Raw genomic sequence first — 72,089 nt, 5'->3', positions numbered from 1 at the left:
ATATGCTTCAACAGAGCATTGTTTATGTTCTTGTTTCTAATATCCAAAGTGTGTTCGTATATCTGGTCCCTGAACCTCCGCTGCATTTTATCCACATAGAAGGAACAACATTCAGTGCATAAAGCAACATATATAATACCCCTTGTGTTAAAATTGCAATAATAGAAGGCCCTGAGATGATGACCATTAATAGATAGCCCATCAGTCTCATGCACAAACTTACACATAGAACAAGCACTACAACTAAAAGTCCCGTTTTTCTTATTTGTGTGGAACACAAAGAAAGTATCATCACTTTCCAAAAACTGTTTAAGGGATTTTCCCCTTCTAAATACTAACTGGGGCACATCACCAATAATGTCTGTGTAATTCTCAAAACAAGAGAAAAGTACTCAGTTTCTTTTTAGTACCTCAGAAATCTCAGTGTGGTCTACTATGTACTTCATCACAAAAGAGGTGGTGCATCTAGACGTAACCCTTCTATTGGGAGCAAACATTTCCTTGGGACCTTTTTGTCACAAAATAGGGCAAAAGATACCCTTTTCCCTTTTGGACTTGACTTCATCAAATATCTTAAGAACCAAGTCCAAGGGATATCCCCTATGGGTAAACATGCGTACAAGTTTGTCACATTCAATTGAAAAAGTGTCATCTTCAGTAACCAACCTCGTCAGTCTAACTGCCTGACCTTTAACAATCCCCCTCTTTTGAAAATCAGGATGACAACTACTATAATGTAATAAACTGTTTGAGTAATTAGGTTTTTGAAATGTATTACTAATAAATCTTCTATTAATGTCATCATTGCCAGTAGTGACATCCAGATAACTAATAACAGTATGACTATAAACGTGTAAAATGTAAAAAAGAAGTACTGTTATTTAGAAAATCAATAAATCCATTAATACCTTCCTCTGGTGATTGCCATAAAATAGAAATGTCATCCAAAAAACAGAAAAATAATTTCCATGGGTGTTCATGTCACCAAAATATGGGAATAAGATCTTCCTTTCCTATTGAAATATAACAATGTTCACAAAAGTGGGGGCATAAGTTGCATCCATGGCAACAGCCTTCTTTTGTAAAAAGTATTGTCCTATTGTCCATCCAGAAAAACAAAACTGTTTTGCAAAACCAATTTTATGTGTGTGTAAAGTACTTACCTCATCATGACAAACTTGTGCAGTCACACATGAATTTATAAAACCATTCCAATTTATCACAGTGGGATATAACATTGAATAGATTAACAAAATCCATGGTTAAAAAATAAAATCATCAGAGAACTGTACATCCTTAAACTTATTGAGAAAATCCCATGAATCTCGACATAAATATTCAAACTGCTCAACAAAAAGCTTCATTTTAATATCCACATATTTCGCTAAAGGATGCATTTTGGATTTACTGGAGTCCACTATCAGCCGCATGGGGGGGGGGGGGGGCAGTTATGTTTTAGAATTTTAGGCAGTCCAAAATTAGATGGCACCCTCAGCTGTTTTACACATAAAAAGAAATACATTTCAGAATCTATCTGCCCTAGCATAAGCAAATCATGAAGTAAAAAAAATCAATCTTTTTGTATGATAAATGTACAGCATTCAGAGAAGTCTCCTCATAAAAATGGTCATCAAAAATATGAGTGTACATACGCTGCAAATAGTCCACCTTGGTCATAATAACATTACCCCCCCCCCTTGTCGCGTTTCATCGCTCGCACCTGTTTATCCTGACATAGAGATTTCAGTGTCAGTTAAGTTCCAACAGTTTGGTCCTTGTTTTAAGCTAAAATATTACAAAACTCAAATTCACAGAGCTGGTCAAACAAAACCAAAGACAAAGTTTGGGGTGGGTTAAAAACCCTTTTTCTGATCAAAGGGTTGGGGCAAAACCCACCACTGTTATTGTTCATAAAACAACAACCTAAGATTTACTTTTCTCAAAGACAACCTCAGATCAATAACTAAATCAAGAATATTAGAACAAGTTGTAGGTACAAAATTAAGACCTTTACTGAAAAAGTAATGCATGTTCAGTTCCATAATCATTAAAAGTAAAGTTATACAAAATAAAGTCACCTGTGATGTTGTGTACCAAACTTGGGCTGTATTCTCCAAGGAATCCACAAAACTAAAAGATGCAGAAAAACAAGTTCTTTCTCTTGCTCAGACCATGTCTGGAATAATTACGATGATTCTCCCAACCGGGGTCATTCCAGTATTGTTCCTGACTCATTCCCTGGTGATTCTGCTTGTTCCTTATCCTTTTTGAATGTCTGGGAAGGACTGCACCTAAAGGGTGAAACTCTTTAATACTAACTGTTTGAGTAGAGGGAACAGAGGCACTTAAAACAGTTTTTGGATTCCCCTGGGTCTCAAAGCCATTTGACTTAGGGTATGCTGTTCCATGCAAAAAAGTCAAAACTATCTCTCAATAATTTTGTTTCTTTTTGACATCAAACCTCTTCAGTCACTTTATCCACATTTAAAAAAAATGTTCTGTTTATCCCCACGGTTACATGGAAAAGCAAGATCCTGTTTAATTACATTGTCCAAATCAGTGGCTGTGGCCATCAGCTGTTCAATAGTCCATTGATTGAGTTTAATTAAAATTTCAAGTAGGGCATAACCCTGGTGGTCAAAAGAATCAACAAGCTCAAGGTGTAAAGGAGAACCAGAGACAAGACCATTAGAGAACTAGCAACACATTAAGCCCTTTGGCACAGAATTATTTTTTGGCATTCTTTGAAATAACAGTTCTCAATCTGCAGTTTTCTGCACTTAGTGAGAGTATTCTCTAACTGTTTCAAAGACTGCTGAAGAGAGTGACCAGTGTTGGGGGTCACTCCAAAAAAAGAAATACTTTTGTTACGCCAGTCCATGACTGAAACACCAATAGCTTGTGCTGACTCACCATTAAAACACCCATTACTGTGGTTAACCTGTATTTCACTACGTTGACCGTTCGAAATGCAGGTGAACTTTGTCCTGGTGGAATATTAGTAATGATAGAACCAGGAATAGCATTGCTATCACCATTTGTAGGTAACATTTATTGAGACATTTGATGTAGTAGATGAGTAAGTAGTCCAGTACAGCATGGTAAGTCCAAAGTATCAGCTAACATAGCGTGGCCAGCAGGACGTCCCACCACAAGACACGACATAACATCAAAAAACAAGAATCAACGAACCAAATCCAAACAACATAGGTGGGAAAAACAGAAGGCACGCATTTCTTTGCTGAAAGTGTTTAATAAAACTGAACTCTTTCATCTGTATGTATGCAAGCTTTTTCTGTAGGCTTCCATTAGGAAATAAATGCATAGTTTTTCTACCTGAAATGCAGCATTAAATCACAGCAATTATGTAAGTAAGAATCACCAATACTCCAGTATCCTTTCATTATTGTTACTGTCACCCGAGATCAACTAGTCTTATGTATACATCTCATTGCTAACCAAATAATCAAAGACAAGAGTTTCCACGAGCACTACCTTCTATTATTTGCACAGGGACTGAGAAAATTCATGTTGCTATACTTCTCAAGTAGACTAAATGCCCTGTCCATAGCTGCAATGCTCTTTATTCCAAGCAAGGGCAGTAACTTTGGACACTGGACAGTATCTCAAACTGTACAATATAAATAATCAGATTCATGAAGGCAAGATCTAGCAGTGCTTACTCTTCTGTGAGTTTGAAGAATTATGCTCCTATCAAATCTTGCTGTTCATCTAGGACTTCCTTGTCAAACACACTTATCCCAGCATCTTCACTGAAAATGGGATCATAGAGCTTTGTCCACTGTTCAAATGGGCTTTGTAGATCACTATACACAGACACAGGAGTGAACTTTGTGCAGTACTTATGCATGTTGTTCCCAATTATTTTACATACTTCTTTCCTGTAACAAGGGGTCTATCTCATCCATTGGCTTTGTAGTGACCAGGCTCACCCAACAATTGCTCCTACACACGGCTATTATAAAAAAACAGAAAGCAATGGAAGCAAAGTAGCACAAACATATTGTGCAAATGAGTTACAAAAAACATGTTCAAGTAAATGAATATGAAATATGTTGGGTTTAAATAAGTCTTACCTGGCATATGGATCTGTCCTGCCTGTCCTTCCTATAAACATGGAATACTTCTCATAGCTTGCCATTCTACGCCTTTTTTTTTATCTATGAACCGGGAATGGATATGGATTCAACTAGGAGTATTTCAAATGCTAAGTAAAAACTGCAGGAGCCTTGATATGGTCCAAAATGAAAACACCATGAAGAACTATTGTGTAAAGGTATACCTGTTTTAGAGATAGTGAAAATAAACATGAAATAATATAACTTTAAGTTACAATGTGTGACTGAAGCACCTGCTTTAAAGCTGCATGTTCACAGAAAATGGTAACCACTACAACACAGAACAGGAATTTTGTTCCTGTTGGAACACAGTGCAGCAATTCATATTTTCATCTTTCTAACTGTTGCAGTAGCCTTTGGCTATTTGGGGTTACATCCTGTCCAGGATTCAGGTTACTGGCTAAGGCTCTTGCCACCCCTATAGTGCCTTTTTTAGGCAAACTTCAAAGGACAAAACCACCACCGTAACAGGTACAAGCATGCAAAATCTGAAGGTAATGCTACTCAATGCTAGAAGTCTAAACTCAAAATCTCTCTCTCTCTCCTCTCACCCTACTCTAAAATGGAGAACATTGATATCTGTGAGACCTGTCTGGTTCACTGAGGAGAGCCTCTGCAATAACAGGCTACATGCAATACCACACTTTTTACACACCACCCCACCCACAAACCAAACAAAGGTGTGGAGGAGGTCAATATATTCACCAAGGATTCACACCACACCCACTAGGGCCAACACACAATGTCTGAAATTCTCCAAGTGCAACAAACACTCAGGTAAGACTGCAATCCAAATTGTACAGATCTACAGACCACCCACCCCACCCCACTCCCTCTACTCACACTTTCATATTATAAAGGAGAAAGAAAGAGACCTAATACAACACCCTAATACTGGTGATTTTTAAAACTGCTGCCATTAACTGGGAAAACTACTCATGTCCCAACACTTTTGGAAAGAACGGTTCTTGGAATTATAAATTCCAATGATCCCATCAAGTCACCAGGCCCCCCACCAGGGCTCCAATATCCAGGACCTGGTCATTAACGCAAAATCAATCACGCTCCCCCCTCGTTAGTCCTCGTTAGTCAGATCTGAATCACCTTTAACATCACATCCCATCCCCACCACCACACCCCACCACCCAAAACCAAACATGCCAACTTCACCCAAAAAAAGCCACCTGCATCACTCACAACGAAGTGACAAACTGGAAGACACGAACTGCATGATCACCATAAGGCTGTCACTGAGTGAAACTGACTCACTCATGCATATCGAGCAAACATCCAACTCAGCATGAATCAGGCCATCCCAAAAGAACCAAAGCCAATGCAACCAAAAAAAGCTAAACAAAATGGTCCCCTGCCCAAAACAAACTTTTAAACAAAAAAAAACTAAAAAAAAAAAAAAAAGAGGAAAATGAAATCTACCAAAACTACCTTACTAGTAAAAAAATAAGAAAACTGAAGAAAAATCCATAAAAAGTTAAAAAAAATAAACAATAAAAAATAAAAGTAAAGAAGACAATAAAGACAATGGCAAAAACAGATCTGCTTAGAATCAAGACAGAATGAAGTAATGCCAGCTGATCCCCTGATATTGGACACATCCTGGCTGATATAAATATTACCAACATCACCTGGCACCCCACAAATGGCAATCTGCATCTCAATTACTTCACCCATCTTCAGTAGATACGGCCATTGCCAAAATACTGCAGATTAAAATCCAATTTTGCACCTCTGGCCACACAGGTACAATACGCAGGCTCTGCTACCAAGAATACAAAAATCTGTGGGACCAGATGACATCCCAGGCTGACCACTGCACCACACAATATGTCACAAACCTCACTCCCCCTCATGAGAGCTACGTGCCCACTGGTCAGGTTTCAAGCCTCCCACTTGGACCGGACCCAATCCACCTTGGATCCCATGAACAAGCCTTATCTGCCTTTGAAACCTTTACTTGTCATGGAAGTCTGACAATAAATTAATCTGCCTGGCCATGGAGGTATTAGATCATCTTCTCCATTGCCAAAGATATTTGCAACCTTCCCTGAACCACCCTGATAGACTTGGGTTGGGCCTTAGAGCCATGTGTCTCCTGAGGTTGGATTGGTGGTACTGAATTGGTCTCCCACCCAGGCCACACCAAACCCTTGCTCCCCACTTTGATTCTGAACCCACCTGAAGTTTAGATCCATCCCAGTCCTCACCCAAGTAGATCCATGATGGCTTAAATGCATTAATCCCTTGGCTACCATAGGGGACTCTAAAATCCAAATATAGCTAGTGACAAATCTAGTACCTCTAGGTTTCTCAAGTCCAGGGGCTCACAAGTGACAAGTGGAGTCATTGAAGTACAAGTCCTGCACTAAGGACAAGCAGCTGTTACTAAGGAACTATGGTTAACACTAAGGGTGATGGCCTGCAAAGTGGGCATATGACTGCAACAAGGGGAGCTAGAGAAAAACCCTAAGGTGATGCCAATAGAAAGTCCAAGGGCCTGCCAACAGAAACACCCAATTGGTGCCAACACCATGGGCTGGAGCTCAATGCCAAGAAATGTACAGTACCAGATTTGGGAAGATAGAGATCCTGGGGGTGGGCAGTGGACAGTGGTCTCACCTTCAAACAACCACAAAAAGGAACAGTCGTCAAATCCTTCTATGTACCTCACCACACACACCTTCAATAACCACATTTGCAGTACAGTCCACAACACCTTCTATGTGGCACACCTATTAGACCATACCGGCTTAACAATGCCCCATTTAAGGAGGTCTGCATCAGACATCACTCCCCATCCCTCATTAGAGAATCTATAGAATCCAATGCCCCAACTGGCTGACTCCTAAAACTCCACATCTGCAACAACAAAACCATCCGGTTAGAAATAATTCTCACTAAAAGACTCCAGGCCATAAAAGAGATGCCTTATGTCATAGCCATAACACAAGCCCAGCTGGGACCTGTCCCAATATCGCCTCAGGGATCTAAACCCTGCTTAACATACAAATGTCAAACAACGAGAGTGCAGGTTGCTGGGATATAAAGGAATCTTAATCACCCAGAGCTACACTACATGTGATTGGGACCTTGTCATCAGAAGACCCTAAGAGCTACCTGGATAGGGTTCCTGATGAAGGAGTGAACCAGAGAACAACAATCATCCAGTCTCAAAAAAATCTGTCTCACTCCTACACCTGCACTCTGATGGCTGATTGGCTAGCCCCTTGGAAAAACATCAATACCCAGACTGAAGACAGCTTTAAGAACTTTCTTGCTGCCTTAAGGGAAAGTAGCTCTGAGGCTTTACAGGAGCAGCAATTAGCTAGAGACTTAATTTCTATAGGGTAAGTCCCAGCCGGGTAACCCTTCCACACAGAAAATATTGCCTTTTTAAATATTTTAATGTCTTTTTTATTTTCTGAAAAATACTGGCAACTCTAGTAATAATTTTATTAATATCAGAAGTTTCTTGTCAAAAACTGCCATTTTTGAACTGGGCTTATTATTGAATATGGAGGCTGTTTTGTAAGAAAAATGTACCACTTCTAAGACATTTAAACTGAAGTGTAAGGATTGTAAGTATTTTGTGTACTTCCGATGTTTGACTGTTTTGGTGCTTGTTACACTTAGTGACAACTTACCTTAATTATTTTACTGCTAGGGACATGTTGCTTGAAAGCATTATATTTAAGCATCAACAAATGTATTTCAAGGTTAGAAATGCATTTTTTGGTTGTTGCTTGTGTGCACTTCTCAACAGTTTACCTTTATTTCTTGTTTTCTCTCAGTGCACTTTCTGTGAAACGGTGCTTAGATTTATGACAGTTTTTTGGGGGGGTACTGTGTGTGCTTTTATTTTTGAATATTGAGGGTTTTTGTGAAGTAGTGCAAGTCTGTGGTCTGCTTGCGAAAACTTGTGTAACAACTTACCTTCTGACCTCTGACCTCTTCCCAGCAGAGCTTACTGGCAATCAAGCATCTTCCTTGGCTACAGTGTGAATTCTTACACTGGTTCTGTTGTTTCTTCTCAAGCTGTACATAAAAAGAAAAAAGAACACAATAGGAACCCTTGCTTTCTCTGAATGCTTAAACAATAACTCATTCACTGGTGGAAGGCTCTGCTATGGACATTTCTTGTTCTTCAGATTACTTAATGGTTTCTCCAGGTTTCTATGATATAGTCCATTCTGCCAGCATAGACCTGGGTTTAGCCACATCCTCTGTAGCTGTTCCTGTGACCAATGCATACACAGGGGAACCAGTTATCTTCTTTGGGTCTGGAAGTTTTTCTGGGAGGTTTTTCTTGGAGGAACTGGGGGAAACAGACCACTTGACTGGGATGAAGCGCCATTTCTCAGTCAGTCTCCTTCCAGTGATGACCCTAAAAAAAGAAACAAAAGGTTAGATGTTGCTCATCTACAGACATTTTGCACGTACATAAGGTTTACTTTCTTACTTTAGCTATGGGTTTATTGCAGGCTTTCTATCCTGGAGAGAACTAAATCCCAGAAGACTAAATATGTCAATATATTCCTGAAGAAAATATGTCAGATGATTCTGACATTGACAGAGACAGGACTTTTTCTTTGTCTGAGTCTCAAGTCCATGACTCTGATTCAGAGGAAAGGTTATTCTCTCTAACTCTATTAGAGGAGATTTCCTTTTTAGACTAGTTCCAGGATTAATGATGGAATAATTTTTTGGAATGAGTGGATCTTCCCCTAAACTGCAAAGCTATTATGATATGCTGGAAGTGGATTTACCTCTTGCAACATCCATTTCTCCTATTAAGCCAGCCTTGCAGGATGTGTTAAATGCTGCCTGCAATACCCTGACCCTCAGCCTTCATTCCCCTAAAAAGGTAGATCACATATTAATACTGACCAACATATTTCATAAGAGAATTTCCTTCTTCAAGTTTATTCTGCCAGGTGTTGACAGCTTATGGGATTCTTTTCTCACTCTTCCTTCAGAAGGTAGATTGTGTCTGTATCTTATAGTTTCTAATCTGTCTCACATGTCTAAACATGCTTTGAAAAGTGCGTATGATTATGCAGATACTTTGTCTAGGGCCACTACTACTGCTAGTGCTTTGAAAAGACATTCCTGGTATGTACTCAAAGTTTTCTGCTGAATTAAAGTCTGAGATTTTAAACTCTACTTCAGACAAGGAGATTTTGTTTAGCCCTGCATCCACTCAGGTTCTTAACATTTTGATGACAAAAAGAATTTAATTGAGGGAGTTACTAAAAACTTTCAAGACCCACACTATAAATCCTACAAACCATCTGATTTTTTGTCAGACAAAGTAATGAATCTCTATCATCTTGTGGCAAACAGGGAATAAAAAAGAGATGGCATCACGGGAGCAATAAAAAACAGGGATGATTTAAAAAAAAGTTACAGACTACACCTTCAAGATAACTGTGCCAACATTCCTGGCAAAAGAAAAAAAGTGGACCTCACATTTTTACCCTCTTCCGATTCCAGTTTTTGACCTTACGAGGAATGAACTGCATTGATGCAGTCAGTAAGACATCTCTCTTTTTTTTTTTTGGGGGGGGGGGCAGTTTTTATGGTGGTTAAGGTGTAAAGCCTGTGGGACAGTTCAGACAGACCAAAGCACATGAATGTCAAAAAGATGTTAACAGTGATCCATGCTATAAAATCTCTTCATGATCTGTTGTCCCCAGGACCATTACAGCTGATCACAGACAATACCAGAGTGATGTGGTGCATTAACAAACAGGAGTTCACTAGGTCTTAACCCTTCTGTAAGCTGGCTGTTATGGCTTTGAAGTTAGTTCTACAGAACTGCATAACCCTCCAAGTCTCTTATATTTTTCCAGAGCAAAATATATGGCAGACACACTGAGCAAGACCAGGAAAGACCCTTGTGAATAGATCTAAATGAAAGGATTCAGTTATGAGGAACACCTTCTCTGCCTCATTTCAGTACAGACAACTATGTAAATTCTGGATCAGGACTCCTTGCAGGCAGGCCTGGAAAACAGATGCATTTTCATTCTTGCGGCTGGTAATGTTCCTGTATGTGTTTCCACCCTTTCCACTGATAACCAAGGTAATGTACCTGTATGTGTTTCCACCCTTTCCACTGATAACCAAGGTCATTCTGAAGATTCAGAAGGACTCTCCAAAAAATTATTGTGGTAATTCCCTTCTGGACCAGGCAAATTTGTTTCTTCTCACTTATAGAATTGCCCTAGTCCAATTACCACAACCTTCCTCACAGATTGGATCTACTCACACAAGACGGGGAGACTTTGATGCAACCCAGTCTCAGACAACTTTAATTGACTGCCAGAATGACGCAGTTCTAATACATTTTAGGAACCTTTTTCATGAGGATATGAAGCAAGTTCTAAAGGAAGCAAGAAATTCTGCTACTAGGAAATCTTAGGTTAACCAGGGGAGAAGATTTTCTAGTTGGTTCCTTACCTATATCCAGGGCCCTATCTGGGATTATTGCCTCTGGTTCTCAAACATTTTTGTGAATTATTATCCTATGACCTGCTCTCCACTTTGGCAAGGGGTATTTATCAGTTATTTCAGCATTTCTGCCCGTGAATCCTCCTCTTTATTTCAGACTTTGCTCAAGTAGTTCTGCAATGAAGTTTTTCTTTTGACATCTAAGGTCACCTTTTATTAGGTAACATTTAATTGGGATATTTACATTTTGATGGGAAAGTTATTTCTGTCAAGATTTAAACAAGGTATTCCAGCTATTTGTTTGTTTGTTGTTTGTTTGTTTTTGGGGGGGCTAATTGGTTTATTGCTCTGACATCTATATCAGAGTATCCAGGTTGCAACCATTTATGCTGGATTAACTCTTTTACATTTCCATGCAAATAAGGTTATCTGTAGAACAATCCCCCATATTTGTCTTTACTACTTTCAGAGTGCACCTTAAATCTAAGCATCTATCTCTCTCTCTCTCTCTCTCATTTCTTTCAGAATTTGAAAGACAGGGAGAATACATTCTTTATACTCTGGTCATACGTTTGTAACTCTGATATTATCTTCTCAGTACTAATTCCTTTAGGAAAGGTATGCAGATGTGAAATTCCTAATACGGGATTAATAAAGAACAACCTCTGTCAATTCAGATAATCCTAGTTGGCTGTTCCTTATTGTATATTTTATTATTTCCACCATGGTAAAACATTTATAGGCAAGATTAAGGCACATTCTCATAGATCCTTGTTTTCCTTGATGGCATATTAGAAAAGGGTGGACACTAGAAGCAGTTCAGAGGTAACTACATGGCTCTCTGTACTTGCATTAATAAAGCATCACATATTTGATACATTTTTTAGTCCAGGACTGGATTTGCTAGAACAGTTCTCCTGGAGATATTGGACCCTTACTAATCTTTCCTACTCCCAGGTTTGAATATTGTCTGATAATCAACCCAAATAGCCAAAGGCTACTGAAACAGTGAGAATTATGAACATAGTACAATTATGTATGATACACTTAACAATAACAGTCAAAGCACAAATTCCACACTGCTGCAGCTGCCACACTCACCCTCCATCCATCTTCTACAGATACCTATCAACCTCTTAGCACAAGAAATCTGGGGATTCATGTCATATGAATGAACAATTCAAACATCAAACCTCACATCAGCAAGACAAAGGCATCAAATGTCTTAATCCTCTAAAGCAGATATCAGCAAATCTCACCACATCGAATAGCAATAGTTGGCCGACAGCTGCGATGTCAGCATCTTACTTGCTACTTTTGGTATGTATAACATGATAGGAGTAAATATGTATATTTTTTCCAACTTATGCACAGCTGTTGGTCAATTGCTTTTTGGTGAGATTCGCTGATGTTGGCTTTCAATGAGTAAGATGTTCAATGCTCTTTTCTCGCTGAAGAAAGGTTTGATGTTTTAATCTTTTAGTCATATGACATCTATCCAAATCTGGGCAAAGGCAAAAATAATGGACGGACAAGACCCAAAACCAGGAACAGATTTTATATATTGCTCTTATAAACTTATAAAGTTGATAGAATAACAGGTTCTGCTTTAGCATGCATTTTCTGAGGGATACAAACTCTGATGCTCAAATGCCATTATTTAGTGATCTCAATCCTGAATGACTTCCCAGGAAACCACAATTTCTACAAGGAACAATCCAAAGGTATGAAGCCAAATCCTACACATTCTGCAAAAATCTAGAGGTTTACTGTACAGCAAGTTGTTGAGAAAAAATTATATGTTTATATTTTTTGGGAGTTTCAAGACAAGTAAGCTTTCACTTTTTCTTTGGGGAAGAGAGTCCTAAAGTTGTCTATACTCTACCAATTTCCCTCCAACAGACTAGTCAATTAGCAATGAGAGCCTAGGTATGGGCGGGAGCCAAAGCATTTTAAAGACTGGCCTGCTGTTGTGTCTTGGGCAGAATACAACCCCAAATAGCCAAAGGCAACTGCAGCAGTGAAGAATTTGAACATCTATTGTTATGGTAAGTGAAATTTATTCAACTGTACCTTCTTTTACAATGTTTGCAAAGCTTGGCAACCTGAGTCATTTGCTCTTTTACTTTGTAGGCTTTGTAGCTGTGCACTTCCCCCTTTCTTTATTGATTATATGCTTTGCAAATCTCTTAAAATAGCTTCTGACCCATTCTTTTGTATGCTGCTTTTCTTCCTTACCCCCTGATGCCTTAGCCCATTGCAATAATCATACTCTTTATTCCTCTGTGTCTTCTGACCTGTGTAATCATGCTTCCATGCAAGCAGTATAAAAGTTACTGCATGATTGTAGCTTGTCAGAAAGAAATGTATGTCCCTGGTCTATATATTGCACGCTGTATATGCATCCTCCAATGTATGTCATCGTTGTACTAGATAGCCCTGTCATACTTCCCATAGGAAACAGAATGGATGAGTCAACACCATTTTCCCATAACTATCTTTCCTTGCCAATTTCTATAGCACCTGGATCACTAATAAGTCCCAGTTGATATGTGTCCCAGTTACATTCCTTTGCACCAAAGACATCACTGGTTACCTTATGTTTTAAGTGCTTTTCATCCATTTCCTAAAGTGGAACAAATGTGAGTAGCTATAATATACCTTAAATTTGTGATATATGTGGGCTAACCTGGTGCTCATACTGAGCTAAAAAAGTGGCATAAAATCTTAGTTAATGTGAACTTATTTCCTTTACATGGTAGCATTTGTGTCATCAAATAGGTTACACAAAAAAGGTGTTTTACTAAGAAGTCTAACAGCTTGAGAATGATAATCCACAAAGATATTCAGCACGTACTTGTAAGGAACTTTTCTCAGATAATGCCATTTAATAATGGTGATAGCTAGGTTAGTCTTGATCATAATATCCTGACTAATGAAGTGCCTGAGAAAACATCTGCATTTCATCTATTTTGTTTTCTTAAGGAAGCATACTTTTAAATTACTTTGTCATAACAAGGTGACTAAGTTGTCAAAATTGATAGTGAGATGTGCTTTGTTTTAGTTTACGCTATTTATCCAAGTAAGTTTTTATTATAGATTCATAGGTAGGTACTAGGCTATTAGCCCTAGGGCCTATATAAATCTAGCCAAAAAGGTACCCTGGCTTTCGCCACCCAAGAAAATTATTTTACTGTGCCCCTGTTGAGCAGACCCAAAGAGGTGATCCGTGGGGTGAATTTCCTATTTCCCATCCAATCATCAAGATTTTTCTTAAAGAGTGATAATGAGGAGCTTTGTTTGACATAGATAGGTAGTTTGTTCCAGAGTATGGGAAGTCTCTAGGACAAGAATCTATCCCTCCAGCATGTTCTGTTTATTGTGGTTACAAGGTTTAGGTCCCTAGCGCATGTAGCTCAGAGGGATTGGGATTTCTTTAAATGGAGCATGTCCAACAGCTCTGGGTTTAACATAGCTTTGTATGTTAGGCAGAGATTGCCACTGAGTACATTCTCTGTGCATTGGTTTTCAATCCACCCCTTGCAAGGAAATTTGCATTGCTTGGTTAAATGACTGCTATGATAGAAACTGAAAAACGATGCGCATTTTTATCTTACAGTGATATATAATGCAATACAAACTACTCCATGGCATGTTAAGGTGCCTAAATGGTATGTATATACTGACATGGTTTTGTTTCTTAGTTAAGTCTTATCTTATACAAACTGTACTATAGTTCACTTCAAATATGTTTGGTGCTGCTTTTCTGTACTGATTAGTCTTGCTCTTTCCTTTGCATAAAATTGCACCATGTCAAGTCTCGTTTTCTTTCCCATGATCATATTTCTTCTTCAGATCCCTCCTGCTCCACCTGTTTCTCCTTAATTTGGGTACTCATTGTTCCATCATGCTGTGACATTACCTGTGTTTGACTTTCTACTCTAAATCTTTCATTTTCAAGTATTCCACAATTTCAGTTTCTATTTATTTAAATTCTATCTTACTAATCTTCTGCTCTGCATTTTGCCCTTTGTGTTCTTATTTTTTATATTGTGAACTTTTTCATATCTGGGTGTCTTTGCCTGTATTTCATTTCAAATATATTTGGAGCTGCTTTTTTTTGCATTGGTTAGTTTGGCTTCCTCCTTTGCATAAATATTGCACTATATCAAATCTCTTTTTCTTTCCTACACAGGTTGAGAATGTATGTATATTGACATAAATGTGGATGGATATGACTACAGCAGGGGAAAAAAAACAGAAGAAGAGGTGAAGGGGGAAAGGGCATAAGCAGAAATAATCAAGAAAAAAACAAGTAGAAATGTTTCTGATGGTGGACCAGCTGGGATAACAGTAAATAGGTAAGGTTTGTTGGAGGGGCAATAGTGGGGGTGAAGCAGAGAGAAAAAAATGGGATAAAAAGGGGAGAGAGACAGGATGATTGCTAGACAGACTGGTAATGGAAGAGGAACAGAAAGAAAGGTGGGTTTGCCATATTTGTCTCCATCCTGTAGATTTCGACAGAGTTTTCAGGGGAGAATAACCTTTTGTCAGTTTCTCCACTTTTAAAATAATTTTTGCACCAGCTTTGCCTGGTAGTAAGCTGGCTTTGAGCTGTTAACACATTACTTCTTGTAGTCCAGGGTACATGGTTTATTCCCTTTTGTTTTTCTGCTGTGTGGCTAAGCAAGTCACATTGTCACCCTTCATAAGGGATATTTGAGTAAGTGGCATTACTTGGTTTACAAATTAATGCAAAAATATTAAGCTAAAAGTAAAAAAATGGATGAATGTGCGAAAAATATTTACTCTGTTTATTTCTAAGCCACCATAATGTAGGACATTTTCACCACACATTTCCAGGCAATGTAATTATGACTTCATAAGAATTACTTGACAGAATATATGTAACAAAGGAAAGGTGACAAAAATGTTATGTTCTGCATCACCAAGGTTAGTACACTTCCAGATGTTTTCTAGTGTTGATGTCACACAAGTGCTTTAAATCATACACTAATCAATGAACATCACTCCCAATCTTCTTAAATCTAGAGCAGCAGTGTTTTTAAAAATATGATTGCAGACACACCAGGCAATTCCAAGAGTTACAGTTGCACTGTGGGGAGTTGTTGTCATCCAGTGATCCTGTAGCAACAGGTAAAACCCACCTGGTGAGTAACATACTCTATAGACTCAATACACTCAAAGCCAGGAGCAATTAACGAGATTCCAAAACATTCTCTTAAAATGAACCCCATTACCTCTTCCTGGCTGATCCTGAAGCATGACAATCTCATCTCAGAACTGGTGAAATTACTTGATTTTGGCCATTCTCACTGTGCCACCTACATGTTGAGTGACAGCATGCATGCATACATAACAGATAAAAATCTGTTATGCATGCACTTTGTAACATGACACTATGGAGAAGGGCACATTGTAGTGCTGCACTGCTAAAATACTGTTAATGTTTTTTCATACAAAGGTTTTTCAGTTGTCCCGCGTCTGCACAGATACTACTGTGCATATGTGCACTCCTCCTTTGTTCTGATGAATGTCATTGGATCTGAGGAATGACAGCACCACCCAACACACATCTCCATCTATATGTGGGTGTTGGTACTACAGGGTTAGAGCAGTAATGCTGTAAAGCCATTGACCTGAATGGTTAGCTCCATTTCTTACTAGTTCTAAATTGTGTAAAATAAAATCCCTCAGTACTGTGTGTTTAAATTCTGTTTTGGAATCAGGAGTAGAGCTGTGCGTTTCCTCCTCATCCAATACAGTTTGAGGTATCCTACCAATTTCTTTTAGAATAACAACTTGTATAAACTTTATCATATTTGAACACTGCAATTAAAATACTACATGCGATATTTCACTCTGAAGCATTCACAATTATCCTGTAGTACCCAAATTATAAATTGTTCTACTTTCCAGCCCACAGTCTATATCACATACTCAAAGACATATGTAAATTAGTATATGTACATGATCTATTTTTCTGGTTAGGCATAATTTCCACATCTGACACATTAAAAGGCAAAAGTACCAGGAATTATTTTGTTTTAATTAATGAATTTTAAGTGTTATGTTTATAAAACTAGACAGAACTTATTACACAGAGAAGCTTCAAACTGCCATTAAAATTATGTTTTCGCAACTTAAATAATTCTTCAAGTGTTAAAGCATTCTTTAAAATGACAGTTTATTTTGTATTTTGTACTACAGTTATTTTAAGTAAAACTGTAAACTGATCTTGCTGGTGTCTGTTTTCCTTAAGGCAAAGTTGCTCTGAATAATATGTGGGCTTCACTAATGTACAGAAAGGCCTTATTCTATATTTTCATCTCCATGGTAACACACTTTTTAGTGTTGTTATTTCATTACAAAGTGTTAAAACATTATTTATGCAAATTTTGCATGATATTTTCCATTGTTTTCACTGCTTATAGCTTTCTGTCTTGACAAGAATTGTTCAAACTTCACATGCCATAGCAAAAAAAAAACCACGATAATCAACTATCAAGTCACTAACAATTCCACTTTGGCCTAGTAGGACTAAACCAGTCAAAAAAGTATAAATAAAATAAATATATATGTTTTTCTATTTTGTGTGAAAAATTTGTGCTGATTTTTTTTAATTAGAAGCAAAAAAGATATAAAAATGTACACACACACACACACACACACACACACACACACACACACACACACACACACACACACACACACACACACACACACACAAAGTACAAACAGTGTCAGTCATCCTACAAACAGATCATGACCACTTATTCATGGCATTTGGAATACTGCTTATGCCATCAGAACATTTTCCCATTAAGAAAGTTTAGCGTGTATATTGGTGGGATTGCATCAAAACATTAACATTACTAAGTAAAATTATGCTAAGTATAACATACATCCCCACTAAGCTATTTTAGTATTTTCAGATTAGCAGCCTTGAACAACTTGAGGGGAAATGCATTTATACTATGCTGTTGCTGTTGCTTATTTATTTTCTTGTCAGCATGGGCATTTACTTTATATTAAGTTAGAGAAGAAGTGGAGGTTTAACACTTTCCTGTTTACATATTTAACAGTGTGTTGTTTCCAAAGGGCCTTCTTCAGCAATGAAAATGTGGTTTAATTCTTTAACGATTTAATATTGCCTGTTGGGACACACATCTGAAGTATCAGAACACTACTGTCATGGAAATGTAAACAGCCCACAGTCCTTGGAGATCGCTCTTGTCAGATCAATATCACTTTCTTGGGAAACATTATTATTTTTAAAGTAAACATGATCAGGAGAGATGACACTGCATTTAGATGGGTAGAACCTATTATTTTCCTTAGAATAAATTCACAGGGAAAATGAAATATTCTGCAAAATGCATTTATGTATTTTTTCTATACTCCTGATAGCCTGGCGAAAGCAGGAATACTGATGTTGCACCAAACTGCTGTTTTGGCCTCATTTTGTATGAGCATATAGCCCTTCAAATCTGACGTACTTGCTGAATGCCAGCGGAGCTTCACTTTGACTGGATTTTCAATTTAAGCTCCAGGCTGATCCTTGTTGGTGTCGATAACAGAAGGTTCCCTGTTGTAATTCCAAGACTCTTAACTGCGAGTCCTGGAATTACAAAAAAAAAGACCAATATGAAAATACAGAAGAACAGTGAATGCTGACAATTACTGTTCTCATTTAAGGTTATTTTTTTGCAGGGTGTCAAGCCCTCTGCACCATCAGTGTGGTGGGGGCTGTATCCCCCATCTTATACATCTTATCTCTAAGATTGCCATGCATCAGAGAAAAGGGAATACTCCAAGACAAAATGATTTCCCGCTTAATATATGCAAGTCTGCATTTCACAAATTCATTCTCACTGTTTCAGAGCTTATACTATCAACTCTCAGAATTACAAATGGTCACTGCTGATGCCCAATCCTTTCTAAAAGAATCAGCCACAATCTTGTAAAAGTTCTCCTTCACTGAGAAGAACATGGTCATCAGTGTACATTGCAAAAACCTGATGACTCAGAACTGGCCACTCATTTTGAAATCCAAACCTCTGGAGTTCCCCTCTTAGGCAGAAACAGACAACTACACTCTCTGACACCATGGAGTAACAAATACCCTGAGTGACCTCAGTGGGAGTCTTCATTGGTATAGCAGGCATTGTTGACTTTTGCTGGTTTGCTTGCACTTTGGATTAAGTCATCCCCCACAAATATACTGATGACATTACTAGTACTGTGAGCTACCATTAGATATTTCAACCACCGTATGCAGTAAACTGTTTAGCTGGTATGTTCCCATCCATGTCTGTTATGATCTTCCCTGCCTACTTACTTATTTATTGTTGACCTTGTCCTGACTGTACCACAAATGTACAGTAGCACATGGTACTACAGTATATTTATTTTAAAACCCTCTTTTCTTTCATTTTATTTGGAGTCTTGCTTTCTGTCTTCTCAACATAATGTCTTAGCTTTTCTTAGAATGGCGCATTAAGTGACAACAGCATGTGCAGACTGATTGCCACCCACTGACACAGAGGTGTGGTATCTAGTTCACTCCTTGCTGATATTATCATAGTTGCAACCTTTTTGTTCTGTTTGGCATAACTGGCCTTGGTGGAATTTTAACATCCTTTTGCTAAGTATTTTCCTATTTTTATTCTAGGTCCTATTTTCAGTCCCCCTACTCCTAATGACTCCTGGCACATGACAAGCTGAACAACCACTGCACCAAGGTACTGACATAAGCAAAATGCTAATGACTTATACAGCATGATTTTGCATGTATTACATATCTGACTCAGTATGTGTACATTATACTGATAGCAATCCACAACAGTTCCACATACTCCTAGACCTTCTACTTACATTGTTGAAGTTTTGAATGTGTTGTAGAATAGATGTACTACTGATATGATTTATACTGTTTGCTTTTCTAAACATTATATCCATTAAGCTAATTTCTGAGCTGTTTGTGTAACTTGTGAATAATATATAATGCAAAAGTGATTTTACTGATAAATATGTACCTGTACAGCTCTGTTCAGCAAAATACCTAACTGGTCAGTTATTAACAATCTATGGATTTTGCTAAATAATGTGCATTCTATAATTATCTGCATGAAGACAGAAGTGCACTGCCTATGTAACGTGATAAATAGCATGTACTGCAGTATGTCTCTACCTGGGAAAAGAAAACTTTCTAGCAATACTTCCTTAATCTGTACTTTGTATTACTGTATCTCCACTAACCCTAAGAGGCCTCAGTGGGAGTCTTCATAGATAACATCAGGCATGACTGACTTTGCTGCTAACTCAGCCCAAGTACAAATACTGATGACATTACTAGTGCTGTGAACTATCATTTAGGGATCTTAGCTATTCTACACACACAAAAAAATTAGTTGCTGTGTGCTTAGCTCTACATTTAGGGTGGCCTTTCTTGATTTGCCCACTTACTTCTGCTGCCTAGCTGTACCTGACTGTATTGTAACTGTAGCATGGCACCTAATCCAATAGTATATTTGAAAAAAATATTTTATTTCTCTGTTTTGTTTCCATTGTTTATTGTTTGCATTATAATTTCTCTTACATTTTATTAGACTGGCTTACTGAGTGATATGTTATATATATTCTGTATATGCACAGACTGTCTCCTGTTGACATGGAGGTGTGGCCTGCTTCTCTCCCCTCCAACCCCCATTTCCAGTTACCCATCAGACCACTACTTTTATATCTATACATGCACTACCTTACACCTCCTACACTACTCAAAATCTACAGAGCACATTAAATCATAAATACCTGTTTCTCAACTAACCTTTTCATGTAGACAACTGCTGAAAGATTGAAGACAGCCATTCCAATTCCCAATTAATGCTACCCAACTTCTCATACAGAGTGATAGCACATCAAATGCTGCCTAGCCACTTACAGCACAGCAATACCTGACAATTTATCCAACTTCAGGATGACATCATGCACCTTCCTAATTGATTAACAAATCTAAAGCACCAGAAAAACAAAAAATGTCTTCAGTACCAAATAACAGGCACACAATTCTCAACAGTAAAACACCTGCAGAAACCACTCAGTGCTATAGGTACCGAGGTCTGTTGATGGAACAACATCAGTATATATAATAGGAGTGTTTTGAGAAGTTGCCTTGGGCCCACAGCTAAAGAGAAGAATCTATCAAGCTAGATGGCAAATCACTGTTAGTAAAACATTAAAAAGAAGAAAGAAAAGAAACTGCAAACATTAAAAAAAAGAAACTGTCCTTCTCTCAACCACATTTGCTAAACCCAATTATCTAAGTTCACTCAACAGTTTGAGTGCTATAAGTTCCACTTACTTTAATTGGCTTAGATGATTTAAATTTGATCCAATGAGAAGAGAGTAGCAACTGAACCTATGAGAAGAGTGCAAGCGTTTAAACCAATGAGAAGACTACTACTTCACACAGTCAAAGCCGGTAGGCAATCTTTTTGGAAAAATGAATGAAGGACTGGATTTTTTCTTGGGGATGTTGGAAGCATTTGCAAGGAAAGGACTATGTGAGAATAAGCATTTTAGCTGAGCTGATGAGAAAGTGCTTGACATATGTTTTTACCTTTTTACAATGACACTTATGACTCAAGCAGAGGGTGATTTGCTTGTGTGTGTATTTGTGTGTGTGTGTGTGTGTGTGTGTGTGTGTGTGTGTGTGTGTGTGTGTGTGTGTGTGTGTGTGTATGTGTGTGTGTATCCAGGACCCAGGAGTTATTCATATCAAGGACCTCTTAAAATCGGCTAAATCACAGGGGATTGCAGAAAGTGTAATGTTTTGCTTCTTTTTGTCTTGAGTATAAAGGGGTCTGGGTAAATGATTTCCTCAAAGCCACAAAGTAGGCAAATGAAGTCCAAAAGAATCAAACTCTGTACCCTTGACTACAGTAAGAAGCTCATTAAGAGCATTAAACCCTCATCCTCTGCACTAACTGCCAGACCCTCATCTGTTAATAAATCATTGCTGATTACAGACAGTGAGTAATGCAGTCAAAGTTTCATAGATGCTGCTGCTTGATTTTTTAAGTGAATTAGAGCACTCTGCATCTTACAGCTGCAATTTTGCATAACATACCTGATTTTGTCTTATTTTTACACCCTGTCCCTCATTAACAGGTCTGCCAGTTAGCACAGAGGACTAAAGCTTTGAGCTGTTAATGAGTTGCTTTCTCTGCCCAGTGTAGAGAGTTTGAATCCTTCATTTGCCTACTGTGTGGCTTTAAGTAAGTAATTTAATCACACAGTGCTCCTGCGTCTCCGCTGAAAAGGGCAGTTTGTTTACTTGGCTTACCCAGTTAACAAATAAATAAAGTACTTCCTTTTTTCTGGTAAATCTCTGAGTATTAGAGTCTGTTAGTTATGCCAGTCATTAGAGTTCTTATTGTTCAGAAAATGCATGGTCATGCAACACCTGCTGTTCTGCTAAGTTTTTAAGTGAATTAGAGTTGTCTGAAAAGTACAGGGTTTAAAACTTTCCAGCTCCATTTGCCTACTATGTGACTTTGCCTCTGAAAATGAGTTTTTTGTCCATTGGGATTACCTGGTTAACAAATACATAAAATGTTTAAAAACTGTCCCGTTTCAAGCCTTTGTCTCTCGTCCTCCCACTATTTTTGGCTTTGGCAGAATTCCCTAGCAAACAAATTGAGAAGTATTTTGGTCATTTCCTTATTGAAGTTTGAGCTTCTGTCAAATTTTTGAGGACTGCAGTCAGTAAATAATAACAGGCATGTGAGCTTTAGACTTAGTATAATTCCGAAAATGCAGTACTTGCTATTCTAGCAGGTTTCTAAGTACATAAGAGAAATATTTAAAATCTCTTCTTCCTGATTTTGAGGCTTGTCACATATTCTTGAGCTAAGGGGTTGAGTGGGCATGGGGCGTGGAATGGGTTGCACTGTATTCTTTTCACAACAGCAAGTTGAAATGCCTTATTGGTTATTATTTATGTATTTTTTTCATTCATTTGATCACAAGCAATCATCTAAGTCTATATGGTCTTACAATGGACTGTAACTGCTGCTCACGTGTGTGTGTGTGTGTGTGTGTGTGTGTGTGTGTGTGTGTGTGTGTGTGTGTGTGTGTGTGTGTGTGTGTGTGTGTGTGTGTGTGTGTGTGTGCACACGTGTGTGTGTGTGTGTGTGTGTAAATACTCGGTCCCTGCTTCCCAGAGTAATTGTGGCATAAAAAAAGGGATTTATTGTAGTTAAAAAATGAGCTTCATTGCATGAGAAATCTTTTTTGGGGAGTAGAGAGTGGGGGGGCATGGATGAAAACAGTCCTGAGGCCAAGCTGCACTTAATCCACCACTGACCAGCACCTCAATTTCCAATATCATATGCAAAAAATTAAGACTAAAAACAATTCATTTTATTTGGCATGAAAAATCTCCTAGCTTCTAGCACTACAAGGAAAGATAGCAACTGGTAAAGGAAAACTTTTTGGCTAATGTGAGTATAGACTATCTCACATTGTTATTGCCTCTAGAAAGCACCTCACAGCACTACAAATCTCAGCAAATAACGTATGTACATTGAAAATCCTCACCCCCAAAACAAAACAAAAAAAAAACCCTAATTCTCACAAAAGCAAACTGATGTCCCATAATACATAATCTGAAATTAATTCTAAGCTCAGTAATGTTTATAACTACTGAAACTAGAGTATTTCCCATTCTTTGCCAGCCCTCTATCAGGCTACATCCTGAAGAACAAACTTCCTAAATCAGCCTGACTGCCTGAGTTATGTTAAAGTCAATAAGGCTTGTTAAGGCCTATACCGAGAATAAAAGTATATGCTACAGAGACATTTTTTACTCTGAGCATTGGAGGAGGCCACTTCTATAATGAATAAAGCAGACCAAATTTCATCCATAGGCAGGTATACCTTCTGCTATTATCAGACATGCTCAAAGTAAATGGAAGGTTACACAGGAAGGCCCAAATAGTAACACCGAAAGGGATACCCATCTCCAGTGAGCTGTTGGAGTCTCCCATTTTGATCTCAAAGACTGGTGTGCCATAAGGCATCAATTCAGTCATATGACACCAGCTGCCTTCTGACCCGTAGGAACAAGACTACAACTTCCTACAGGATAATCATCTATAACAAGGCATAGAACATATGTTGGTTGAAATCTCTGAGGTCAGGAATGTGAATAAATGCATCTGCCACTTTTTGGACAAGGAGGGATTTTGGTATTAACTAACTGCTACCTACAAGAGTATAGGGATCAGTAAAGCACAGTGACACTGTATCCAGTAAGAGTAAACTTGTCTTTACAGGAGATCTTCCATATACTGCTTAAATAAGTATACTTATCAGTGTTTATAGAGTTTAATTTCTGTATTCCTGGTACAGATGCATTCCTAAAACTAACACAGCACAGTAGAGTCTTGATTTCTTAACCATCATAGTGAAATCGCCAGCATGTGATGTACAGAGCTGGACTTATTAAAATGTTTCCAAAAAGTTAAAGAAAAAAATTATTTTTAATGTTTATATTAATAATGTAAAAATGGAGTGTGATAGGACCCTTGGCACCTTATCATGGAACCTTTGGTCCAGGTCTCACAAACTCCTCCTTAAGCACAAACTCTGGGTAATCTTCTAGACTATCTAGTATATTCCTAACCAAGTAGGACTGGAGATGGCAAGTGTGAGACAAATACTTGACTGCCCTGATTACTAACATAACAGAGGAGTAAACACTTTTGCCACACTTCTCCAACTTTTTGAACTTATTGTACTGTGGCAAGGTGGCAAAATATGGTGTTAATTGCCAGCTGTGCAAGTCTGAAGATGATCTGGCCCCTTATGCAGGAGCTTATATAGGGCATTTGCATTTCTGGGGCTTATGGGTTAAAATCAGGTATCTCCATGATTTTCTGGTGTTTTATATATAATACTGAAAAACAAAAAAAAACAAAAAATGGTTGAGGCACAGAAATCACCTAAGACCACTTTAATAAAGCAAATAAAACAAAAAATAAGCAGTCAAGAGCTTTCGTCTTTCAGATAAGACTTCCTCAGAACTGCTACTTGCATCAAATCATTTCATTAAATAATAAACAGTCTCACTGCATATGATTAAAACCAACCAGTGAAACAGTACAACCAATTAATTAGTCTAATTAATTCATCGAACACTTTTAAATATCTTTATACTATTTACACTTCACCCTTCAAGACTTTTTCATTTTAAATTGTGAGTTATTGAACAAGAATCATTAAGTCCGGGGGGGGGGGAGTAAGGGCATCACAACTCAGAATCCAGACCAACTGCTTTATATTCAGATGTTCATCTATGAAATATCTCTTAGGATCACTTCTAACATAATCCAACACAACTAACTTAAAGTAATGATCCGGTGTTGAGGAAATGTGCCTATATAGAGCACTCGTTTTTTCCTTAGTAACATCATTCATATGTTCATAAATTCTGTCTTTTAACCTCCAACTGGTTTTGCCTATATAGAATGGGCAACAATACTGGCACAAAACCCCATATGCCACCCCCTTTGAATGACAATTAAAATGTTTAACAGTTTCCTACCATTAATTATAAAAGATTGACAGACCAAAATGTGCTGACATTGATTACAATGGTTGCATTTAAACATACCTTTAGGTCTAATTTCACTATTGTTATTACTATTAATTTCCAACAAGTTCTTAAAATTCTAACTTTCCTAAATACAACCCTTGGTCTATCATGAAATAACTTATTACCACCATCCATGCTGGTGATAACCGGCCAAAACTTTCTTATCACATCAACAATATCATTGATATTGGTGGAAAAATTAACAATCAAGGAGTGTTCAAAAGAATCACTCTTTGCCATGACACTGTTGTTAGCTGCCATCTATAATACTGGTTCCAGGGGGTAATGATACAGAAGTCCTCTCCAATCTGTTCTTCATCAGTAGGAGGGTATCTCCAAAGAAGTTTTCTGGAGTAGATGAAGATAGGTGATGGGCTCATTACTTCTGCCATCTCATTGACAATGGTCTTATTATTTTCCAGGTTCTAATAAGACCCTGCAAGTCAGGAAAGCACCATGACCCTTGCTAATCACAGGTATAGACTCATGGAGGGAAAAATACATGACAGAATGGAACCAGATGCTAGGGGATTAGAAACTGGTACTTGTGCTCATGTTAGTCAATGGCAGCATCATATGGGAAGAGGTTAGCACTGCAGTGAGCCTAATGTCAGCTTCAGACAAAAGCTCCTTAATGCTGTACTCCAATATTCATGACTGAGGCTCCCACTATGACCAGGTTGTGAAACAGAAGCCCTCATGCAGGACTGGGGCCTCTTGGCCTATGTAGGCATGAAGTCCTACAAAAGGACCACTGTGTAGTCTAATGCACCTAACTTGTTATATGATTCCTTAAAGACCTGGTCCCCAAAATCAGGAGCATTACCTAGGGGCCCCAGCTGATTACTTGAAAAACATGATGTAGCAAAAAACTCATGATTCAGTGGTAGCACATACATCTTTGATGCAGAAGCTGCAGGTTGTATTCCCACACCAGGAAGCTCAATTGCTGACACTGCAGTGCAGCATAAAGGGGTGCTGTGCTCTTAGATTACCATCTTTTGGATGAGATGTTAAGTATGGTCCCATCTTATTGAACTGGTGATAGTTCTAGTGGATGTAAAAGATTCCACAGCACCTATCAAAAAGAGTATGGGTTTATTTTAAAAAAATGACTATAGTACTGTTTACATACTTACATATTTATAAATGTATACAGTGTATACATTTCCATTCCATTCTGCTATTGTCGTATAATCACAGCTATCTTGCTTTTCATTATTATGTTAAACCTTCATGATCTTCTTTGAACCCCATTCCTTTTTATACAACCACCACCTAATGTTTCATTTAGCATTTCATTCCAAATGGTCCATACAATATAAAATAAACTTTCATCCATTTTATAAACATATTCCTTATTTTGTGGATATAATATCAATACATAATCATACCCATATTTACTTCATTTAATTCCTTTATATTTTCAAAGAATTTTTCTTTATACAATTCCTCCCACAAATTTGCAAGCCTTATACATTGTATATAAAAAATATTTCTGCAGTTTCCTTTACTGCAACATATATATATATATATATATATATATATATATATATATATATATATCTATACACACACACATAGTAATGGTAATTTATTAATCAATAATCTCCATAAAAAATCTTGACATTCCACTTGTTTATTGCAGCATGCTTTTCATACATTTATAGCTTTAACTTTTTTCATTCACTTGCTCAGCCCAAGGGTTAACATAATGATATTGTATCATGATATTTTTATACCATATTTCCTCTTATTTTCTATTCCTTCAATGTTTATTTTCCATTAAAGAATTTTTCTTGATAACATGTCATGACTTCATTTATATATGCTTTTCTTCTTTTGAATTTAACATACCCCAATGGCACTTATATTTGTACTTTAGTAACTGTACTATTAACTTTTCATTTGTATCATTTATCCAAAACAAAATTTTATACAAATTCAAAGATGCATCAGAAAGAATTGGGTTTATTAATAGCGGGAGGTTGGCATAATGGTTAAGGTGTTTACCTTTCAAACACAAGGTGCACGGTTTGATTCTCACATGTGGTAATTGGCTAGGCGTAAAATGGCCCATAAAGGCAGTTATCATAGTACTAATCTATGAGCCTATAAATCTGCATCTTTCTTGCCCATGTATGAGACTCCTCTCTTCATTGGATTCAATCTTGAACCCCTTATAAAAGACAAAAACTTAGTATTTCTTTTTCATTGATTATTGGCAACATATAGATAGTAGCTATATATGCAAACTTTCCAAGTATAACTGAATTAATCAAATAAACCTTTGTATTAAATGATAGCTTTTATGTTTTCAAAACAATAAAGCTCCTTTATTTCATATAGTATCCTATTCCACTATTCCTCACTTAAATGTTTACTCACAAATGTTATTCCTAACACAGAGCTTTCATCGAGAAAGGCACTCCTCCTATCTTTCCTACACCACCCAATCCTTTGCTTTTTTCTTTATTTAAAGTCATGCCTATTATACTTAAACATTGATGCATATAACATATAACTTCTTTCATCCAGACTCTGTTTCTTGTAATCAATACAGTATCATCTACATAAGTAAAGATGACTGGAACCTTTATAATTTCCTTAGTAATATGTAGAACCTGTCATGTGCAAATTTACATCTCTGACTAATACAGTCATAAATAATGCAAATAATATACTACTCATAGGAGATGCATGACATATGCCATTACATATATCTATTTCTTTGCTTAACCACCATTCACTAAAATTTGTACTTTATTTTTATTATATGCAGAAAAAACATACATTTTTAAGTTTCTTAATATATTACACTCTGCTATACTTGTCTACAAAAGTTCATGTTGCACTATATTGAAAGGTTCATTTAATCTCCTATCATGATCTTGCTCTCATCAGTACATTTTATAATATCATTCCCAATTTCTTTTACTATGAATAATAACTCTTGACATCCTTTTCCCTTTAAGCTAGATATGTTATTTTTCATAATACTTTCAGTTTTACTTTTCATTCTCTTCTGAATTATTTTGATAAAAATCTTCTAATCTGCATTGTTCAATAAGCTACATCTCCCATTTTCAATTTTATTTTTATATTTCTTTTTCCATACAAATTTAAATATACCACTGTATAAATCATTATACATAAAACCTTCATTCAACCACCCATTCATAACTTTTAAGACATATTTTTACTGACAATTTATAAAATTCTTATAACATTGGTATTCTATTCCATCTGATCCTGAAACTGACTCTAAATTAACTTCAGTATTGTATCTAATTCAAATAAGGAAATCCCATTTTTTTAATTCCTTATTTTCTTGTTTTGCCAATTGTTTAACATTTCATTTTCTGGTACTTGTTGTATGACTTGTTTCTGAGATTTTCTTACCTCTCCTCTATCATCAGCCATTTCTTTCATTATACTAGTATTCTCTTTAACTATGCTACTTAAATAAACTGATACCTTGTAAGTGATAATTCCTTAATTTTCTCTTGATTCTTTTCATAAATTCTGCATTCCATCTCATAATATTCTCTATTGTTCCAATCCAAATTATTTAAAGCATCCATACACATTGCTTTATAGTTTATTCTTTTCCACTTTTCATACATCTAACTGCCATTCTAAAACATTTTTTTTTTATTTTTCTTTCAAAGCTAGCCAGCACCAGTTTTTACAACACATTCTAGTGAAAATTTGATATTTTCATGAACACATACTTATTTGTGTTTCCATTTTCATCCCATAATTTCTCATTTATTCTTTTTATTCCTTTTCCCAATCTGTTATACTTCTTATTTTCTTGTATTTCTATCTATATGGCTTATTGATCTGAAAAGCCTGTCACAAGTGTCTCTCCCTTAGCTGTATTTAAACCTCATGCTAGAATAAAAGAATATATATTTAAACCTTGTGATATAATAAAATAAACTATTTCTGTCTTATATATATATATATATATATATATATATATATATATATATATATATATATATATATATACCTCAACTATATGTCCATAGATTATTATTCCAAATCTTTAAATTGCCACATTTTATAAATATATTCAAGAAAGAACAGCCCAAATCCACCATTTGTTATACAGTTTAATACAATGCTCAGGACATAAACAGCATGAGCAGCATAAAATCAACAGACAACAAAGATTTCGAGTAAAAACTCTTATTCAGTGTTTGATAAAAATGTCCAGCCATAGCATGAACATATATATAACAACACAACCAATCACAAGTAAAACATAATAATAGCAGCAATTACAATTTTTAAAGTGCCCCATGTCTTATAAGACTATTATAACAACTTGCTTAAAACTAACTCATAAGGACAACACATACTCATATTAAATCACGTTTATCTTTTAAAATAGGTTTTATACTATTAGTGATATTTAAACCTGGTAGGTAATCAGCTCTAAAAAATTAATCCATTTATATTCAGCCAATTCCATTTTATTTACTAAATCACCCTCATTTTAGTCTTAGTCACCACTTGCAAAATTCTAAATTGAAATTTGTGTTCTGCACCTGATGTTGCTACATGCTTAGCCAAAGCATTAGTAAGTACATTCCTATGAATGTCTGAACATTGTGCACTTATTCTTTCCTTTAACTTTTTACTTGTTTTACCAATGTAAAAACATTGTATTAAACTTTATATCGAATGGTGGATTTGGGCTGTTCTTTCTTGAATATTGGTTTCTCTTCACTTAAATCCTTTGACTCGTTGGAACACCTGCTGTTTTGTGTTGATTTTATAAATATAAAAATATTCTTGACAGCATTTCCTTTATTCTTCTTTTTTTCCTTTCTAATCACAATTAAAATTTCATATTCATTTTATTTACATAATCCAAAATTTTTAATTTAATTTTAAGTAATATTTTTTCCCTTTCTTTACATGCAGCATATGCATAAAAAGCTATAATTTTGTATAACTGATTATGCCACCAGAGATTTATAATACTTAATCTTTATATCATTGCCAATGTTATGTTCAGTATTTTCACTGCCATTCTATAAAGTACAACTATACCTGACCATAGTTCCTTTTATGGGTTCCATATTGTATCTACTACCCAATGTTTATTATTTGTAATCTCTCTTCTTGTGTCAAAAATCTTACATCTTCCAATATTATGTCAACATCACACTTACTGCACCAATTTAAGATGCCTATTGTTCTACTTATTTGCTACTATTTACATTTACTGAAAGCACTTTAGAGTTACTATTTTGCCTATGTTGTATCTTACCAGAGATTATATAAATTTCAAAGTACTTATTTCAGTTGCATTATCCACTTTCTTTCTTTTTCTCTTTAATACTTATTCCTTTAAACTTTCTTTTTCTGTGTCTTACTTTTTGCCAAAATAATTATTTTTACCTTTCACAATTTTTCAATTTATATCTTCCTCATCACTTATTTTAGAACCTTCTTCTATATTATCTTCTGTTTCATTTTCTCTTTATTCTTACTTTTATTTTTACCCTAATCTTGTTTCTCTATTTCCTCTTTATCTTTTATTGGGACTGTTTCATCTCTTTGTATACTGTCCTCACTTTTGTTTTCTTATTCTTCATCCTTTTTCTTAGATTATAATCCATCCATAAATGCCCAATATTGTTACATGCATAACATTTCAGTTCACACTTTTTTTGCATCATGATGTTTCCCCACAATTATAACATTCCCTCTTGCCCCATTAGTTATTAAATGATCATCTTTCACACAGAAAAACATATGTTCATGGTTGTCCCAATATTTTACAGCACCTCTATTATCTACATTTATGATATTAGGGATACAAACATTTTTTTTTCTTTCTCCATCTTTAATACAATATGACAGTCCCATCACACAGTCCATAATCCTCTACCATAGACTTTGCTAATGTCCATAACGTCTTTACAAAATTTGCTTAAATGTTTCTTTAAAGTCACTTTTTCAACATCAGTTCAAAATTGAACATATATTTCTTTTTTGTTTCTCTGTAAAATGGCTTAAACACATAAGAATTCCGTGGATTACATTTTTTTCTTCTCATACTCCCCCCAAAATGTTCCAGAACAGAACCAGTCTCAAAAATAATATCCCAAAATGTGTCTTTATGAATAAGAATAAAAGCCCTTACCTCCTAAGCCTTCACTCCTAATGGGACCATTAAATTACCCCAAATGTCATACATGTCCATTTCTTTTTTCTGAATTCTCACAATAATTTTCCTTTGATTGTTGATATTTCCTTTCCTCTGTTCATCTGTCATCACTTTCCCTGCGGTTTCTTTAACAGTCTCTGCATATAATTACTTTGTCAGGCAATTTTCTTTCAAAATAACTTCTGATTCCTCTGATTGAATGTTGCCCATAATTTTACCTCATGAAACATCATTCCTACTCTTTGTCTCAATCTGCAAAAATAATTCACCCAAAATATCATCTTGCAAACATCCCAACTGGAAGGTGGTAATAACATCCATCATTGTTTTGCATGTTTGCTTCTGATGAAACAAATTCTGCTTAAACAGCTCCTCAGAATCTTGTAGAGCTGCATATACTGTACTGGCATTCATCTCTTTTGCAATCCGCCATCTTGGATCTCTTACGGTGTTGTTCTCCTAGCCACCACTGCACTAGGGATGGAACAAACACTCTCCTAATGAGCAAGGGACTTTCCCCAATGCCCTGGTCAAATTCCCCCTAGTATTCATACATAGAACCTTGGGTCTTGGTTACTAGCCAAGGGGGACTAACCCAGTCAACAAAAGTTAAATAAATAAAGATAAAAAAATAAAAAAAGATGGGAGCTGAGTGTGCAGCCTCCACCTCAAAAATACTTGACTGAGACCAAGGACTAGTTTGGATTCAAAAATTAAATATTTGAGTGAAAATTCATCACTCGATGGAATCAGGGGACTGGATGAACAGTATATTTCCTTTAAGGAGTTTAAATGCCTGGACATAGCTTCTTACGTCATAACCTTCATGCAGTGTCCCAACTTATGTTTCTGACTGCAAAGAAGTCACTCCCTCCACTCACCACATAAGGAGCTTCCTTCTTTGAAATGCGGGCTAGTAACTTTTCCCAAAATATGATATCATATAGCTAGACTGAATGTGAGACACTTGTGTGAACTATTTACACTGTGCCCTTTCCACTTACAGTATAGGACAAGCAAGGCCTTGTAGGACTTGTTGCCAATTTAATGGCCATAAGCATGCAAATGTAGGAGTTTCTTAATGATAGCAAACAGAGATAACCAAAGACTGCAAGCAACAATAAAGGACTGGTGGGCTAGGTTCACACTTAGCTTGTAGCCTAGCCTCAATATCCCATTTTTTTCAGTACCCTACTACATGAAATAACCATCACTACTTAATATCTTCCCCTTTCTCTGAGGGTTTGAAGGGTCAGTCCAGAGGTGAATTTGCAGTTTTCCATCCTTTCATCCAGAATGTATTTGAAGATGGTCAGGGAGCTACTTTGTTTTATATTTAAGGACCTCTGTTCTGTAAAATAGAGAGTCTAAGAGAGATATTCTTCTCACCAACAGGTCCTGTTAATACTGCATTAGAGTATAATTCCTTCTAATGGGAGTTGAAAGTACTGTTTCCATCTATGGATATGTAGAAAGTTGCATAGAACTGGATCCTTTGATGACTTTTAGGTGATGCAAAGGTCTGCCCACCCTCAAAAATCTGTATGAAATAGAAAAGAGAGAGAATGTTTAAGGTGATCTTTATAGCAGATGGAAGACATGCCCTTGATTTTCTTCTTGAGGAAGTGCTGTGGTCTTTTAAGCTGACTCGTGTTTTTAGACAAGTGTATATGTACCAAAAGGGACACTGTATTCTGTTGCAGTTCTGATAAGGGAGGAGTGGAGAGGGATAATAACTTCCTTGACAACACAGAAGATATAACCTGGTAATCACTCAGGCAAGATAAAAGGATGTCCTAATGAGTGACAAAACATGGTGGTCAAAGGTAGATCATTGTCACTGAAAGTATGTGTTCCAAAAATAGTTCATTGTCATTGAAAGTGCCCAGGTCCTTAATAACTGTGTCGATATTCAAAGGGCTGTCATCTATGAGGTAGGTGCATTGGTGCCCGTGTTTGCAAAAGGAGACTATACTACATTTCTTGGCATTGATCATAAGGGCATGCATGATCCTAGCATCATTTATTTGTACACATTAGACCATCATGGAGACTCTGATAGTCAGCTAGACAGTTTATGAAAGTTCAGAGTTTGCAATAGTTTACACACTTGTTCAGCCACTGACCCTTAACATTGGCCTTGACATGAGAGAAATAAATACTGAAGAGAAGTGGACAAAGGACTGATCTCTGATTGACAACACTAATAATAACCCTTTTTGATGAGATTGTGCCCCCCTACATTGTCATATGTTTTTATTAATTTGAGTTAAACAGTATGATCAATTTGCCTGCATCCAGTGCACTGGTGACATATTCAAAGGAGTTAGGTAGATAAGATCTACCTTTAATAAACCTAGAGGTGTTTGGGCCAGTGGATTGTAGACCACTAATAAGTTCTGTAATGCTGCACTCCATTGTCTTACAGTTAAGGTGGGGTAGGCTTATAGTTCTATAGTTATCAGGGTCAGTGGTGAGTCCTCCCTTGTGAGCTAGAATAACTGGAACAGTTGTCCTTACCTCAGGAATGATTCCACTAGAGAGGCTGAGGTTAAATAGGTTTGGTAATGAGTCTATAAGGATGTGATTGGTGCTGACAAGAAAGCAACCTGACACATTGTCTGGGACCATGTAGCTAGTGTAATAAGCCTTTTAGAGTGTCCTCAGAACTGGCTCTGAGGTAGTCTGCAAGGCTGTGAGTACACTAATATACAGACAATGTTGGGGGAGAATAAAGGTGTAACATTGCAACTAAATTTATCAGCTGATATGTTGTTTTATGTCTTCTGGAAATGAAGATGTTCTGTCATTTCTGCCATTAAGTATTAACTTAGTGTAGTGCTAGGTAAAGTTTTGGTCATTATATGAAATCCACGAGAAGAGTTGTGCAGGCCATCTCTTGCAAAACAGGTACACTGTCAATGATCTCATCCCAGATTGATATATATATATATATATATATATATATATATATATATATATATATATAGAGAGAGAGAGTACCCCCTTAAAATTACACCAATAACTAAACCAATATTTAAAGACAGGTATCTTTTTTGCGTGTTGTACAACCATTGTTGATGATGGAAGGATCATGCGCAATACTACTTTCATACCAACCTCAAACATACAGTATATTCTGAGAGCTCTGCCATGTATCTCTTCAGATTATGCAGCAAGATGTCTCAAGCCATGCATTCCCATGTGCACAGTATCCAAGTCATATGTCTACTTTAGGTGAAAAGACAAGTACTATACTGACACCTGAGAGATAACTTACCTTTTCCTTGTTCAGACTGGTAAGAGGTACATCTTAAGTGTCTCTCTGGGGAGTCACCTATGATTCTTGAATTACCAGATGTGTCAGCTCAGCCTTGCTGCCTTAATGAGACTGGCATGCAGATGGATAAGTCCCTTTTTCTTTTCCAATGTTTGTAATGTCTGCAGATAATGTTTGCTTGTAAGCGTGTCACTGAGTATGCTATTTGCCAGACCTATATCTCTGAGGCCTTTGAGGTCTGGGCAGAAATTTTTTAAATATGTTAGTGTAAGTTTAGATGAGAGGCTGGCCTCCAAAGTTAGTAAACACTGGTACCTCTCACTTACAGATTCTTCTAGTGGAAGGAGCAACTGATTGTCTACAAACATCAGGTAGTTGTACACTGCCTCAGGGTGCCTGGTCATAGCAAGCTGGCTGCAAATGGTGTAAGAGACTGCAACCTCATGGGTGAAAGTATCTGCTATGTAAGGAATACACTGATGAAATGTATTGTAGGGATGGGGTTTGTATTAAATTGGAGAGGTGATTACATCAAGGCATGCATTAAGCAGATGTATGGACATCTCCAAATATGGGAATTTGCTGAAAAAACCCAAATGATAAAGTAATATGCAAGCAAATGCCAATAAAGAAGGGTCTTCAAAGTGAGACTGAGTTGAAACTAAACAAATGGTTATGCTGAATATATTAAAGGGCAGGAATAAGTGGCAACAAAATTCCATCTAAAAGTTTTATAATGGTTACAAAGTGCCACATCTCGTTTAGAAGTGCATGCCTATTATCCAAAATGATTAGGCCACACCTATAATAACTGTCATAAAGGCAGGAAGGAGATGTGAATATCTGTGGAGATTTCAAAGTTAGTATAAGCTAGGGGCTGCATATGTGCAGTACCCATTACTGCAGAAAAGAGCATGTTTACATTATATTGGGGAAAGCTGCCAGATTGACGTCAGTATAAGCTTGCCAGCAGATGGAAGTCAGAGACTTTTTCTTTAAATGATTAGCTATTAATACAAATCAAGGATTGTTCCTTAACAGCCATCTCCTTTTCACTGCATATCTGTCATTGTCCAGATTTTCACAGAACATCCAGATATATGCCTCATAGTTGCGGTTTTCTGGAACATCACTGAGGACTTGAAGTCACTAAATAATGACATGCATTTGAGTTTCAGACTTCACATTCTTCAGAAAATGCATACTAACATAAATCCTGTCACTCTAGAAATGTTTTAGGTTTATCAGAGCAATATTTAAAATCTGTCCCTATCTTGGGGCCTTTGTTCCCCCCAATTATTTTAGGCTTTGTCTAGATTTCTTGTGCTAAGAGGTTGAGAGGTATGTTCCATTGTGACATCTCTACTGACTGACAGAATCAATGGACCAAATGCACAGGGGAATATTTAATATAAATTTTTGATGATATACAGTGGAAGGTCATAGACAGGTTAAAAGAGTATGGCTTTGAATTAATATATCAGCAGTCACTGTTCCCTCTGGCCTTTCAGATGATATTAATTGCAGGATAAATGCTGCATAAAAAGAATGATGTGAAGTGTTGGGACTAATGCAACACTGTTCGCACAACACAATGCAAAGATGTTGATGCTCAAGCTGTCTTTATAGTCAGTAAACCAACAGCTTTCTGTAGGAGCTAGAAAGACAGAGCTGCATAATATGCCAGATGGGTAGGCCGCTGCAGTTATGCCAAAAATATTCTGAACTCAAAGAATGCAGTGTGCAATCTGATTCAATCGAATATAACATTTTTGCTATAGACTTCCTTGTCTCAGATAACCTGCAAAACAGTAGGCTAGTTAGTATGTTTCAAACAAGATTTTCTAAGCTGTGAGTTCATTTTGTGATACTCGCTTTACATTCTTACAGAAAGACTAAGATGACGATCACCACTATTTGAATGCAGTAATCTGTGCTGGCCCCATTCACAATTTCATCTAGATGAAACAGGAAAGATGCATCTACCATGACAACGAATAACATGAGTATAAACTTATAGATGCTACAAAAAAAATAAATAAAAAAAGACTGTTTTATGCCATCTTAGAAGTAACTAGTATTTCAGCAAAAACATTTCCTCTTTCAGGCTACGAATGCTGAGGCACTAGGTACTTATAAGATTATTCAAAATGATTTTCTTTGAGTTATATGGTTTCACCTATGGTTCTGCTTATGTTAATCATCATACATTTGTAGCATAAGTATTCAGAAATGTGTGATAGATATTATTTTAATAATAATAATAATAATAATATATTTATACTAGTCTGACAGAACAGGAAAGGTATAAATGCATTTGCTATTATCTGGGGTAGAAGAATTCAACTGTCATTTCCAGACTCTTTGGACTATGATTCAAAGGAATAAGACATCTGGGTGATAGAGCTACAGAAACTGACCTGCAGAGGAGGTTGTTTGAAATTAATTAGTAAAAGTACTGATAGCAGGTCCCACTTAAAACAGAAGTTTACTTTCCTGGCTGCATTTGCTGTCTTTACTGATTTCCTAATTTAGAGACTTGCTATCCATGACCTAAGCTCAATATGCAATGATAGTGATTTGTGGGACCAGGTTCAAGACTAAAATAATACAACTAAGAAGGTCGCAAACACATAAATAATTATTTTTCTGAATTGAAACTTAAAAGTAAACTGCTATACTGCAGTTGCCATATGAATGCAAATATGAGTCAGAGCTTGGATGGACAGCACCTTTGAGTCTCAAATGTTGATTAATTAATTTTGATATGTTAGCTTAGAAGTGAAATAATATGATAAGATATGCTTGATGTACCTTTTTAAAAATGAAACATCTGCAAGGACTGTGCACAACAGCTCTCTGTTCTTGCTATAGCTGATTAAAAGTAGATACCATAATGTCAGGCAAGGCTTAGAAGTTTAGGAGTACGTGGAATGAATGATTTGAAATACATTTGGTCTAATTAAATGCATAATTTTCTGATATGCTCACACATACACAAGCACACTCACACACACACACACACACACACACACACACACACACACACACACACAAGCATGCACGCACACACACACACACAAACATGCACACACACACACGCACACACACACACACACACACACACACACACACACACACACACACACACACACACACACACACACACACACACACACACACACACACACACACACACACACACACACACACACACACACACACACACACACACACACACACACACACCCTGGCAGTACATTTAAACTACTAATAACACAAATATAGTACTGACATTATGTTATATGGATTCACTTACTATTTGCATGATTTACATGTGAGGCAATGTAGATAATGTTCAGAAAATCTTTAATGTGATATAATGATACTGTCAGCAGCCACTTTGGCAGTAAGAGTTTTCATTCATTTTGTGTGTTTTTCTATATCCCACTGCTTGAACAACACACATTAGTATCCTGATGACATGCATACTCTACACCGGGACACACCAAATGTAAACCTGAACCAAAGAACCTTTTTTGTAAGGCAAAAATGTTATTCACTGCATCAATATGCTATTCATTAATTAATATTGCTATCACATACTTATGTTTTACTGTTTTAAAAACAAAGTGCTTTAAAAGCAAAATTCTGATGGATGTGAATGCAAATAATATGAAGAATGATGTTCTAAAAATAGATCACTGAGAGAGTGCATGTAGGTAGGGAAGGAGAACACAGTAGGCATACTGTACAATGTTAACCCCTCGCTTTCTGTTTTTCTGTCTGTTATTAATGGAGGACATACATGCATAGTCCTGCTAAGCCATCTGGTCCCCTAACAGAGATATGAGCCGCAGTGTTTTGAGTGGAATGAATTTAACAGCTTACCTAAAACATGGAAGCTAGATAATGCCTCACCCCATTTTCCATCAGTGTAGTGAAAATAAGGGGACTGGGTCAGAGGGGACTGAAGGTGAGGTATACAGGCAATATACATTACTGCTGTATTAAAGATAAAAGTCATTGTGGCTGTGCAAAATAATTGATATCACACACATAAGACGTGTAATGCATTATTAGGTTTGCACATACTACAGTTAAAACAAATATACATTAATTTGTTTAAAAACAAGTTTACAATGACTAGAACGATTATTAGGGGTTTTAAAACTATAACTGAGATGTAAGAAAAGCATACTCGGGTCAGCTTATAAACTAACAATATTGCTGAAAGGTGGCAAATGAAGCCAATGTTCAACAAAAGGATAAAATGAAAACTGGTATTTTTCTTACAATGTGTTTGTAAAATTATAATGGAAACAGCTGTGTCACCAGTAAAATAAATAAACACTACAAAATAAACAAAAAAATAAATAAATGGACCTGACCAACTACCAACCATATGTTTATTTAATCCAAATAATGGTTTTATTGGGTTAAATAAACATACAGTTGGTCGGTTCTGTTTATTATTCATTTATTTATTTATTTTTCATGTCACCAGTGTTGTTGATTTTGAACACATTATTGTGATTGATATTTTTTACCATTAATATAAAAGCATGTTCTGATCTTTCTGTGATGCTGCATCTCATAAAAATATATGCATGGTTACAGCCCAATGGCAGAGATGTAGAAATTTGCTCTGGTCTGATTCTGATTGTTGGTTTTGAGGGGATGGGAGCTTCTCATTCCTCCATTTATGAAGCAGCTCAACGTTGATTCACAAGATTTGAATGTTAACAGTGACCCATGTAAAAGTTGAACAGGTGAAGTCTCCTGTATTTATTAATATTTATTTGTGTACATCTTCATTCATTTGTTACCATGTCAAGTAGATTAGCCCCAAAGGCCACTTTTCAGATTCAATCCAGCAAAGGAACAAAAGGTTTGTTTGTGTCTTTCGGCTTTTCCTGGTTAGGGGTCACCACAGCGGAACTCCGGTCTGCTAATGATTGGCAGTAGATTTTTTACGTGCCGAGTTTGCCAGCCCTGATGCACAACCTTCAACGAAGGTACGCCCATTCACGCATGTCTCCACACAGAAGACGCTCTAGCTGAGAATCGAACGGCCCAACGTCTTCCTGTGAGGCGACAACGCTACCGTAGCACCACCACTGCAATAGCAAATGAACAAAAGGTACAGAGTTTAAAAGTACCCTACCCAAACCTTCTAACAATCTGCATAATACAATGTGATTAAAATAAAGATTATGCAGAATCTATACATGTCTCATTTTGTCTCCTAGGTCTGAACATGCTACAGATAAATGCTACATTAAAATGGAGGTATATCATTATTAGATTAAAATGACAGCAGTATTTTTGAAACAATCACACAATAGTATCTGAAGCATTCGTATTATGCTCATGGTTTTGAATACCTGCCTAGCAGAAGTGTGAAGGACTTGAAATCTGAGCAGTACATTACATGGGGGGAGATGATTAATACCATACTACCATATAATGAACTAGTTTTTTTCCAGGAGTTTAGGAGGTTGACTTAGTTGCTTAATATTCTCTATCTCATTCCTGAATTTATATTTTAACCAGTTCATGGAGATACCCTTAGCCTTCCCAATTTATATAAGTAGACTTGCTGTCCATAGGTATCATGTCATATGTTATGTAGAAATGTACAGTCATATCAATTTCAGGATTCATCTCTGAATATCCCCTGGTATTATCTTCTGGTACTTTTTATAGTTAGTAAATGTGAAAACATATTCAATATGTATTTGTTACAGATATACTCGTAGCATATATAAGAATACAGTTGCAATCCTTTTCACACACATATAAATGAATAAATGATTACTTTGTGTCTTTGTGTAACTTGTTTGAATAACTACTTTATTGTTATGATTATCTTTGTCTGTGGTCTATGTCATGGATGAAAGGGATCTTTGCAGAAACCAGTCTATCCGATAAATGTATAAACAACAAACAAAAGAAAGAAACAAATGAATAACATCACTGACCACATTAAAGCAGTGAGCCAGAAGATAAGAGTCACATGAAAGTGAAATAAACCTCAAAGCATACCCTACATCTATATTGAGATTCGACAGATCTATCAGCATTCCCAGACTTTTCACCTACAGAAAATTTTTGCTTGCGCCCAAAGGAAAATTACTGGGTATAAAAGATAATTAAATTATATTACATTACATTGCACAAGGAATAATCCTACTCACCCTTCATCTCTGTCCTGCCTAGTCCTTCCCTCACTTCCATTTTTTTTTAATTTCTAAGCAGTAATCACATGATCTAGTATCTCTCTGACAAACAAACCAATATGCTCTTTAAATGCTCAAAATTTAACATCTGCTGCTGCATAAGTATTTTTATACTGAAATACTTCCCTCTACTTTCACATGAATGTAGTCCAATGCAAATGAAGCCAAAAAAGTACTCTGTAGTGGTGCCTCCCTGTCAGACAGAACTATAACTAAGGTGGGGCAAGATGTGTAATTCCTAATGTATATTATTTAATGTATGTTCATGCATATTACTCTATGGTTGTTTAAAAATGTTTGTAATATCTTGGAGTTTTTCTTCCTGGACCTCCACTGAAAAGGGTTTTTGGACTAAACCCAGTTAGACAAATCCAGTAAGCAAAAAGCAAAATAAATAAAAATAAAGTAGCTATCTTATCTGCCCTTTAAGTGCATTTAATATTCTATTTCCTTCCATTCCAACTTCCCATTATTATTTCCACAGATGCCCATATCATCTTGAATGCCTCCATGGTTTCCTTCTGTCATCCTGGGGTTAGGCTATAAAGGGTCTCAAGACTGGTTCACCTATTTATTTATTTACTTACTTATTTATTTACAGTTTGTTTACCAGGATAGACCAAACAAAAAGAAATGCTAGCTATACCAGAGCTGTTGTGTCTTTCGGCTTTTCCCGGTTAGGGGTCGCCACAGCGGAACTCCAGTCTGCTAATGATTGGCAGTAGATTTTTACATGCCGAGTTGCCCGTCCTGACGCACAGCCTTCAACAAAGGTACGCCCATTCACGCATGTCTCCACACAAAAGACGCTCTAGCTGAGAATCGAACAGGACAACATTTTACTGTGAGGTGACAATGCTACCGCAGCACCACCACCACAGCAATGTAATTTATTGGTATAGTAAGAGGTTTCAGGGATCCAACCCCTTCATCAGACTACATGTGAATGAACATTACAAGGTTTAAATAGTGGCTTCAATTGGAGACAATCAACATTTAAAAATACAGAAGCATCAATACACTTAAAACCAATCAAACTTACTCTCTAAAATCAACTATAATAAATACTCACATATATACACTTATATACACACATAAACATACAAATGCTTATACACTTATGCACACGTACGCATATCCATATTATACATGCAAACAAATATGTGCAAACTCTGCATATAAAAAGCAAACCTAAACATAAAAATATCTAATAGAAAATATCTAAAAAACATAGTGGTACAGCTGGTATTTCTTTTCATTTGATCTATATTGATTTTGTGCACCGGCTGTTTTATTGGTTAGAGAAAATCTTTGTTTTTTGTTTACCAGTATAGTCCATTGGGCAAATAGAGCCCATTTTCAATGGAGTCCTGGGGAGAAAAGCTCCAACATGGTTAAAGTTAGACATATACCAACAAAATGTTACACAGTTTTAAAACATAATAGTATACAACGAAATGTAACAACTTCTTAAAAACATACACTGGTGTAACATGCTCCAGCAAAGGTAGTATCAATACGTAAGTAGATTTTACATGGTCTAAAAACAGCAGAGGCCGTGAAACTTCACAATCCATTTTTTTTTTACTTCAGAGAAAAAGGTAATTCAGGGTTATAAGTGAAGCAAGTGTAGGAGTATATAAGGAAAAAGTAAAGAGTGAAGATATATGAGGAGGTAAGGTGGAAAATAAATAGTAAGGATCAAGGTTATAGTTGAGTTGAGAGAATGAGAAGTGAGAAGAGAGGTAGGGAAAAAGCTGGAGAAGTAGAGCAACATCAGGAGGGGTGAGAGCAGGAACATTTCAACTGAGACGCGAGGTGAGAATGGAGTAAGGTCTTGAAGGTAGAGTGGTTATTGGTGGTACAAATTTGTGGTGGAAAGGAATTCCAAAGTTGTGCTAGAGAGAAGGATAACAGGAGTTTGCCTGGAATGTGTGCAGGTTTGTGTTCTTTGAGCAGATTCTGATTGTTAGACCTGAGTAGTCTATCAGGCTGGAGCATTTTGAGAGTAGAGGTGAGGGATGAGCAGAAAAAGGGTTTAAAGATGAGTTTATATGCATTAGTAAGTTGGATGAAGGAGAGATAGTTGGGCAGTTCAAGCCAATTTAATTTGTGGAGGGCATTACAGTGGTGGGTGGAGGATCTGGCTCCGGTGGCAAACTTCGAGATTTTGTTATAGCAGGTAGCTAGTTTTGTCTTTAGACCGGATTGAAGATTAGTAAGGAGGGGGGCAGGAAGGTGGTAGAAAGGACATGTTTAGTTGAGGGAATAAGACAGTGGTTGTGGCGATAAAGCATGACTAGTTTTTTGTGGATTTTCTTTATGTTTGTTTGAAGATGAATGTTGAATTTTAATTGTTTGTCAATAACGATACCTAGTAGCTCCATATGGGGTACGATTTCAATAGAGGTCTTGTTTTGGCTGGTTATGGGGAAAGAGTTATTGTCTGTTTTGGTACATTTTGAGGGGGTAAATATCATAATTTTGGATTTGGAAGCATTTAATGCTAGATGGTTATTTAACATCCAATGCTCGGTAGAAGAAAAGGCTTCTTGAGTTCATTTCTAACATTTGGAGAGGGATTCAGTGGAGCAGATTATTGTAGAGTCATCTCCGTATTGGACGAATTTGGCATTAGGAATACACTGGTGGAAGTCATTTATGAATAAGTTAAATAGTAAAGGACCTAATATAGAACCCTGTGGTACACCCGTTAGAGTATTAAGGAAAGAAGATGTACAGTTTTTCCATTTGATAACTTGTTGCCTATCAGAGAGGTAACTGGAAAAGCAGTTGATAGAGGAGGTGGATAAATTAAGATGAGAGAGTTTAGACAAGACCAGTTTATGTTTGATGGCATTGAAAGCCTTGGATAAGTCTAGCAGGAGGGTAGATACAATATTGCCAGAGTCGCATGCGAAACTGACGGTTTCAAGGAAGGAGAGGAGAACAGTGGTGGTGCTATGTCCAGGTCTAAAACTGTGTTGTGCATCAATAAATATGTTTTAAAAAAAGACTAGTTCACCTATCCAGTTAACAAATTTAAATTTAAATAAAGAAAATATAAATATTGCATGGTGTCTGCCATTTTACTACTTTTCTTCCCTAACATTTGTCTGAGGAAATGCAACTAGATTATGTCATGAAATACCAAATCATGTTAGTGCATTCTTCACAGATGCGTACATTTCATTTCCATTGTCAATAATGCATGAATTGTATTCCAATAATTCAACAGCATTCTTTTTCTTAAACTCTTCAAACTATCTAGTAAAATAATTAACAGTGTTATTGAACCCATGTACAAGTTGTATTTAGTGTAAACACAACATGGGAGTGCCTGCACTTAGAAAACTTGTGTAGCAGTTTCATCCCCCTTTGCATCACCACTCCCTTCTTTCTCTACGTAAGCTTACACAGAGTTTCAGAGTCAATTCAGTGGTGCATTGGATACATTTTTTTACTGATTTGAGTTTGAATATTGGTTCTAGTGCTTGGTGTGGAACTTAAGGGGGACTGCATAACTTTATTGGCAGAGGTGATGTGGGTTTTAGAGGCCATCCAACCCCTATCTTCATACATCCTTCCTTCAGGTGTTACTTGATAAGATAATGAAGTGGAAAAATCTGAGGCATGGTGATACTTTTATGGCGACTGCATACGTCCAAGAGTTGTATCTCAGCATTCTGCAGCTTTCCAAATCCTTCACTATACTTCTTCCCATCCTCCACTGTTGCAATTATTGTTGTGTTATCAGAAAAGAGGTTGATCTCTTTTTTCCTGTTCTTGCAGATATATCTGAGGAAAACACATTTAGGACTACTGGATCCTGTACAGACTGCTGAAGTGACTTTACTAATTTGTGACATTGTTCTCTCAGTACAACCCACTCTGCCCTACCATTCAGCCAAGTAACAGTCCAATTCTACAATCTTGGTTTTCTGTCCAGACCCTCCAGTTCTCCTATTAGCCTGTGTGTGAGACTGAGTCACGTATACCTTGTCTACTGGTACTCACCTGTCAAACAGAACTATAACTAAATTGGGAAAAAGTGTGAGGTTGTCCTAATGCAAGCTGTTTGGGGCATGATCAGCAGGTGCTGACAGGATAGAATTTCAGCACCAGAATTCACTTGTGAGGATATCAAGGCTCCATAAATGAATGCCAGTATTATATCCACATTTGTAGTGAAGATTAGTGTGTGTTTGTAACTGTAGCAATGTAGTTTGCTTCTACAGTTGTTACAGCAGTACAGGAAACTTTTTTTGGCTTCAACTGTTGGAAGACTTCTGTTTTCTGATTTTAATTCTGTTTTCTTCAGGTTGAGGTGATGCAAGTCTAAGCAACTGTCCAGACATAAAACTAGATCAACACGTGGTGGTTCCTGACTAGAAATTATTGTCCTCTGGAAATGTAACCAGGCATCTATTTAGGTTTCTTTTCATGGCTTTCCATTTTGCATTGTGTCTTCAAACAGCGATGGTTGAAAATGTGGAACACTGGTATTCCGAACCGTAAAATCTCACCCCCTTTTTGACCCATGTTAACACTTTTTTGTAGGTGTGCAGTGGTCGGAGATGTCGACTTTCAGTGTTTTTGCGACATTCTGAGAACTCGGCATTATGGATTTCGTGTAAAGGAATCAAAATTCACATTTGCCGATGGGCGATCGACATTTTGATAGTGAATACACACACACACACACACATATATATATATATATATATATATATATATATATATATATATATATACATACACACACACACACACACACACACACACATATAAAATGTACAGCCAACACAGTCATTATAGCCAGAATATATATATGGAAACAAATAAATAGTAGCAAACTGTGAAAACAACAAAAAACACTGAACTTAGCAATGAAACATTAGGTTTAATAAAATAAATAAGACCAGATAAGCGCTTTTGGATCATAGCAATCCTTCCTCAGATCCATATAAAAGAACAAGATGCAAAGCAGTATATATGCAGCTCTTTCAGCTAATCAGCATAGATGAAAGAGACAACTCCTTCCTTCTTATGAACATCACTTCAGGTATTGTGTTAACCAATCAAAGATGGCTCTCCAGCCTCTGCCTTTTTAAAGCTGGTTTCTGTGGATAGTTCATATTAAGTCATGGGGATTTATATGCTTGTAACTTCCCAGTCCACGACATTTCTATTAATTCTGTAACATTATCAGTATCTCCCCCTCTAGGGTTACTTTCCACAATTTGTATTAGCCTGAAGTGGAAACTATGTCCTGATTCTCCTAAATAGGTTTCATCAGGGATTCTTTTCATCCATGAGTCTTACATCACTTACATTTTGAAATTCTTTCAATTGTCTAGTAGTTTTCCTTACTTAGACCTGCTGCAGTGATCACATGTAGCTAAGTAAACAACATTTCTGGTGGTACAGTCTGCACAGAAGTTAAAACAATATTTCTTCCTAGTCACAGGATGCATAAATTCATTCTCAGTTGTAATATATCTGCAGCTTGTGCATCTGCGACAGGGATAAGTACCTTTCCAATCAGAAATAATGCTTTTCGCCTATTTGAGTCATTGCATAACAGTTGCTTCAGATTCCAGTTATTTCTAAAGGCAAAATGAGGTGTATCCCCTACTACTTTCTTTAACTCCTCATCTGATGTCAATATCTTTCAATTACTCTTTATTATATTGCATATACGTTTCATATCATTTGAATATGAAAGGGTCATTCTGATATTCCTCTTCCTCCTTTGATGTATATTGCAGTCACCATTCAGGTCTTCTCTCAACAAATATGGTTTCCCTTCTTCCTTTCTCATCTCTTTGATATGATTTTGCATATATCTTACCTCTTGGGGAGCATAGCCTCTTTGTATAAATTGTTCACCCATTGTCTGAGTTGCTATATTAAAGTCTGACACTCTTGTATGGAGCCTGGATGTTCTTAAAAACTGCACCTTCAAAATATTTGTATGGGTGTGCTTAGGATCCATACTGGACCTAGGAAGAATTTTATTCTTCCAACAATCTTTCCTGTGAAGGCTAGTATGCATTTCACCATCTGCTTTCTGATGTATCCTAATATTCAAACATCTATATTCGTGTAGTTATATTTTATCGTAAATCTAAGAAAATCATTTGTATTCTCCAAATAAGTGTGCAATGCTTGCAACTGGTCAAAATCACCTCCCCATAGAATATATATATATCATCAACAAATCATTGGTATAATTTCATGTAAGAGCCAAAGGGATTATTATGTAGAACATGAGAGTCTTACCAATGTGCCAACACCAAATTAGTATAACTGTTGGCACATGGGGTCCCCATCACCACACCACATTGCTGTAAATATATCTCATCCTCAAACATAAAGGCATTGTATCTCAGTACAAGTTCCATAAGTGTACAGATCAGACCATTTCTGTGTTCATCATATCCACTAATGCTACCCAAATGGCTCTTAAGTGCCTCTAGCCCATATTCATTGGGTATTACTGTGAATAGAATTTGAATATCCATAGTTACCATAAGGTAGCTTTTTTCTCTCTGTCTGTTCTTTAATATGATGTTTTAAAACTCTCAGAAAATGTTGAGTGTCCTTCAAAAACTGCTGATGCCATCACAAGAGCCCTTTTTTAACTGATGTTCCACAACAATCAAATCTAGTTCAGTAATCCAACCCACACTTGCCACAATTGGGCATATGTGTGATCTATAGGGTCCTTGAGAATCTTAGGCAGTCCCTTGAAGATGGGAATGAAGGGATGTGTCACACTGAAATAATCATACAGCTCCTGTGACATTTTAGTATTTTCTTTCAATCCATATATTATGTGTCTTTCTAAGGTCTTCATTCTTTCCACTTGTCCCCTTGTAATACGGCCATAAGCATCTTCTTCTTACAATAACTTCAGAATTTTAGTTTGATTATATTCTCTGTTCATCGATACAACTGCTCCTCCTTATAATGAAGTCTGGATTCCTCTGCATGCCCCTTAGAGCTTCCATTTCTTCTTTGCTGACATTTTGATAACAGTGCCGATTTCCTAATAGATACTGTGAAATGTCCCATTCACAAACATTAATAAAAGTCTCTGTAGTGGCTTTATTCTGTGGAATATAGACAATGGGTCTCCTGAAAAGGGCATGCTCACCCATATCCATCTCTTTATACATGGTTTTTAATGTGGGATCTCTACCAAACATCTTTAGGCTTAATACAATATCATTCAATGTAGAGCCTGAGACTGGAACAAAATGTAAGCCTTTATTCAGTATCTTCAAATGCAATTCATTCAACTCAAAATCAGATAAATTAAAAGCAAGCTCATCATTAATTCTCCTGTTCATCATTTCACTTGTCTCTCCCCTGTTAAATTTCTTCTCCTTTTCCTTCCTTAGCTTATGGCTCTCCTTTTTGTTTGTTCCATATCTCCCTGGTCTGTAAAGGTAGTGCTGGAAAAAATGAGGGGTGTAAGGAGTTGGTTCTCAGTCTGGCCACCAGTGCATTCAGCCTTATGGTCACATTTTGTCTGATGGAGCTTGGACTCTCTGTATCAAATAGCATGTTGTGTTGTGCTTGAGGGTGAACAGTCTCTGCAGTGGAATTCTTAGAGCCTGATTTAACTTGTGGTTCATTTATTTGTAGACGATAAATAACCATGTTTTCAGAAACACTTTTCAATCTATCTCGGGGCCAGGTAAAACATTACCATTTTTAAAAGCCATATAATCTATCTGGAGCTTTTTGACTTTGGTTTGCTTCAACTTATTATCTTAAAGGGACACCTTAAAATAAATATCATCCAGTTTTTTCATATAAAATTTGGAATTGTATTTACTCTCAATATCTCTTTGTAGCTCCTCTATCAAAATAATAAGTTCTCATTCCCTCATTTTCAAATAAAACACCTGCCTGTAACCAGTCATTTAAAACTGGCAGGTTATGAACTGACCCACTAGTGTATTACTGACCTGGTCTATTCCAAAAGTCAATGTCCCACTCAAAATCTTGCTGACTTTCCATGGTGGTATCCCTTGAATGGAATGCTCGGGTATGTGAAGACTGTTCAGTACGATAAATCCTCTGGGTCAACTGCTGGATTAGTAAGGTTATCTTCCCTCTAGATTGTGCCAAACTCTGTGTTAAATTGATTTGGGAGTTAGTTGCTTGGACACCAAACACCATTCCACAAAAACACAGACCAAAGATAAAAAAAAAAATTCCAACAGTATATAAATTAGGAAGTGATGTATAAAATCTTGGGACATGAAACATTAATTACATCTGATGAAGTTTCTTAAAGTAAAGAGACGAAAGCACTTATGTTTTTATTTTTTTAATATACAATAAAGTGTTTTTGGATATCTTTTCTGTAATTATGTGCTGGCGTTGTTAACTGCGTTTTTGTCAATTCATCATTTTCACCATTTTTTTCTTTGTTTCATGGTCTGTCAGAATTTTTTATCTTCATCCTATAAAAGGAGCCTAGTTTCTGGTGTGGAGATTTACTGGTGTGCAGTATATGCTGATCATATTTGAGATTGTCATCTAGTATAATGCCTAAAAGTTTCCTGTGAGTTGCAGTTTCATTGATAGTATTATTTGCTGACTTTATGGTAAAAAATTGCTTTTGATTTTGGCAACTTTTTGAAGTAAAAAGTATTAACTTAGTTTTCTTGGGGTTGAGTAGGAGGTTTGATTCTTTGAGCCAGGTTTCTACCAAGGAAAAGGATTGTGGGGTAATGTCTTGGGGCTAATTTATTGTTGAGGCTGCACAAACTATTGCTGAGTTGTCTGAATACTGAACAAACTAGCATTGAAAGTGGAGGTGTAGAGGTCATTAATAAATATATTAAATAGTACAGGACCCAGGATAGAACCCTGAGGGACACCTGCAGTAACTGGTTGAAAGGATGAGTAGGTTCGTTGCCATTTAATTGTTTGTTGCCCTCCATATAGGTAACTAAGGAACCACGACAAGGAGTATTGTGAAAGTCTTGCACCTGTCTCTTTAACTTGGGCTCCTGGTATGGGATCACATGACTCTGTATACTTTCAAGAGAGACTTTTAAATTTTATTATTTTGCCTGAAGAAGTTGCTTATGTTTGTTAGAAACAAAAGCTCTCATTTCAAATAAAGTGCATTAGTTGTCCTCCAGCCGGTTACACTTTTTTTTTGTTTTGATTCAACAGTTTGTTTGTCTTGTTACCATATTGGTAAAATGTAGTAGAGCAGTCCTGGTGCTATGCTGGGGCCTAAAGCCATGTTGTGTTTCTGAGAGCAGGTTATTTGAGGTTAAATATTGCATCAGCTGCATATGAATACATTTCTATAATATGTTGGAGAGGGGAGAGAATCATTATTGTTCTATAGTTATTAAACTCTGCAGATTTAGACATCTGACCACTCTCCAAAAACTACCTTCATAGACAACTCTCCCTCAGATCACATTCCAGTGGGACAACAGTTTTTCATAGACCTTCTAACCACATCAGTTCTCCAAATCAAACACTTTCAGTTTTTGGACCCTTTTAATTAACATTAGATATTCTGAGAACATTACAAACTTTAGGACCAAACCCACTGAACACCTTAATAAAAGGTCTGTTTATAAACGAGTTTCTTCCTCATTACCTACACAACTTTTCCTGTTCGTATTTGCACACTTCCTGTTTGTTACAACCCACAAATGTTATGGCTAAGCTTTAATCAGATAATGATTTTTTTATTTCTCAAATTCCTCTGTTCAAGTTTTGATTGTGTATATTAGCTTACTATAAAAATATAATGGTACTGTAACTGCTCTTTGAAGTGGAATTTTTATATGTAATATGTACTGTTTTTGTGTTATTGTGTTTTATTCTTTGCACTTATATACAATGGATTATATTGTGCTGCAACACTTTTTATATTTTTTCTATCAGGGCAGTACATGTAGATCAATCTGTTGCACTAGCTTTATTTATTTCTGAATACTTATTTAAGTATATGATAAGCAGGTCAGGGGGATGGCATAAAGTCCCTTTTCAACCTCAACCATAATCAAGGCCAAAGGCTGTATATCAGATAAAATGTTAGTCCCACTGCAACACTTTTATATCAATAGCAATCAAATTTAAATAATACAAATATATTCAAGGAAATTAGTATAACTATTACAAAGAAATTTTATGAAGTTATTTCATAATTATTTCACATTTAAAAAAAAATGTTTGACTATGAGTTGATATTTTCATAGTTATAAATATGCTAAGAAATTATTAATTACATACAGCATTAGCAATGGCTAAAGTATTTCTGAGTGTAAGGAATGGACAGTTACATACTGGAAGGTCATGTATGCATATAATTGTACAGAAATGTGAGTTCTCCCACAGCTTGCCATAATCATGAATTATCTGTAAACAATTTTGAGATGAAAAAGACACACATTTCTAAAGGAGTGGAAGTTAACATCAGATGGTTCCAGTAAGCTGTTGCAACTTTGCTGACGTTATTGTTACAAAATGTTAAGAAAAAGTCGGTTTTGACTTTTGTAAGGGCTCAGTATGTATTGAATCTGGAACTATACAAGGCTGTTTGCATGAATAAGGTATGGGGAAATGATCATTTTGATGTAAGGGTTTAAAGCTGAGAAATGAGAGTAAGTGTGCAGCTGCAGCTTGGACTAGAAACAACATGGCTTTATCTAATGGTTGGTAGTGGTATTTGAACTTGGGTGCTAGTGGGATAAATCTGCAAAATTATACCGGGTAATCTAATTATCATGGCTAGAGATCAGTGCAATAGTTGTAATGGCATAGTCTAGCTTTGATATATGAATACTAAATCTGGAGTCAGGTGTCAAGAGATTTAATATTAAAGCAATAATACATGACCACGTATGGGTATATCAGGATTTACCACTGTTGGTATGGTTTGATCATGACAGCAAAGCCCAAGTAATTAAACTAAGCCAACCGTGGGAAAATCCTGATACGCCCACAAACAGGAGTGAATTATTAATACTATACAATTACATTATTATAAATTACATTTAAAAAAGAAATTATTTACCTGTATTAAATAATGCAATTGCATAAGGGCACTTCTGTCTTCTTCTGAGTTGTATTTGCTGTACTGATGTACTTTACATGCATATGGGACCTGCGTTCCCACGCTTGCACAGTACATCAGTGCAAGAGATGCAATGAAGAAAACAGAAGTGCTGTTGCTGATTTTTTAGTTCTTTTTTGATAACTGTTGCAAAATAGTCAGTTACAGGGACAGCACAAAAATATGAGGAACATCATGTTTCTGTTTGAGTTTTGCAGAACGTACCTGATTTTTTTCATGTTTTGGTATATCCTCCAGTATATGCAATTATAAAAGCTAGGCCGCTTAATTGTGCTTCAGCAGCCAGACTTTTTTTATTGGTATATGCTTGATTTACTATGGGCACACTGGTTGGGCTGTCCAATTAGCATGCTTGTTTTTCAATAGTGTTGAGCCATTATTGTATAAATAGTTATTATCCTTAACTGCGTCAAGGGTTGGTCTACTTTTCATTCTGCATTAGACTAAAGTAAAGTGAAGAGTCCACCCAAAGACCATGTGACTTATGAAGCTGCACATACATAATTTTTGTGTTGTAAGGATCTTTTAGGGTGTTAGTAGTTTTTAATTTGTGGGAGGATCCAAACAGCATGTATAGTGTCTTTGATGTGATCTTAACTTATATAACCCCATCCAGTGCAAAGCTGATAAAAATCTGCCCGTAGATGGTATCACCCAGAAGAATTAACCTTAAAGATTAGCACATCATCAGGATATAGGAGTACAAAGGAGGTGTGTAAAACAAATGAAGTATCATTAATAAATTAAGAAAAAAAATTTAAAGACAAACTGCTCATCTTGCCTCTTTCAGTTAGGCTGCTGACGGACATTACACTGTAAGTTTTATTAGATTAGTCGTTAGTGAAACCATGTCCCAGGACCCCCATTCCGCATTTCTGGAAACACTGGGAAATATAAAGGTCCTACCAAACACCCTAATATTGGGTGATTTCAATTATCCAAACATTAACTAGAAGAACTACTCAAGTACTAACTCCCTTGCCCAACATTTCCTAGAATTTAAAAACTCAAATGCCCTGAATCAACTGGTCAACACTCCCACCAGAGGTGACAACATATTGGACCTGGTCATCACCAACATGGGTGACTGGTGCTCCACACTGGAGGTCAACCTCTCGCTGCTTAGATCTGACCATAAACAAATCACTTTGGATATCCACATTCCGCCCCCACCTCTGGACAAGGAAACCACAGTGAAAAACTTTTCAAAAGCAAACTTCACATTACTTAAGACCAAGGTGGAAAGTTTCAAAGCCCCCATGCTAAAGGATAACGCTGTCCAAGCTACAAAATCCTTTACTAATACATTCTATGGGCACCTACAAGAATGCATGGATCGTGCTATCCCAAGCAAAACCAAGACTCACTCCTCCAAGGAAAGGAAACCAGTCTGGTGAACTCCTGCCACAAACAAGCTATACAATAGAAGGCGGAAACTAGTACAGAAAAGAGTAAAATCCCAAGAAGGGAAGACATCCCTGATCAGTATCAGCAAGAAACTACGATCCCTCATAAAATCATCCAAGGCGAGCTTCGAAAGAAAAATTGCCAAAGACTCCAAAGAAAACCACAAGGCATTCTTTAGCTATGTCAAGAATCTAAGTGGCAATGCTCAGATCTGCTCAGAGTTAGTGCAGAATGACACAAAATACACTGAACCGACCAATATCGTCAACATCCTGGCAGACATGTTCAGTGCAAATTTCACTCCCCCCTCACCCCCAAAAGGGCCCATAACCATACCAGAAGAATGTAGAGCCCCTGAAATCACAGACACTCAGGTTAAAATAGCCCTCTCCAAAGCCAAAAACACAACATCAATGGGACTGGATGGTGTCCCAGGCTGCGTCCTACATGAGCTCAAAGACGAACTAACCCCTCACCTAAACACACTGTTCAAACTCAGCCTCTCCACAGGTTATGTACCCATAGAGTGGCGCACAGCAATGGTTATTCCGCTCCACAAAAGTGGAGCAACAACAGACCCTGGGAACTATCACCCTATAAGCCTGACTAGCTTGGTCTGCAAGGCTATGGAGTGCATCATCATGGAACTCATTAACAGAGACACTGGGAACCTCCAAACACTGGACCCTACCCAGTTCGGCTTTGTTAAGGGCAGATCATGCCTCCTAAACCTGGTGGACTTTTTTGAGACAGTTACCAATAGATGAGGGAAAGGTGGCACACACAGCCTACCTAGACCTCGCAAAGGCCCTCAACACCATTCCCCATTCTGGTATTGTAGACAAGCTCATCAGCCTGAACATAAACCCCTATGTCACAAGATGGGTTGCCAGTTGGCTCATGGACAGAACCCACATGGTAAGAGTTGCGGGAGCTAGGTCTGACTCTAAACCGGTTACAAGTGGTGTTCCCCAGGGCTCAGTCCTAGGACCATTCCTGTTTGGCATATACTTCTCAGAGGTACAGGCAAGCACAGGAGGACTATGGCTGACCAAGTTCACACATGACTGCAAACTAGGGGCTATAATTGACTCTCCGGCTGACACAGACATCCTCCTAAAGGGTCTCACTGAGACGGATACCTGGTGTCGAAATCATGGCCTCAAGCTAAATGCCAAAAAGTGCATAGTCATCCCCTTTGGAAAAAACAAAGTACCCACAAACTACCACATAGGTGGTAGTCCCCTAAATACGGAAGACGTAATAAGGGATCTTGGAACCCAAGTAGATAGTAATCTCTCCTTTGATAATCACATTGCCAAAGTGATTAGAAAATCCTTCTACATGGCCCACCTTATCACAAAAGGGTTCGCATCCAGATCAAAAGAGGTCATTGTGCCCCACTACTCATCACTCATCAGACCCTTCATAAAGTACAACTCCCCATTTGAGATGTACCTTACAAGACACCTGCAACAGCTGGAAAGACCACTGAAGTACCTCACCAAGAGGATCACTGGCCTCAAACAGATGCCCTATGCAGCTAGACTGAAGAAACTCCAACTGTACTTGGTTGCATACTGCCTACTCAGAGGTGATTTTTGCCTGACATACAAGGCCATGTCCAACCCAGAATTGATGGACATGCTCCACCTAAAGAAAACCTTATTCCCTTGAGCCACATGCTCTAGGGGTCTAAACCTCACCACAACAATAAATAGGACGTGCTGGAGGGATAGATTCCTGTCCCAGAGACTTCCCATTCTTTGGAACAAGATTCCAATCTACATTAGGCAGAGCTCCTCGCTAACACCCTTCAAAAGAAACCTTGATGAGTGGATGGGAAACAGAAAGTTTACCCGGGGGATCACTTCAGTGGCTCTGCTGGACAGAGGCACAGGGAACTAATCTAAGGGGGCGGCAAAAGCCAACACATTCTGGCTAGGCTTATAAATGCCTTCGGGCAGATAGCCTAGTACCTACCTATGAACCTATGAACCTATGAACATTACAGGGTCTTATACTAAAAACATAATGCTTATGTTTTGCTATAAGAAGGGGACAGTCACTTGCTTCAAAAGTTGTGTTAAATCAATAAAAAGCTGTTATTTGGGCATTCCTGTGACCTTATTTGAATATATACTGTCAGTGACAGAATAATTAGAAGAGTTAGAAGTCAGTTTATGACAAGAACAGAGGTCATGATCATGGTGGCTAATGAAAAATAATCACATATTTGCTGCTTTTGTGTATGATATGCTCATATATTTTGTTTTTTAATTTTGCTGTGGGACAGAGGCTAAAAATGGGTCCGTCTTCATGCATGAAAGATATATTTGGGGCATGTTGTCCATATAATATTTTATTATGTTCCTATGGAATCATCTGATTTAGATGGTTTTGAAGCTGAGTTAAGACATTAGATTTAATTTATAGTTTTCCAGAAAAGTCTCAGGTGGTTGACCGTGACAGACTGTTTTTGTCATAGTTAAGTTGTTTTGGCTGCATTAGCAGCAAACCTACAAGCAATATGACAGATGTAAAAAAGCTGCCAGTCAGTTCATTTGTGGATTTATAGGAATGCCAACCTTTGTCTCTAGCCTTCATTAACTGTTTTGTGTCTTCTGTAAACTTGGAATAACTTCTACCCTTAATATATCTTAGCTTACAGTAAAATAGCTTGTTTTAATAGGGCAAGTAAACTGTAGAAATGGTCGAGTGCTGTAATGGGATTAATTTTAGTATAAATGGATCTCTGTTTAATGCTGTCTAGCTCAACCAGGAACTGAATCTCAGAAGTTTCTGGAAAAGATCTGCAACTAATTAGTTTAGGTCTGGCATGTTAGCATTTATGCAGAATAGAAGCAATGACTCAGGATGACCAGTAAGTGAATTTGATAACATTGTTTTCAAAGTGCACCTCTCAGGTTGGTTTGTTTCTAGCAACTACAGCTAAGATGATGTTGATTCCTGTGAGAATGTTAGCTCTAGCAGAAGATGAGATGAATCGTTGATGCAAAGAATGTGTAGAAATTGATTCCTAGGTAGATAAATAAGATTCAGCATGAAGTCACACTATTTTTCTTTTTTTAAATGTCATGTAACATTTCCTGTACTGAGTCCTTGAACAGTTTGGTAATGGAGTGAAGGACATGCAGACAAGTTCAATGAGGAGGTTAGCATGTGATCCCGGTACAAGTTACATAGTGATCCATCTGGGGAGGGAGTGAATGTTTGAGATGCAACTGTTAATTAGTTGGACTGTACGCTGTGTTTTTTTTTTCGAGTAATAGGTACCACCACAGTAGATAATGGAGACAGAATATGAGAGTGTAAGATCCAGTAAGGGAAATGCAAAAGGGTCACCTTAAACAGAAGAATGGAGGAAAGAAACGCTACAGGCATTCAGCCTATAATTTAGATAGCTGTTGTTGTTCAAGTGCAGTAATTTCATCTATATGTATTGAGATATAACTCACTAATGCTACTTAGCTACTTCCCTGCGGTCATTAATTACGTGGCCACACCTGTTTGTAAGTTAGTGATTACTTGTATTGCATACTTCAGTAAAAACAGGAATGATGCAACTAACTGACAGTTTATTAAGTTGCAGTTATTTTAAACCAGAGTAGTACAATAATCTGAATACAAAATCAGTATATCTGTGACATTCCTCCTTTCCAAGCATGGCTTGGACAAGTATGTTCTTTGACAACATGATCATAAATAAGTAGAGCATTTGCATGGTAAGAGATCACTATAATTTTCTTTAAAATATGAGCTCAGTTGCAGCAGAAGGCCATTAGCATAAATGCTAATAAAACACAGTAGTGTGAACAGATACGCAAAACCCTTGATGTAATGTGAATATAAAAATATTGAATTTTGCAAGTATAGCCATTGCCATCTGTCTGGTAAATATGATTTAAATCATGCTCCTTCAATCTCATCCAGACAACTGCACATCAGTTTTGTTAAAATGATAGTGCTGTACCATGTTGAATGCCCTTGGCAAGTCAGTAAAAATTGCCCCTGTCAAGAAATTCCTCAACCATGTCAGAATAAATGTCACAAGTCACTTTCAGCATCTCTGCTGTTGCATAACTGTACAAGTGAAATAAAGAATATATACCTTTCAAAATGTTGATCTGGAAACCAGCATACTTGCTGATAAAGTTTTCTTTCTACAACATCATATAAAGTTAGAATCAAAATAATGTAGTAAAAAAATCTGAATGTCTCCTACTGGAACTTGGACCTTATTTTGTTCTGTGCAATTTTTTTTCTTTTGCAAACATGCATGCATGCTTCTTTCCTTTCTCTTCCCTCTTTCTTTTTTCTTGCGGTGCCAATTTCCCATCATCTTTATTTTGTTATCCTCCTTCCTGATTTCAGAAGTTTTCCCAGAAAGTAATTTTCATTCACAGGCAAGATGGATAGAAAGTACTGCAAAACACATCATGCGTGCACTCTTCCAAAGAGTGTCTCTTGAAAGTATTTCAAATAATTTTATTATTTGATATTTGTACTCATTATATTCCAGTATTTTAACGTCTCTAGGCAACATATATTTGTGGCACATAATTTCATATCTTCATGTTCCCTATGAGGCTATACCTGTGAAGAAATACACTTGTAAAATCCATGCACTGTCAGAGCTAAGGATGCAGTACTAAACTGAAGTGGGTAGCGCCTACCGTGAAAGTATGGCATCTGTTATAACAGACTGCAGTAAGTTTAGGAGCTAATGCCCAAAGTTGGATAAGTTAACTGTTCCTTTTCTAGCCATGTCCAGGGTGACAAGGGCAAAAGCAAACATAAAATAAATATGGGCAATTTATTGTGATCAATAGAACATGGAAGTCAGCCAGAGAACCTGAAGGAAATCTATGCAGACAGTATGCAAAACATCACAACGACAATGACCCAATGTTAGGATCGGATCCTGGACCATGGAGTTGTGAGTCACCAAGCGGCTAAATTACATTATAGAAACCATCAATTGTTAAAGCATTCAAACTCCAACATTAAATTAACCCACTGATCAAAGTCTTCTACATGCATTTATTAAAAACAAAATGATAAGACTCCTTTATTACATGCATTCTCTGAGCTGCAGACATTATGAATGAGACAGCTTTAAGTTCTGTGTCAGTTAAATGCATTTGACTCAAGTATTTGAACTCTTTATTTATTAGTACTAATCCTAGGGCTTTGTAATTAACAAGATGTGTGATTTACTTTAGGTTTTACAATACCTTCCATGCACATGAGAATAACGATAGAGCACAGACTCTCAGGCTTTCTCATAGTAAACCTTTCTCAGACTACAGAAAATGTCTTATATTTCCCTTAGTGCTCAAAATCCTGCCTTATACTACTTGGGGTATAAAAATACATATGTAAACACCTGAGTTGGTAAACATCAAAGATTCCTTGCAGAATACACTGTCAAAGATATTGGGTGAGCAAACTGGTATTACTAAGGAAATTATTTTTTGAGCTATGATACAGAATTGAAATTGCTTAGACATAGTAAGGCCTTGCTGAGTCTAATTATGGTGGCTGCCAAAAAAGCAATTACTAAAAAATGGAAATCAAAGTCTAAACCAACTGTACTAGAAGTAGTGAATATGGTAACTGAAAAAAAAAAAACTGGAATTTGGATCTTTAGAAAAGGGTAGAAGCAAATTACAGAGGAAAAATGGGAATTGTGGGAAAAATACATGCAGAGGAGGAACACAGTTTAAAAGAAGGTAGGATTTGAATGAGCTACTGAAATTATATCACTATGGTTTGATTTCATTTATATAACTGTACAATTGCCTATGCCATACATGATCTTTTTATAAAGATGTTTCCTAGTTAAAAAAAGACTCCAGACCAGGAAAAAACATTGCCTTAGGCTTTCCCCATAACAAATGAAAGCAAAAATAATGTCTTTCTTGTAACACACAATTTAGATAACTAGAATATGTTTCTTGAAACCTTATTCTTTTAGTGCTGGTTATAGTACACATGACACATATGTACTGTTACTCTTCTGTATTCAGAGTGATCTCATACAGACATGGGAATCTCGTATCTCTGTGAAGGCAATTTCAGCGATCTCCAAACCTCTGTAAAGGTTTCTCTGAAAACCTATATTCAGAGAAACTGATATTGCCTTTCCCCATGACTGTACAAATGTGGACTACTGCACTGGATGGTAAATATTTTGTTTTAGGTTTGCTGAATGTGGTTTTCAATTAAATGATTCCAGAGGTTTGAGACTCACTGAAATTGCCATTGGTGAGTTGACATGACTCTATAGAAACAATGTTATGTAGCTCTTGTTTCATGTACACATTTTCAAACTTGCTTAGACATCCTTCAAACAAAGCCTAGTCCACACCAAGGATGCTGATTTTACTGTTTGAGAAATACTAAACTAGAATATGATTTAATTATACGAGTTATTTTGCTTAACATATAAAACCTGATAAACTGCTTGTTTTTAATGATGGCCTCTGAGCTCTAGATAATTGTGTTACTCATTCAGCATTGAGCAGAAGGTGGCTGAAGGCTGAAGTGCCTAACTCCTTCATAGCTCATTATTTTAACCACTGGTCTAGATTGCATTAAAACCAGATTCTATGACCTTTTGAAAGATCCCTGGTTATTTTATTATATTTATTTATTTATTTTGGACCAGACAAATCCAAACGGGCAGGTACTCATTATAGCAGACATCCAGTGACAAAAGCCCTGAAAAGTTATGTTTATATTAATACTAGCTACGAAAAACAGCAATAAGGAAATTGATTAAATATAAAGCTTTAAATAGCAATAAGAAAAAAATATGTCAAATAACTGTACATCAAAGACAGTCTGTTATTTACGTATGCAGTAAAAAAATATTATGTATAAGCATGCAGCATACTAAATTAGTACATAATTAGCTATATAAAAATAATGAGAAATACATACGAATGACTTAATGATGCAGTATCAGGATGAGTGAAGTATGCTATATGATTGTTTCAAACAAAATAAGAAAAAAATTGTAATTTAAAGAATGAGGCTTGACCCTTGCAAATAAGATATGATTTGTTTTCTCCAAGGTTATGTTTATTTTTTTTTCAATTAAATTGTGTCAACATTTTACATGTAGACATTGTGATGTTTTGTCTTTTTTGAGTATGTGTATATATATATATATATATATATATATATATATATATATAAGGTTTATGTCAGATGATCAAGATTTCAGAAACTTCAACTTCATATAGTTGAGACCATATGTTTAACTTTAAGTTTAAATTTAGTTCTTAATACTGAAAGTTCCAGTGTGTGTTCAACAGACGCAATAAATTCAATTAACTTTAATTGATAGGAAATTGAATAACAGGTCAGGTTTTTTAGCATATATATGACTGTGGCTACTCGATGATATTATTCTGATGAAGTCTCAGGCAGAGACGAAAGCACTTAATACTACTAAATTCTAATATACACATTTCTTTGAGTTCATTCATTTAATTACAAGTACCAACTTCCTTCAGAGATACTCTATACTTTTGGTTATACTGTGGAACTGGATGGCCGGGAGATTAATTTTCTTTGAATTAAAAAAAATACATTCTTTTTTTTTTTAAGAGTGTTCATCTGTTTTTCATCTTACCACCCATTTCCTACTGAAATATACCAGCTTACCATTTTTTTAATGTAACATAGGCACTTTATTCTTTAAGGGCAGCAAGCACTGAATTTGTGGATGAAACACTTAACTATAAAGTTGTTTTCTAGCAACAACCTCTTCATTAGTTTCAGATCTCTTTAATGTGGAATTATTCAGATGACGTTTACTTCTGCAGAAATTGTACATATTGACTGATATTGGTGGATTGTAACGACAGATGTTTGAGTGGCCTTTTACGGTTGAAATTTTTGAATTGGGCACTTTGTCATTATTAGTTAATATGTTTTGTTTCATTGCTTACTGGAAAAATGTAAAAACTATAAATTTAAACCACACTCTAACAAGTGGTGCTGTATTACACAAGGGACATAATTCAATTATTATATATTATAATTAATACAACCAGGAAGGTGAATCAAGGAACTTTTGCATGGTCCTGAAAATGTGTGCAAGGTGCCTATGATTTGAAAAACAGCCCAAAGGTAAACTTAACCTGCCACTGGCCAGATGCATTTTCTTTGACTGTGGTTTCAATGCTGTTTCAGTGAAAATGAGTTTCAAAGGTAGAGAAGTTTTAATGCTAAGTCTGTTTTCATTGTAAGACTATTGCTTTGTTTAGCAAATGTCTATCAATGTTTGTGCAATAAAATTTGAAATAAAAGTTGTAAATCCAAATACCTGTAATCATTGTAGAAATAAAGCATAAAACAGTATGCACACTGAGTGTTTTGAACAGTGTTTATGGCAGCAGGGGAGCAATAACCAAGTAATGGGGCACTGGAACTGCTGTGTATGCGAGCTCCCCTGGTTATATGTTATACTTTCTGAAAACTCATAGCATTTGTATGGAGATTGTAGTACAGTGTAGATCAGGGAATTTGGCCTTTTTCCTCACTGTAATGCCATCTCAGAGTTGGTATTTATAACTTGCAAGGGGTGTGAGGATGCAGAGAGGCTTCCCCCTTCAAAAACATATAATTATGTAGTTTTATTTTATTTAAGTTTTCAGCAATTGCAATTATAATTTAGATGTGTAATCCTTTACACCTGTATTTCTAAGTTCTGCTTATGTGTAATGACCATTTATATAATTTGTCAAAATGTAGAAAAATCTATTTTAAAAAAGGACAATCTGTTTAGAAAATTGAAGGACAGATACTCTCAATAATCCTATTTCATTTGGTCAACTTACTTTAAGCAAAATGTAGTTGTATCTGTTTTTCTTTCTTTTTTTTTTTTCATTGCTCATAAAAAATATTACCCAGCCACAAAAAAGTATGTGAGCTGCAATAATGCAGCTTCTAAATTATTTTTACACTGCATGAGTCTTCAAATGCCATACTCTGGATAGTGGTAGCAAACTTTGTAATAAGTGTTATTTGTAGCTTATGTTGTAGTAAGAATATTTTTATAATTACAGAATGTAGCTAATACATAAAAAGTGAAAATTCTCCTTGATATGCAGTATTATGCACATGCTTGGCTCAGAACTAGAGTGCGGTAACTGGAGTGTCATCTAAGCAGTACTTTTTAATAGGTATGTTGGAGTGGATGCAGGGAATAACACTGCACCAAGTATGAAGTGAGAGACTACAGCTACTGCACTAATATTTTCCACATCCGAGTATGCCTTAGAAGAGTTAACTTTACATTGTAGACAATAAACCAGAACAAATAATCTCCCTCTCATGTCTAGATAAAGTACTATGAGCTAAAGTTGTATGTTATCATGCCTCACAACTTTAGAAATGTTCACATGAAAAGCAAGTGGAAGGCCAAAGACGGATGGGGAGAAGCCTAGTCATAGAATGGAATTTTATGGTAAGATATAAGTATTGTGCTTAAAGGTTTAGCAGAAGTAAAATATGCCAAATGGTAGAGGTTTGGCACAGTGGCACAGCAGATATTGCTATCAGCTTGCAGCAAGAGGTTTCCTGGTTTGATTCTCAGCTGGGTGTCTTCTGTGAGGAGTCTGCATGTCCACCTTGTGTTTGTGTGCATTTTGTCTGGGTGCTCCAGTTTCCTCCCAAATTCCAAAAACATTCAATAGGGGGATTGGACACTCTAAAGTGGCCATAGGTGTGAGTCTGCATCCGAGTATGTGGTGTAGAAGAACTACCATGGCGGGGCTAGCCAGCTGGTGGTGTAAACCTTGTCTCTAGATGATTGTCACTATTTAAGTGACAGCCTGATCTTATGTGCAAATATGGGAAAAGGGGACTGTGGATGAATGGATGGATGGTAGAGGTTTGGATGGGCAAGATGTTCAATTCTGTATGAAGAGCATAAGCTTCCTAAGCTCTGCAAAGCAAAGAAAGTTCCTTTTTTAGATCTTTACTAAAATTAATCATGATAACCGCTTTTCTTAATCACAAGACGTCTTTAGCTCAAGAGGTAGTAACAGGGTTTTTAAATGCGGTAGCAGGAGGCTGTAGGGTAGGCAACCAGCTCAGTTGGTAGTGACTGACAGGATGAGATCAAACGTACAAAAATGGAGAAATGAAATTCCTTCTTAGGGCAACTGGTCTCAGTATCAGTGATGGAATGAGGAGTTCAGAAATATGATGTGACCTCTGATGGTATCACTGCTCAGCCATCTTGACAGAAGTCAGTTGTCGAGGTTTGGTCACCTTGTAAGAATGCCCCTTGAGCACTGCAGATGGAAGCCTTTTACATGGCTCACTTGGAAAAGGCCCTATGAGAGAGTCAAGTTACTTTGAATAAGACAGTCATTCAATTTGCATGAAAACATCTAAGGAGACACAAAAATAATATTGTTGCTCAGGGTAGGAAGGTCTGGCTTAACCTAGTCAATTTGCCACCAAGATGGACCACTCCAGGACATGTTTAGAGAATGGATACATGGCAAGACAGATTTAATATTTAGTTTCAGAGAAATAATGTACACCATGGCATTTATTGTTAGGTTAGCAATAAATTATAAAATTTCATGTTCCTCTTTGGTTATTGTACAGTTAGCAGGGCACATGACTTTGGTTATCTGTGAATGCAGAGTCATAATGACGTACTAAAGGTTTGAGACTGTAAAGAAAATTACATTGTAACACTGGAATAGTACTTGTTAGACAACGGAGATAGCATTATACTTGCAAAAGCTACTCACAAGATAATTATTTATTTATTTATTTAAGGTGTTATACTTACATGAAATTCCTGTGTATTTGATTTGAATGTTGTAATCTAAAATGACAAAAGTATCATAAATTAGTTTATTCTGATCCTAATGAAATTCTAACAGATGCCAGGCAAGTGTATTCTGTTTTGCCTCACTTATTCAATTTGTACATGGAGTCACTTTCATGTGTCATTCAGAACAACCATGTTAGAAAAAAGTAAAAAACTGAGGAACAAAGAATGCATTTGTATAACCTTTGCTGATTTTTTACCCTACCTGGTTAGATTTTTACATTTTATGCCTGTGTTTCTTAAATAAATACAAAGGCCTAGCTATGTTTAAAACTAGAAAATAAATATAAGCAAACAGATTATTTGCCACTCTAAGATCCTTCATTAATTATATCGAAAACAGACTATGAGCATATCTGAGTCTGACAAATGTGTTAGAATAGCCTTTAGCACAGATTCATCTATGCCAACCACAGAAATTTTAGATAGTGATTTGGAAATAGAACAGCACCATAACATATAAGACCTAATAAAACTGAGAAGTATGTAGCATCTCATACTTTATGTTAAAGTAAATAAATGTCTTATACAAAACATTTATTCTGTACATGATGACAAAATACTATTTTGCTTGTAACTAAAAGCAAATTAAATCTCCTCATATAAGAATTGGGTCAGTGTTTTATTAAAGTTGTGTAACACACTGAACCTGATGAATTCAAGAAGAAGGATGAAGGTAGATTACCTGCGTGGAAAATATTTGAAGAATGTTTTGTAAATCAGTAAACTGCAATAGCTTTATTTTGATGGGGCATATAGCTTTCAAGTTTCTGCTTTTCTTTTTGACATTCCAATAATATTAAATTGTTATTTCATTTTATATATTTGTGCTTATACGTCCTAATGATACACATATATACATGTGTGTATATATGTGTATGTGTCGGTCTGGGTCTACTTTGGAGGCTTGAAGTTTCAAAACTTCAAACTTCATATGGTCGAGACCATAAGATAAGATCAAAGTTTTGAAACTTTGAAGGGTGTTCTCTTCACTGTAGTGCAATCTCGGAGTTGGTATATTTAATTAGCAGGGGGTGTGGGGGGTACAGGGGGGGCGTAACCCCCCCCCCCTGCATAAACATAAAAAATTTGTTTTGATGGAGTTTGAAGTTTTGAAAGTTCAAGCTTCCAAAGTAGATCCAGCTAAATTAGTCATCTGTTGAAATTGTTGCCTACTCAATTTGGTCAACAGAAAAGCTGACTGACACTTGTGTAAGTTTGCATTAATAAATGGGTTGGGAAATATGCCCTTTCAGCATTATTGTTCACTCTTGCAGTTGGTATAGTTAAGTAGTAGGGGGTGCAGGATGCTTGCACCTTGCAAATAAGATATGATTTGTTTTCTCCAAGGTTATGTTTATTTTTTTTCAATTAAATTGTGTCAACATTTTACATGTAGACAGTGTGATGTTTTGTCTTTTTTGAGTATGTGTGCATATATATATATATATATATATATATATATATATATATATATATATATATATATATATATATATATAAGGTTTATATCAGATGATCAAGATTTCAGAAACTTCAACTTCATATAGTTGAGACCATATGTTTAACTTTAAGTTTAAATTTAGTTCTTAATACTGAAAGTTCCAGTGTGTGTTCAACAGATGCAATAAATTCAATTAACTTTAATTGATAGGAAATTGAATAACAGGTCAGATTTTTTAGTATATATATGACTGTGGCTACTCGATGATCTTATTCTGATGAAGTCTCAGGTAGAGACGAAAGCACTTAATACTACTAAATTCTAATATACACATTTCTTTGAGTTCATTCATTTAATTACAAGTACCAACTTCCTTCGGAGATACTCTATACTTTTGGTTATACTGTGGAACTGGATGGCCGGGAGATTAATTTTCTTTGAATTAAAAAAAATACATTCTTTTTTTTTTAAGAGTGTTCATCTGTTTTTCATCTTACCACCCATTTCCTATTGAAATATACCAGCTTACCATTTTTTTAATGTAACATAGGCACTTTATTTTTTAAGGGCAGCAAGCACTGAATTTGTGGATGAAACACTTAACTATAAAGTTGTTTTCTAGCAACAACCTCTTCATTAGTTTCAGATCTCTTTAATGTGGAATTATTCAGATGACGTTTACTTCTGCAGAAGTTGTAGATATTGACTGATATTGGTGGATTTTAATGACAGACGTTTGAGTGGACTTTTACGGTTGAAATGTTTTGAATTGGGCACTTTGTCATTATTAGTTAATATGTTTTGTTTCATTGCTTACTGGAAAAATGTAAAAACTATAAATTTAAACCACACTCTAACAAGTGGTGCTGTATTACACAAGGGACATAATTCAATTATTATATATTATAATTAATACAACCAGGAAGGTGAATCAAGGAACTTTTGCATGGTCCTGAAAATGTGTGCAAGGTGCCTATGATTTGAAAAACAGCCCAAAGGTAAACTTAACCTGCCACTGGCCAGATGCATTTTCTTTGACTGTGGTTTCAATGCTGTTTCAGTGAAAATGAGTTTCAAAGGTAGAGAAGTTTTAATGCTAAGTCTGTTTTCATTGTAAGACTATTGCTTTGTTTAGCAAATGTCTATCAATGTTCGTGCAATAAAATTTGAAATAAAAGTTGTAAATCCAAATACCTGTAATCATTGTAGAAATAAAGCATAAAACAGTATGCACACTGAGTGTTTTGAACAGTGTTTATGGCAGCAGGGGAGCAATAACCAAGTAATGGGGCACTGGAACTGCTGTGTATGCGAGCTCCCCTGGTTATATGTTATACTTTCTGAAAACTCATAGCATTTGTATGGAGATTGCAGTACAGTGTAGATCAGGGAATTTGGCCTTTTTCCCCATTGTAATGCCATCTCAGAGTTGGTGTTTATAACTTGCAAGGGGTGTGAGGATGCAGAGAGGCTTCCCCCTTCAAAAACATATAATTATGTAGTTTTATTTTATTTAAGTTTTCAGCAATTGCAATTATAATTTAGATGTGTAATCCTTTAAACCTGTATTTCTAAGTTCTGCTTATGTGTAATGACCATTTATATAATTTGTCAAAATGTAGAAAAATCTATTTTAAAAAAGGACAATCAGTTTAGAAAATTGAAGGACAGATACTCTCAATAATCCTATTTCATTTGGTCAACTTACTTTAAGCAAAATGCAGTTGTATCTGTTTTTCTTTCTTTTTTTTTTCATTGCTCATAAAAAATATTACCCAGCCACAAAAATGTATGTGAGCTGCAATAATGCAGCTTCCAAATTATTTTTACACTGCATGAGTCTTCAAATGCCATACTCTGGATAGTGGTAGCAAACTTTGTAATAAGTGTTATTTGTAGCTTATGTTGTAGTAAGAATATTTTTATAATTACAGAATGTAGCTAATACATAAAAAGTGAAAATTCTCCTTGATATGCAGTATTATGCACATGATTGGCTCAGAACTAGAGTGCGGTAACTGGAGTGTCATCTAAGCAGTACTTTTTAATAGGTATGTTGGAGTGGAATAACACTGCACCAAGTATGAAGTGAGGGACTACAGCTACTGCACTAATATTTTCCACATCCGAGTATGCCTTAGAAGAGTTAACTTTACATTGTAGACAATAAACCAGAACAAATAATCTCCCTCTCATGTCTAGATAAAGTACTATGAGCTAAAGTTGTATGTTATCATGCCTCATAACTTTATAAATGTTCACATGAAAAGCAAGTGGAAGGCCAAAGACGGATGGGGAGAATCCTAGTCATTTACTGTCATGAACCTAAGATCTGAACAGAGATCCATCAGTAAATCTTATATCTGTACTGCAAATGCTTAGTTCAGTGCAAATCAAAACCTATGAAGGAATTGGCAGAAATATCAAGACAGCCAAAACATGACAGTGAAAATACTGCAGTAACAATATATCTTTAAAGGCAATGTATAATTTATCGTGCACCTTTATACAAAATGATAAGCAAATATCTCTGGAAAGTCAAAAGCGAATGAAGTTATATGTACCATTTTTGTTGTTTCATAAGCCAAGATAATTGTAACAAATCTACAATCTTTAATAAGACTTGAAAAATCTGCTTCATATAATTTATATATTATAGACATGTTTTTCTGAAGAAAACTACATTATTGTTGTGTGAAATAGGTCACAACTTCATAACAAGAAACAAAATCTACCATTTATAGAATAAGGAAGCTGTGTAAATAAAATGGCATTCTCGTAAACTGTAATAGCCCCATTAGAATGTGGAAAACTTTGTATCACAACTTTGCTTGCCTAAGAGAATTTGCCGGTGTTCTTTCTCATCAAATATGTCTTTGCATTGCTGAATGATCACTTTGTAGATCACTTCTTTGTGACATTAATGACTGAAACTGCTCTTCAGAAAAGGTGGAAATGTCAAAGAGAGTGAAGGAATTCCATAATCTATGGAGCATTCAGGAAATTATACACATGATCGAGGACCAGTTATGCAAAGATAATTATTATTTCTACATTGCGAGAGTAAACGGTATTCTTAAAGTACTGCATTCATTTTCCCAAGATGAAGTAGCATCAGAACAGATTATAATTAAGGGGAGTATGGGGACTTACTATACATGTGGTGGTATGGGGTAGAGATCTAAAATAAAACATACATTTATCTTGTTTTTGTATAAAAAGAGCAAGAAATGTGTAAATGTGCATTCTAGCTCATAAGCATTCTTTGCACACTTTTTTAAAATAAACTGACCTACATCAGGCAGAATTAAAAGAAATAATCATTGGGATTAGTAGCAGAAAAAGCATATGCAAAAGATAAAGAAATGTGCAAGTTAGGTGGCCTGGTCCAAGTATTACTTATCTATAGTCAGAACATATTCTACTGTGTTATATTTGTATGAGCTTCACATTAACCTTATCTTCTAACCAGTGGGTGTGATGTCATTGATTTGCCTAAATTCAGGCAAACTTCTAATATTCTTTGGTACTAAAATCATTCGCTCGTCTGCTGACTAAATGAAATGTCAATGATTTTTTTTATCTCTATACAAAACTCTTCTCCCAGATAGTATAATATTCAGTACATTTTCAACTGGCTATTATTTTGTCATTAATTATGTTTCACATTGCCTTATCCCAATCTGATCTGTTATAGTCTTAGGGTGGTATTCATAGACATTACATGGATGCGTAAAGGCAATCTGCTCTTTTCACAAATAATAAAAGCAAAGGTAATAGAGGCCACTTACACTAATACATGATGGCCTGTAATTAAATTAAGCACATGCTACTGAGAAATGATGTAATAAATCCTTCTCCCAATATGTGGGCATATTAGTTATAAAATGTGGCATTGTGCCTTTTCTATCTACTTTGCAATTGCTGAAGATGCTTTCTTTTGCAGATAGCTTTGCTATTTTCTGGTGTAAGCCACTTGACTCATACACTCTGTTTAGTGTCATTATGTGCAGAAACTGAAGGGTTCATGTGTTGACAGTAATTGTCATATGTTACATGTACTCATTCCTCTTCAGCATTTACTTCTCTATGTAAATACGTTATAATGTTCAAATCAACCTTCCTGAGCAGATGTTTGTTGGTGCTGCAGATGTGGCCAACACCCAGTGTCTGCACCACCTCTGCGTATGGCAGTGTCAGTGTGATTTCTTTCATAATTATCCCTTTGAATAGAGAGGAGGTATTCCTTGTCAGGTGTTAAAAGAATATATGTTTGGGACCCCCAGCAGTGCTACGGCCGATTGCATTCTACCTTACCTTTGCTCTGGCACATTCTTCTATATCACTAGCCCACTTTTTATACCGTGTTACTGTGTGGTTCCTTCCACCAATAGCATTTATATCCATAACCACTTGGTTCCAAGCCTTTGCCCTCTCAGCTTATTGGGGTTCCTCATTTCCAAAAAGATGTTTGCCATATGTCCCAAGGGCAGCCATAAGAATACTGTTTTCCTCATGGCTGAAATTATCCTTTCTCTGCCTGGATCTCTGCTGCTGCATCACTGACTTACCTAAAACAACATGCAAAAGTAATATACTGAAGCTTCATCTTCTCATCAGCCAAATAACACAGCAATGCAAGCATGCATACATTCATCACCAGTAAATCAAAGCTCTGAGTACAGAAACATTTATGGTGATATGATATCGTATTCATACACACATACACTGCAAGTCCAAATTCAGCTAGTTAAAATTGTGTTGTATTAACCTGTACCGCATCAACAAATGCATAATAGTATTGCAAGCACATATCATTACACTGCAGTCGTATACCATTGTTAACAAGAGTCGTAGTCTTAGCCTACCACTTTTCTGTATGTATACTGCCATTTTTATTACAGGAGTAGCAGTCAGAAATCACAGTAATGCGACATGTATCCTGAAAACACAATACACGTGTGGAAATGCACAACATTCAAAGATATCTTTCACATTACTTGCTCACATATTTCTGGTGCTGCTCTCATGAATTCCCATTTATAAATAACACTCATGGCACCATTATTAAAGTGAATCACCAGCATCTGACCATCAATGAAAGACACAGTTCTTCTGCTAATCATTGTTCTCTAACATCAGCATGAACTGCTTCCCAATAATTTCTAACATTATTGCTTTTGTTTTCTTACTGCGGTGGTGGTGCTGCAGTAGCGTTGTCGCCTTATAGCAAGACGTTGTCCCGTTCAATTCTCAGCTAGAGCATCTTCTGTGTGGAGGCATACTTGAATGGGGCATGCCTTTGTTGAAGGTTGTGCGTCGGGGCTGGTAACCCGGTACGTAAAAATCCACTACCAATCATTAGCTGACCGGAGTTGCGCTGTGGCGACCCCTAACCGGGAAAAGCCGAAAGACAAAAACAATTGCTTTTGTTTTCTTACTTGATAATATTTGTGGTTTCCTAAACAATTTGCTGCCTATCTTGACTGAGCCCAACAAAATATGACTGTCTTAAAGTTATTCACATAAATTCAGGCTCTTTTACATAGTTTGTATGCAAATTCGGCTTAGTTATGCTTATCTATGTGAATGGCAGTAATAAGTGAGGGTGTAAGTTAACAAATCCACACAAGTAGGACACGGGTAGCTGTGAACGAGCAGCACACAGTCGCGCTGAGCCAAGCTGGCCTCATGCGCATGTGAACAAGTCTAATATGTCTCAAATATCCCTGTGAGTAAAAAAAGAAACTTGATTCATATTCATTTACAATTGCATTTGCATAATTGCGATGTCTAATTCATTTCCATCCTGCATACTATGATACACCTCCTCACCTCAAATCACTCAGTGGTTCATGTGATGATAATAACATCAAAGGGAAGATTTATTAATACAGTAATGTAAAAAAAAAAAGAAAAGAAAAAAAATTATTGATGTAATACTGAAAAAGGTATGCGTAAAGAAACGATTAATGCATGGCCTTCAGTTTATTGTTCAAATAAAAATAGCAACACTACAGCACTAAACCAGAAACACATATAAGCAACTTAAAAAGTAAAAAAAAAAAATCATAACTGAATTTTATTTACTGTGGCAAGCACATCTGAAAGTATTACTTTAAAATATATATTTATGTGACAAATCAGTTTGGTAAAACCAAATTTGTCAATAACAGCAGTTCCGTGTCTAATGCCACTGCTTGGTAGCTAGGTTTGT

The sequence above is a fragment of the Protopterus annectens genome, chromosome 6.part1 (genome assembly GCF_019279795.1).
Source record: "Protopterus annectens isolate FY-2018-M chromosome 6.part1, PAN1.0, whole genome shotgun sequence".
Taxonomy (NCBI): domain Eukaryota; kingdom Metazoa; phylum Chordata; order Ceratodontiformes; family Protopteridae; genus Protopterus; species Protopterus annectens.
The sequence above is the reverse complement of the archived record's forward strand: the minus strand, read 5'-3'. Positions refer to the sequence as shown.